General features: G+C 37.6%; 1 protein-coding gene and 1 long non-coding RNA gene across 2 annotated transcripts; both read left to right on the top strand.

The window, feature by feature from the left end:
* Positions 1–6,287: 6,287 nt before the first annotated feature.
* On the top strand, positions 6,288–11,691 carry LOC136220946 (gibberellin 2-beta-dioxygenase 8). Its single transcript, XM_066008803.1, has 3 exons — positions 6,288–6,804; positions 10,716–11,058; positions 11,158–11,691. Exons 1-3 carry the CDS (start codon positions 6,350–6,352, stop codon positions 11,386–11,388), a joined length of 1,029 nt encoding a protein of 342 aa, XP_065864875.1. The 5' UTR covers positions 6,288–6,349; the 3' UTR covers positions 11,389–11,691.
* Positions 11,692–44,449: 32,758 nt separating this feature from the next.
* Positions 44,450–45,728, top strand: LOC136218115 (uncharacterized). The gene is made up of 3 exons (XR_010683644.1): positions 44,450–44,573; positions 45,082–45,296; positions 45,402–45,728. It is a non-coding gene; the product is annotated as an uncharacterized lncRNA (long non-coding RNA).
* The last annotated feature ends 26,361 nt before the right edge of the window (positions 45,729–72,089 follow it).

The raw sequence follows: 72,089 nt of genomic DNA, 5'->3' as shown, positions 1-72,089 counted from the left end.
TTCCACCGAGAGCTTTTTAAAACTCATGCGAATGGCGAGTTTAATACCTGACAAGATACCCCAGAGCTCCGCAGAAAAGGAGGAGCCCGTCCCCAAGTTATGGGTAAACCCCGCCGTCCAATTGCCACCAGCATCCCGAAGAACTCCTCCAGCAGCAATTCTGCCATTGCTAAGGCAGGAGCCATCAGTATTCAACTTAGCAAATCCTTCTCTAGGCTTACTCCAGCCAACTAGCAGGATCTCTTTATCCGGGGAGGGGCGAACAAGGGAATCTCTTTCAAAGCTTTTAGTAATAACAAAGAGCTTCTTCGAGAAGAAAAACAGTAAATCAGGAATAAGGACAGCCTTACCCGCAAATAATTCTTCATTCCTCCACTTCCAGATTTGGTGACAAGTAATAGCGAAGAGGATGGCACCGTGCTCCATGTTGGCCAGCAAGTTCCCCTTGGCTCCTTGAGAGAACCAGTCCCTTTCAGAAAAGGCCATGAAGGAAGGGAGGATGTGATGAGGGAGGATCCCTTCCCAGATCTTCTTACTATTTGGGCAATCCCTCAAGGCATGGCACAAGGTTTCCACATTGCCTCTGCATCTACTACAGGCACTAGACTCAGTCAAGTGCCTTCTGTGCCTATCCGCATTCGTAAGGAGCCTGTCTTTGATACCCAGCCAAAGGAAGCTCCTGATACGGTAAGGGATCTTGAGGGACCATATGGACTTCCAAATCTCCAAGGGAGGATCAGCCCTATTAGGGGTAAAAGCTTCATAGGCCGTTTTACAAGAATAAGTACCATTATTCGTCAAGGCCCAGCAATGTCTATCCTTATCCTCCTCTTGATTGCTAATCTTCACTCCTCTAATGTTAAGAAGGGTCTCCAGACTAAAGAAAGAGTCGAACTTTAACCAGATCCAGTCTCCCCCCGAGTCCACCACATCAGCAATTTTCCAGGAAAGGAGATCAGCCGACGGAGGGGCATTACACACATCAATCAGCGGTTTATCACCAATCTAGGTGTCATACCAGAAGCTAATAGATCTACCATTACCCACCTCCAGGCCAATCCCCGTACAGAATTCAGCAAACACGGCACTGAGCCATTTCCAGAGGAAGGAACAGCTAACAACCCTCTCCTTCGGGCCACCAAAGATTCTATCTTTCCGATACTTCCCGCACAAGAGACGGACCCAAAGGGAGGAGGGGCATTGCCACATTCTCCAAAGAAGTTTCATTAACAGGACTTTATTATTGTCCTTTGCCTGCCTAATACCAAGACCCCCTGTTAGTCTCAATATCAATTATTAAGAGGTATATAATTTGTTAGTCTCAATTTTTATCAAACACATTATTTAATTCTTACATTTACCGTAAGTGATTAAGTTTTGTTTATTCAATTATAATAGGGTAAATAATTTATTAGTCTCCACATTTTTACGTAACACATTGTTTAGTCCATTATTTTTAAAAACATATTATAAGACTATTATCTTTTTTTTTTTTGTAATAATAAGGTTACTATCTTTTATCAATATTAATTTTTTTGGTAATTTTATCTATTTTTTATATATATTTTTAACTGAACATATCTTAACTTTCAAGATAGTCATGGTACGATACAAAATGAACATGTTATTCCGTTATTTCTGTCGGTCTATTTTTGCAAAATATACGGCTAAAAATCTAAAAAAAATAGATGGAATGATTAAAGGGTTAATATTAATAAAAGATATGGACTTATAATGTATTTTCAAAATAGAGAAACTAAACAATATGTTACGTAAAAATGTGAGAACTAATAAATTATTTACTCATTATAATATAAAAGTTTTTCTTAGAAAAAAACAAATAAAGCAAACATTAAAAAAAAAAAAGAATTTAATCCAATTCTTTCTAAACCAGACTTTCCAAATAATTCATAAAGTAAATTGGAGCAACTTGTTCTAGGTTACGATAGTTTTATGTTCCCGGAATTTGCTATTATCACCAAATTCATTGTTCATCGCCACCTCATTTTGCAGGTACCTTTTATTATTTTATTCCTTCTTTTTTTCTCTAAAAATTTCAATTTTTATATTTGTTTTTTAATTAGTGCATCACCATTGATTCCCCCAACAATATTTATTAATATTTATTCTAAGAATGTGTTTAGTTCAAAGATATTTATTATTTATTGTTTGATGTTATTAATAGTTTGTTAAAATTGATAAATGCCAAATTTCATCCATTTTTTTTAAAAGTGCAGATTTATAATATATTAAATAGTAAGTAAAATCAATTTTAACATTATATTACCATAAATTTGAAAAAACTTATTTGATTGTTATTTTACTTTCGTATCGGACATTTTAAACATCAATTATGTCTTTAGATCTTACTAACACATTTATAAAAATACCTGTTAAAATACTGAACTATTCACACACAAAAATTAACAAAATACCTAAAATGCTTAATGTGTTACTAATAAATTTATAAATAACCAACAAAAAAATCTATGAAACTGCTTTATTTTATCAGTAAACCAAACAATTTTAGTATTAGAATGTAAAAAGCACAAAAAAAAAAATGGAGAACAAAAAAAAAGTAGTGAATAGTAAGATTGATACCTTAAGCATCTTAAAGAATTATTCAGTAGTGTCATTAGAATCATCCGACATAGATTCTATATGGATTATATATTATTATTATTATATGTTATTCCCATTTCCTTTTGTTTTTTTAGTAAGTTGATTATATAAATACATTGTAAAGAATATGGATTAGACAAATTGACTAGATTTAGGTTGAATTGAGTGTTTTTAGTAACTTAATTATATAAATACATTGTAAAGAATATCAATTTGAATAAATGTATGGATTAGACTAATTCAAATAGTTTTTGCTTTAATGAGTGAGATTAAATGTAAGAAGGAAAGCAGGTCTAGAAACAATGTCAAGGTCTAATTCTCATTCAAGCCCAATGTCTAGTTTTTCAAGAATATTATTATCCTAATTTTTTTAAGGGTAAGTTGGAAGTGAGGATATCAAATTTATATAAATATTTTTTTTAAGAAATATAAAAAAGAAAAATTATTGATATGGCTTGGTAATTAGTTTTTGAGAGTGAATTTTTAGATGATTCAATTATAGTACTTAAGTTGCTGGGAATCATATAGTCAGAAATTTAATAATATGTTAGGGGTAAATTACATTCATGGAAGCCACTGAATTGTACCTATTTTAACATTATGGTCACTGAACTTCAATTCTTAACAGTATGGCTACTGAACTTTCAACCAGCCGTGCAGAGGTCAATCCAATGGACTTGTACCCTTCAGAATAGGCTATACTCATTGTACCCTTTAGATGAACCACCTGCCCAAATGCACACTTGCATCTGAATATGGAACGACTCAAAGTGGCTTGTAATAGCCTCAATGTCATTCCAAATGATATGTTTATCTAAGCGCGCGGTACTTCCTTATGTTCCGCTCCATTTGTCTCACTCCAATTCATTGCTCGAGATAATGAGCAAGAAGTGGACCCCCGTAATAACTTGATAGGTAAAGATGAAAAAATAAAGATTACGTCATGAACTAAATCTATCGAGGATCAAAAAACCAACTTCGATTCATTTCTTTGAGGAACATTCGGTTCACGACAAAAACAATTTTTCAGATTACGTATGTATGACATTATTGGTTATCCAATATTTGCAAACAGATTACATTCATACACTTATATGCAACAAACGACATATAAATTTATTTAAAAATAATATTTGATTATCTATTAGGAATTAATAATCAATAAATTAGAAAAAAAAATATTTCTAATAATTGTTTTTTATCACACGTACATTTAAAATATATGAGAAATACATTTTTAATATATATATAATCAATCATGTATTAATTTTACTGTAATCAGAAATGTGTCTCTGAAAAATTAATCTTTAGAATCTGAAAAATATTTTACTTTTTTATATTTTACTTTTAATTTTTATAAGTTTTTAGACATTTAAAATTAATTTTTACACATTAAAAAAATTACATAATACTAATTAATTCAATATCAATTATTCCGTAAATCCAAAAATAAATTAAAAATTATAGAAAAATCCCAAAAATCCATACGAGCATACTGATAAATTTCAACATTGAACGGACGTCAGGAGAGGCCACACGCGTCGTGTGTGTGCGTGGTGGCTCGACGGCGCGTGTAGGCCACGCGCCGCCCTCCTAGCATCCGATGGTCTCGAAGTTCTGGCCAATGGATGGTTTTTTGGGTCTTTGATTTCGATGTTGTGGTCGGTTTTGGGTTTCAATGACTGAAAATAAGCAAAACAGTAAAAACAAACACTAAATCGTGCCAGAAATTTTCAGCAGCCACGAGACGAATTTCAACAGATTAAAATCATCCCTAGACACACATAATATGTAGAACTATAAGACACGACTCGACCATGTATTTATTCAATCAAACAAATTAACAGAATCTCAAAATATGAAAAAAAGAGTTCCTAACAAATGGAACACGGAGCTAAAGTGTTTGATATGAATGAAGGCTCTAATACAACCAATATATATTGTCTTTAACCTCTAAGGGGCGGGTAATGAACCCGGAACAATCAATAAACAAACAACAGATTTAGACTTACCGCTTGTAGTGTAGATCCGTTGAATAACAACGAAAGAAATTAACTTTGACTCTGAATCACTGATCTAAGAGACTACTACACCAAATGAGCAATCACCGTCACCGAGGAACAAGTGTAAGTAGAGAGAATTGTCTTATGCAGTATTCACTATATATTATATTATCACTAGAGCAAATTTATGTATTCAGGTTCTTAGATTAATTTTACATAGCTATCTATTTATAGTTAGGTTAAATTTAAAGATTTTACTATAATCATAATAGATCAAGTTACGGACAGATTATAACTGGATCTATAAATGGACCAAATCCATTTACTCTATTTATTTCTACAATCTAAATTATATATAAAAAAATTATATCAATGTATGGATTTTCCACTAGTATTTATAATAATTTTGTGTGAATAAAAGAGTTACATTTATTAGAACATTCACGAACATATTGCAAAAATGAATTATGAATTTTATTTTAGAAAAAAAAAAAGCAAGATACCAACAATGCCAGAGACAAGAGGTCAAGAGGACGTGATTTTTTAGGGGGGGTCCCGACAGTGAAAGGGAGCCCACGTGGAAACTGGGAAACTGTCATTAAACTAACTAGCTAGACCCCCTTCTCCTATATATATTTACCAATTATGACTCATCATTATCACTTCTCAACTTAAAACAAATATCAATTTCGTCCCAAAAAAAAAAAAAAGTTAGCACAAATATGAATTCACTCCAAATCAAAATTTTAGGTATCAAAATCATCTCTAAAGTTTAATAATATCTCATAAAAGGCATATATAGTTTGGGCTGAAGTTATTAAAAAGGTAGATTGACCCTTAATTTTCAAAGTGGTCTGATAGTTCCTTCAACTTGTATAAAATATTTAGTTAATTTATTGAATTTGCGTAAAATATAATTAATTAATCACTCGGTTGCAAACAAAAATAAGTTAAATGCAGAATATGTATTGCACGCGTTTAAAAAAAAAAGTAAAACGACCAAAATCGAGGTATGCAATCTTAATATTAGAGAAGACAAATTTTATATTTGAGCAATTAATAACTTATGTCTTTAATCTATTCTTGAATTGTATAATAACATTTTAAGACGCGTGAATAAAGGTATTTATACATATTTTTAAAACCTTTAAACACTAATAGTGTTTTAATTGAATGGTTATATCATTACTTCTCTTAAATATCATTAACTTTCATTCAGGGTATTCATTCTCTTTCGGAAAAGATATAAAGGCGCCCATGAATCTTCTCTTGAAACCGTCAAAAGGAGATTAGATGGTGGACGTTCATTGAGATAAGGTGTGATGGTGGATTCTTTTTATTCAACTTCTATTTATCATCGTATCCTGTTATGATCCACGTAGCACATAATACTGTGAAATAATTCCTTTCCATATTATTACACATTTACCTAAGTTATAAAAATTAATACTATTATAGTTTTTTTTTAAACCAAAATTTTATTAATAAAACGAAAAACTAAAAACAAAATAAAATTTTTCTACCAAAAAAAAAAAAAAAAACAAAATAAAATTTAATACTAGTATTTTTAATGAAAGCGGTCCCAAAGTAGAGTAATTATCCGTGCAATTTACCAATTGTTGTGCTATATATATTAATTCCTCTCCGACATTCCAACCAACCAATCTATTCTATTAAATGTAACACCTGCTCTTGCCTCTTCTTCTTACCCATATACCAAAAACATGTCTCAAACTCATAATGAACTGAACCTTCTGGAATCCTACCCTCCTGATTTCCTCAACCAAAACACTAAAGATGATGAAACACTAGAACAAGAAGAAGAAGTTGCTGAAAATGATCCTCTGCTTCCGGTTATAGATCTCGAAAATCTGAGTCTGGAAAATCTGAGAGAAGCTTGTAAGAACTGGGGTCTGTTTCGGTTGGTCAACCACGGAATTCCTTTGACCCTTTTGACTCAGCTTGAAGATCAATCTAAGATTATATTTTCTCAACCGTTCGATTCGAAGAAAGAGCTGAAGAGCAGCCCATTATCGTACTTTTGGGGAACACCTGCTCTAACACGAACAGGAACAGCGGTGTCAGGTCCGAAGAATATAAACAGGGTCGAAGGTTTCAATGTTCCTCTTAGTCAACTTTCTCTGTTTCAATCTTTAGATCCCACTCTTTATTCTTTCAGGTACTCTTTCTTTTCTCTCTCTTTTTCTTTTCAGCAACTGAAAAATAACAAAAATATAAAACATATCTATATTATTTTATTGTTAGCATAATTCCACTATTTTTAAGCAATTCTGGAAAAAATCATTGATTTTTTCTTTTGCATATAACTGAAATTCATTTTGATTTAAATAAAATTATTTCAGCTGTGGGAATGACCACCTTCAAAAGATTTTATTTTTTATCTATTATATTACAGACAATTATGATAACCAGCTTGTATCCGTGGTACCACACACTAATCCTAATGGAACCACTTGTACCAAGTATAAAAGGCATGAGACGGATATGAAGTCAAAATAATTACTCGTAACCGGTATGAGATGGATATGTAAATACTTCTAGGATATTCGGTATCCATTATCCGTCATAAATCTTTTATATATTAAAAAATATTATTATTTTTTAAATGTGGAATTCAAACCTCAACATTTTGCTGTTGAGTATATCATTAAACTACTTTATTTTTATTATTTTTATTGATTAAGATTCAATTTGTTCAATTTTTAGATAAGTGATTTATTAAATTTATACTTTGTTAAATTTGTAATATCTTTTATTTTATGTATTGATTGTTAACGTTAAGGTTACCCATGAATTAAATAGAACATGTATGAGATACAAAATGTATACTATTTAGAGTAATTGGAAAGGTAGTGATAATTAAAAAAATAAAAGGACAAGAGTTTGTTATTGACACTACCCAATATAAAATGTTTATTCCGCATATATATTCAAATTTTGAGTTAATTATTTGCATTAAAAAAATTGAAAGTATTATTTAAGGAATTATGGTTAGAAAATACAACATTATTGTTTTGAAGAAATCGTTCCAAAAAAGGTTAAGATATAATTTAAGTTTTGAATTATTTGTTGTCTGATGTGTGGTTTGTTATGGACTTTTGGGATTTGTACAGTTGTTCTTTTTGGAGTTAGAATTGACATTTTTGATTGGATCGACTGGATCTTTTTCTCATTGAAAACAAAATCAAAAATATAAATGTGGAATTGTCTTTTTTACTTTTTTTTATGAAAAATAAAATGTGGAATTGTCAGCATCACTAACTTTTGCATCGATAATTTGCGGTTCTACTTAGCAGATGGGTCTTATTCCAATTATTGAACTCAATCACTATGTCAATCTTTTTCTTTTTTCTTTTTCTTCTTCTAAATAGGTGGTACATCTAAATCAAATCAAAATTAAAAATTTTAAAAATTAAAGTAGTTTAAATTATTATATAATTTTTTTGAGATCATTATTATCGGTTAAATTTTACAAAATCAACAAAAATTGAAATTTTGTATACATAATTCAATTTGTAACAAAAAAAATCATATATACTGATCTGCAAAAACATAAAATCATGAGACATTTATTTAAAATTAATCCTAAAATAAAATATAACTTTTTATGTAACTACTAGTTTACTTTTTTTTTATATAGTTTGTTCGATTTTTCGGTTTGAGACTTGTCAGATACCTTTTAGATGAATCATCTCTCAATTAAAGTTTTCTGCGTATACTAGGATTCAAAATCTAATTTAAGTTTTTAATCACTCATGTCAACCTTAATTGGTATTACTAGTTTACTATTATATTTTTATTTATTATGATTTAATATTAGAATAAATTGATTTCAAAAAAATTAGAATACATTAGACTTTTTAATATATTAATAAAATCTAACATTGTCTTGTTCACTATGAAGACATACTTATATCTATGTTAGGAAAAAAAAATTGAAGGCCAAATTATCATTGATTTTCCTTCTTTTATTTGTTTAGGTTAAACTTTATTGCTACATTTACTGATTGTTTAATTCCATCATAGCTACTGGTTCTTTCTACTATCTCTTCTTCACCAATTTTATTAGGGTAAATAATTTATTAGTCTCCGTGTTTTTGTACTAACATACTGTTTAGTTTTTGGGTTCCTTACATGAAAATCACATATGTTAAGAATATTATTGTTTTATTAATATTGGAGATTTAATTATTTTTTTATCAAAAATATGAGTTTTTATTTTGCAAATATCAAGTAATTAGTTTAAATTATAAACTGGCGGTGAGAAAATATAGGGAAATGGCTTGTAACTGCCATAGTATTTCTAGAGTGATATAATTCAAAAAAGCCATTAACAAAATTGTAGATTTTTTTTTTAAATTTGAAGTTCCATGTAAATTTCCCTTAGTTTTTTTATTTTCAAAAACATATTATAAGGTCCATATGTTTTGTTAATATTAACTCTTTGGCCTTTTATCTATTTTTTTCGATTTTTAACTGAACGTATCTTAGCTTTTAGGACAACTATATAATACAGAATGACCGTATTACTCAATTATTTTCTGTCTGTCTTTTTATGTCAAATATAGCGATTAAAAATCTAAAAAATATAAATAGAATGACTAAAGGGTTAACAATGACAAAAGTTAAAGAGCTTATGATATGGTTTTCAAAATAAAAGGACTAAACAATATGTTAAATAAAAAGAATGAGACTTATAAATTATTTACCTTTTTATTAGGATAAACTTTTATGCAGGGGCGGAACCGGGGGGGTTGGCCGGGGCTCCAGCCCCGGCCGGCCGCCCGAGAATTGAGAAAATTTTTTTTAGTAATGGTGTCTCGTAATATTTTGGAGAGAATTATATTGACTCTATGTAGTATTGTATCAATGTTTAAAGGTAGATGAGATGGTTAAGAATCATTGCTTTTATTTGAGAGGTCTTGTGTTTGATTCCCTTCAACCTCATTTTATTTTAAAAAGTTTTTATAGGCTAAAAAAAATTTGCCCAGCCCTAACGGGCTGGATTTTGAAAATTTACCGTCAACTGCACAGTTAATTCCGATTTTTTTTTAACGTTTTGAAATTTTTTTTTATTGATATGTTTGAGCCCCGGGTCATTCGAGGTCCTGGTTCCGCCACTGCTTTTATGTCAATTCATTCTTACAAAAAGAAAAAAAAAGAAATTCTTTTAATTTATTGATGAAAAGGTAATTTATTAGAAACCGTACCTCATCTATGAGGTGGGCTCAATAGTAAGATTGATTCTTCTGCTATTCTTATTTGGATTCCATTTTTAGTATCATTATTGGTGTATATATAGGTGGAATAATAAATCATTTTATAAGTCCCTATATGTTCTTGAGGGAAATTTTTAGGGGATTTTAGGATATTTGGAAAATACTCCCGATCAATCAATTCATGACACCTATATATATATATCCACCAATAATACTCATATAATAGTATTTAATACGATTTTTCTTGATCGGATGTATTACTCTTTGAGTACCGTCAAATTTTTCGTTGTTGAGACTTTCTTGCCCCTAGATTGGAAATACTCCTCCTACATGGAAACCTTTCTTAATAAATAATAGTAATAACAAAGTATTTATAATATTTCTTTTTAAAAATATGTATGCACTTGTTAGACATCCCACGTTGCTAAATGAGGAAGCTATATGACTCCTTAAACATGTGATGCAATCCTCACTCTTTGAGGTACTTTTTGGTGTGAGTTAGGTTTTTGTTTACATGGTAGGAGAGTCATAGTTCAATGTTGAGGCTCCTACTGAGATTAGCGTCACGCACCAAATGAATTGAGCGTGAATTGAGCGTGAGGGGGCGTGTTAGACATCCCACATTGCTAAATGAGGAAGAGGTGGAACGGTGATATAGAGTGGTAGAGCTATGAATTAGATTTGAGAGGGCTAATTTTAGCCGTACGCATGGTGAGGGTAATTTTTCAAAGTGCAGCCCGTTAAGAGCATACTGTTACTGAGTCTAACTTTGAGAACAAATTTTACCAATTTTTTTTTATGTATCTTTTTACTGACCAAGATGTGAATGTGTTGTGGTCCACATACACAGGCTTCTGCTGGAGGAATATGGAAAGCACGTAGGTAGAATCGCCACAACTATATTCAAAGCAATGCTTGAAACACTTAATCTGAATCCTGATAAGCAACATCCAAACACCTCTTACTTATCAGAATCCACCGGTTTTTTACGTGTTTATCGGTACCCTCAAACCTCCATGGCTGAGACTAATTGGGGTATGAAAGCTCACACAGATAGTTCAGTTCTCTCCATCCTCAGCCAAGAACAAATGGAAGTGGGTGCAGGTGGACTTCAACTTCTCAAGGATGATAAATGGCTTGACATTCCTCCCCTTCCTCATACACTTGTTCTCAATCTTGGAGATATGATGCAGGTCTGTTCCGGTTTTAGTTACATCATTTGATATGAGATTGAAATTGTATTGTTTCTTATCGGTGTTTTTTAATGTTTGAATATTTTGGATTTGGAATAGGTGATAAGCGATGATGCCTATAAGAGCGCTACGCACAGAGTGAAGGCAAACAAAAGGCAGGATAGATATTCAATATGCTACTTTGTTTTCCCGGATGATCAAACTGTTATAAGTAGCTCCAACTATAAACCTTTTACTTACGGTGATTTTCGAGACCAAGTTCAAGAAGATATAAAGACTCTGGGTTTTAAGGTTGGACTTGACAGGTTCAAGCTCGCCGATCACGATTAGGCTTCTGGTCTGTAATAATTTAAATGGTATTTTTGTTATCAAATGGGGCTTTATGTTTTCAGCCGAATAGTGTGTTGAAAATCCCTTCCAGACCTCTCTAGATCCGTCCCTGTCCATATAGGCAGGTTTCTGTCATCCCATGGGCAGAAGCAATAAGGTGTTACTTTAATCAATATGTTTGTAGGAAGTTGCAATCACATATGAAAGCAAGAGAAATAGAAAGAAATAATCAGTTGATTCTAAAGAAATGTGGAAATTTTGGAATTGAAGGGCTTTTTATATGTATGTATGTTGATTTTGAGTATGAAATCATACACATTATTGAAGAAAGAGATAGGCATGAGCAAAGCTTAATGTAATATCATAAATTGTTGTATCCATAGAAAAATTACCAATATTCCTTCACTAAGTAACTTTCCTAACAATATTTGAGAAAAAGAAATACAAAGGCTCAAGCTTCCTTTATATGCAAACCGGAGTATAACGTTAACATTAGTTACTTTTCCTTGATTAATTAATAATTGATGAGGACATCAATGTGAAGCAAGTGGAAGAACTCTTGATACAGGGTTCACACAGCGTATGAGATCAGCAACACGTCGTGTGAGTCTGTGCATCAGTCAGAAAACATAGCAAAGAAGATCATACGGCATGCCATCTCAACCACATGACGTGTGAGATTTTTGTTGAGTTTCTACTTCTCCAAACTTAATTCACACGGCGTGTCACTAAGGACGCACATCGTGTGAACTATCGAAAGTCCCCAGAGTTCTGTACGCGACAGTTCACTCTCGCAACTCGTTGAGTGAACTGTGCGAGCTTTAGTCCACATAGGGTGTTGTTAGAGCCACACGCCGTGTGAGATTACTTCACCAGCAAATTTTGGGGATAGTTTAGTAGGTGTATTGCTTTATTAAACCAGATCTCTATCTAGGCGCAACTCCTTTGAGTCCAAAGGCCTCATCCGTCCCAGTAGCTTGTGGTAATGTTGATTTTGTGATTCAAAGTGTATTTTTCCATCCTTGCACATATGTGCTGATTATTGTTTTTCCACTATGTATTTTATGTATTTACTGTCATGCCATTTAACTTAATAGGAAAGAGAGGCATAAGGAGATGAGGGTGAAGAAGTAATTTACAAAAGTGAAGTTCCTGCTAACACAGGTATTTGTTTTCAGTTTAATTTGCTTGAAATGATATTTTGAGTTGAAGTTTTGTGCTTTGAATTGAAGGCTACTTTTTTCTTCTGTTGCAACAACTTCCTGTTAAGACTTGCAATTCTTAATGGCTAGTAAGAATTGATGGGTCTAAGATGAAGAATAATCCTTGAATTGTTTGCATCAGTAAAAGTGGGTAGAAAAGAGTATTCATCATTTTTTTTTTGTCCGATATTGTTATGGACCACAAAATTATAGAGAAATCGATGGGATACCATGTTAGATTAAGAGACTACATTGATATATTTTACGTGGGAGCAATACATATATATACAAGCAATAGCTCCTGATATTACTCCTACAGTCAAGGTGACATACGGACCCTACCAGCAGTCTAAGCATGCCCCAACAACCCTTCATCAGCCTTAGGCATATTATTCATTAATTACATTGACTTATTTTGTAACACTCCCTAAAGCATGGATTTTAATCATGCTCAGCTTGTTATAGATACAGATAACACAGTCTTAAAGACAATACAATTGAAAACACGTAAGAGGCTGCCAGCAACATCAACACAAATGGAGATTCACCGAAAAACTAATCGAAAAGGCATGTGGGAAACAGAGAGACGGCGGCGGAAGGAGAACTTAGACTTGGAACCCTAAGTCCAAACAGTCTGCTCACAAGGTACTAACCCATAAATCCTGCTCACAAAGCAGAAAACAAAATCCATTTGAAACATCACCGTAAGAGGCTGCCAGCAATATCAACACAAATGGAGATTCAACGGAAAACTATCCTGACAGGCTGGTCGGAAATAGAGAGGCGGCGGCAGATGCAGAACTTAGACTTGGAACCCTAGGTCCAAACAATATGCTCACAAGGCAGACAATAATACTGAAAGAAACAATCCAAAAGTACGAACCCATAAATTCTACTCACAAAGCAGAAAACAAGGTCTTGGACCATGAAATTATAGAGAAATCCATGGGATACCATATAGATTAAGAGACTACATTGATATATCTTACTTGGGAGCAATACACAGATATATACAAGTAGTAGCTCCAGATATTACTCCTACAATCAAGGAGACATACTGACCCTATCATCAGCCTAAGCATGCCCCAACAGCCCTTTAGCAGCCGTAGACATGTTATTTATTAATTAGATTGAATTATTTTTGTAACAGATATGATTTGCACTGCCTTAAGGGGATAGCCCAAGCCCTCCGTATTTTCAATAAGCAGGAGAGACACCAACTTATTCCCTTGCCAAAATTAGCAAGGAATTGATGCATAAGGTGCATGTAAAACCGGAGGTATTTTCCTTATCTTTTTTAACACTGCTCAATTATGACAATTTATCACTTTAATATATGTCATTTGTTATAAGATCTTTTTTCTTTTTCCCTGTTACTTTAGAAATCTTCGGTTCGTCCCTTTATTGCGTGTGCTGTTTTGAGGGTATTACATTTGATGAAGCAAGATACAAAAGCTTTATAGATCTCCAAGAAAAGCTTCCTCAAAACATTTGCAGGTAATTGTCTGATTGTTGCATTTTCGTTCAGTGTTTATGACTTTATTTACCTTGTTCTTCCTTGTAATGCTAGTATCCTTTTCATGTTATAGGCAAAGAACATTAGTTGCAATTGGGACTCATGATTTGGATACGTTAAAAGGGTCCTTTAAGATTTTGTTCTAAAGTTGACCCGATAAAATCACACATATCAAGGAAATGATTGATCTGCATTAAATTTATAGGAAATAGACTAAAATATCATCTATCTCTCTCTGTTAATAATCTTCATTTCTCGTAACATTCATTAAATTACAACACTCTTTTATATCCTGAAACTTAAAATGACAAAAAAAAGCAATTAAGGTTAAACTTATTAACAAGGGTAAAATATGAAAATTTACATGGAAAATCTAAAGTGACAGATAATATGACCCAAGAAAATCTTCTCTCTCTAACAAACAATATCAAAATTTACATGGAAAATCCACCAAGGCTACAGATAATATGAACCTTTATATTTGAATTTGATGATGTTGCAAGCTGCATGATAATTATTTTGGTATACTGTATTTTGCTTCTTTTCTTCCTTGGAAAAGGAAAAACCAGAAGTGGGCTCATCATTAGTCTAATATTTTCTGATCTTTTATTTCAATTCACATGATTATCTCAATTTTTCAAATATTTTGACTTGGTATGAAGATATTGGATATTACTCCATCTAGTTCATGTTATTTGTACATTTGACCAAATCACACGTATTAATGAAATGATTGATTTGCATTAAATTTATAGAAAATAGACTAAAATACCATCTATCTCTCTGTTAACTCTTAAATCTTCTGTTACTGGGTCATGCCAAATATATGAACTTTCTTCCTGATAGTCTGGGTTACAATTTAGACTGACCTTATTTCATAGAACAAAAGTGCCTTTCTTTTGACTCAACAGCTATTATACATTGCTAAATTTATTTAGAAACCAAGGTTGATTGATTCAAATAGGGTAGCCAATAGCCATGGAGGAAAGGCGTAACTTCCATCTATCTGTGTGTTTATGTGAAAATTTGCACTATGGGGACACATTTGGTTTGCTCCCTGCTGCTGCTATAATTGATTTATTTTGAGAAATCATTAGAAACAAATGCTTCTCTTCCACTCCCCTTATAGTGCACCCCGAGGTAATTATCATTTCATATAAAATCTCATCAAACGAATTGATCTATATATTCACTATTGTAGAAAAATAGCTCTCTTTCAAGAATCTCATATTGTTAGTCTAAAGAGAAGAAGTGTATATTAGTTGTTCAAAGTCCCACATTGGAAAGCTAGACTTTTTGGAGGAGTTTGGAAGACTATATATATATTGGGGCTTGGGTTTTAGGCTTGGGTTTTATGCTCTGATACCAATTGTTACGGAAACGACTAGCAAATTGAAAGCTAAAGCATAAAACAAATAGACTAACAATATATAGTCTTCCAAACTCCTCCAAAAAGTCTAGCTTTTCAACGTGGGACTTTGAACAACTAATATACACTTTTTCATCTTCTTCCCTTTTAGACTAACAATATGAGATTCTTGAAAGAGAGCCATTTTTCTACAACTATGTTTTCTATTTAACTTTCAACTTCAATATTTTGCTTAGGTGTTGAACAAGTTTGACATCAATGATCCAAGCTCCTTCTTGGAACCGGATATTCAATCTTTCTTATAGGTTTTACTCTGAAAGCAAATGTAAGTTTGTCATGTTTTTCTTATTTTTAGATTCTGGAGAAAATTCTGGCATCACAAAGATGTGCATAAACGTTAAAGATGGTCAATCTAAAATTTTGGATATTTGGAGACATAATATTAGGAATATGAGTTTCTGAAAAGAATCTTGATATTAGGAATATGAAGAAATTTTTTACTAAAATAGCAAATCCATAAACTTATAAATTTAGATCTATGGTTATTGGGCAAGAGGAGATTTATTCTGCACTTACAAAAATGTACAATCTTATTTTGAGCTTTATTGATGGAAGATGAGAACTCCGCCTGTGAGGGTCACTTGGTGGCCTTTACAGCCGGTCCCAAGCCCGGACAAAGGAGGAGGGTTGCGGTAGGTTTGTGGCGGCCAGCGTAAAACTTAGCCACATCTTATGACATGAACCATAATATAAATACCGTTGGGGCGTTCCCTACTCAGCGACGCGCTGCACTTCCTAGACCCGGGTGTAGTGATAAATGTGCAAGGGTTGCTAGGTCGTCGCCCCGAAGCGGCGCGCCACCCCAGGACCCGGGGGTGGTGTCAAATATGCAAGGGTTGCGGGTAAATAAGCTAGTCCACGGTAATGGTAGGGGTAGGGGTAAGGGTAGTAGGTTACGCTTTGGGACATGGAACATAGGTTCTTTGACAGGAAGATTAGCTGAAATTGTAGATGTTATGAAGAGGAGGAGAATAAATATATTATGCCTACAAGAAACCAAGTGGGTTGGAACCAAGGCTAGAGAGATAGCTCCTTAGGGTTATAAGCTTTGGTACTCAGGAAAGGATAAGGGTAGAAATGGAGTAGGTATTCTTATTGATAGGGAGTATATTGATGAGGTAGTAGCGGTGTCTAGGAAGAGCGATAGAATTATGAGTGTTAAGCTAGTGATAGGGGATGAGGTTGTGAATGTCATTAGTGCATATGCGCCACAAATAGGATTAGATGTGTCTATAAGACAAGCTTTTTGGGATGACTTAGAGGAAGTGGTGCAACAGGTTCCTAGGGATGAAAAAATGGTACTAGGGGGTGATCTCAATGGACACGTGGGTTCTAGGCGAGATGGGTTTGAGAGTGTTCATGGAGGGTATGGCTTTGGAGATAAGAATGAAGCAGGAAATGATATTTTGGAATTCGCATCAGCCTATGACTTGAGTATCATGAACACATGGTTTATGAAGAGAACATCCCACTTAGTGACTTATCGGAGTGGCGGTAATGCGAGCCAAATTGACTTCTTCTTAGTAAGGAGTGCTTGGAGAAAGAGTTATATTGATTGTAAGGTGATCCCTGGTGAGAGTACGACAACCCAACATAGAGTAGTGGTGCTAGATTTTCGAAGTAGGAAATGTATAAGAAAACAAACACCTCAAGTAGAGACTAAGATTAAGTGGTGGAAATTGCAAAGGGAGAATCAACAAAAATTTGTGGATGAGATGACCAAAAAAGATATTTGGACTTGCAATATGGATTCAGATATAGATTCGATATGGAATAAGATGGAGCATAGTATAAGGGAAGTAGCGAAGGAAGTTCTAGGGGAATCTAAAGGTAGCATGCCACCGGGTAAGGACACATCTTGGTGGACAGAAGAAGTACGACAAGCAGTAAAGAGTAAGAGAGAATCCTATAAACTATTGGGGAAATGTAGGAGTGACGAGAACTACGAAAAATACAAAGAGGCTAAAAGGGAAGTAAAGAAGGTCATACGAGATGCTAGAGCAAAGGTGAATCGGGATCTGTATACAAGATTGGATACGAAAGAAGGGGAAAGAGACATATATAGAATTGCTCGGATGAGAGATAGGAAGACGCGAGATCTCGGAAAAGTTAAATGTGTGAAGGATGTGGACCAGAAAGTCCTAGTTGGAGATAAGGATATCAAGGAACGATGGAGGTCCTATTTTGATGACTTATTTAATGGAGATCGCCAACAAGATGTTGGAGATATAAGTATCCATCACGATATGATAAATCATGAATGCCTGCGGAGAATTCAAAAGGGTGAAGTCAAAATGACATTAAGTAAGATGAAGTTGAAGAAAGCAGTAGGACCTGATGGCATCCCTATTGAGATTTGGAGATGTTTGGGAGAAAGAGGAATCGAATGGTTGACGACGTTCTTCAACAAAATTTGGAGAAACAATAAGATGCCATCAGAATGGAGGAAAAGTACCTTAATCCCTTTGTATAAGAACAAAGGCGATGTCCAAGATTGTGCCAACTATCGGGGAATCAAATTAATGAGTCACACTATGAAACTTTGGGAGCGAGTGATTGAACAAAGGCTAAGGAGGACGGTGAAGATCTCGGAAAACCAGTTTGGCTTTATACCGGGAAGATCAACTATGGAAGCCATCCATCTAATGAGACAATTAATGGAGCACTATCGAAATAAGAAGAAAGACTTGCATATGGTTTTCATTGACTTGGAGAAAGCATATGATAAGGTACCAAGGGAAGTACTTTGGTGGGCCTTGACAAGGAAAGGCATTTCGCGGAAATATATTGACATCATAAAGGACATGTATGAGGGAGTATGCACGAGTGTACGTACTAGTGTTGGGAAGACTGAAGAGTTTCCTATTACGATTGGAGTGCATCAAGGTTCCGCACTAAGCCCATTTCTTTTTGCCATCGTTATGGATGAACTAACAAGTTCACTTCAAGATGGTATACCATGGTGCATGCTGTTTGCAGATGATATTGTGTTGGTTGATGAGACGAAAGAAGGAGTGGAGATGAAGTTAGAACTATGGAGGCAAACTCTAGAATCTAGAGGCTTTAAGTTGAGTCGAAGTAAGACAGAATATTTGGAGTGTAAGTTTAGCGGCCGTAGGAGTAGGGAGGTAGGGACAATCACCCTAGATGGGAGAGTTGTTCAGGCCTCGGATTGCTTCCGATATTTAGGATCTATTATCCAAACGGATGGAGAAGTAGATGGAGATGTTGCTCATAGGATTAAAGCTGGTTGGTCGAAGTGGAAGAGTGCTACGGGTTTCCTTTGTGATCCCGGCATGCCTAATAGATTGAAGGGAAAATTCTACCGGACAGCAATTAGACCAGCATTGTTATATTGTACGGAGTGTTGGGCAGTGAAACACTGCCACATCCATAAGATGTCGGTGGCGGAGATGCGTATGTTGAGATGGATGTGTGGTCACACGAGAAAGGACCGGGTGCGTAATGAAATAATTAGGACAAAAGTAGGGGTCACATCTATTGAGAATAAAATGAGAGAAAACCGACTAAGGTGGTTTGGCCATGTGAGACGTAGAGCGCTTGATGCGTCGGTTAGGAGAACCGAAGAGTGGCAAAGGGATGTAGTGGTGAGGGGTAGGGGAAGACCTAAGCAAACTTGGAGGAGGGTGATCGAGAGTGATATGAGTTTATTGGGAATTGAGGAAAATATGGTAGTGGATAGGACGGAGTGGAGGGAGCGAATCTGTGTCGCTGACACGACTTGATTTTCACGGTTTTATATGATGGTTCATGTTAGCCGACCCCGAATCATTTCGGGACTAAGGCTTTGTTGTTGTTGTTGTTGTTGTATTGATGGAAGATGAGATTTCTCATTAGCAAAAAAAAAATGCAATTTCAAGCTTTATTGGTGCTCAAAGTAGTAGCCAGAGTATGAAATTGCATATGTAATGGGTTTCGAAAAACTCATTTTCTGTTTTTTCCAATAACCATATTGTCAGATTTGCACTTTATTCTAATAGAAAAACTAGAGTTAAGTTGTTCTGTAATTTCATCAAAACGAACGGAATTGTGATTTCGGAGTCAATTGAGATGTTGAAATGAAAATAAATAGCCATTTTATTATTTTAGCATTAAGAATTCCAAAATGTTATTATGTAAAACAATTATTGATTTAATATTGTTTTTAAATTGCAAGAGATTTTTTAATGAATTCTTAAGAAAAAGAGGTAGAATCGTGAAATTGAGCTTTTGATTTTATACAATTGAATTTAAATGTGTAAGAAAGGCAAATTTACGTACAGAGTATACATGTTTTGTCACTTGTATTAATTCATAAATTTATAGTTCTGTACAAATCGGTTCATATTTTATGACTTTGATAGGTGATGATTTGTATAGGTCAAAAGCCTAAGCCCCTTCAAATATATGCATATCTGATTATATAAAGTTAAAACAAAAACGATAAGATACCAAAATAGATTTAAGGGGATGTTTGGTTAGTTAAATTTAGACTATGGAATGAGAATAAGAATGAAATATTCTCTTTGTTAATGTTTGGATAATCAAATATAAATTTGGAATAGGAATCCCATTACCCCATTTATAGGAATCATTGATTCCCTCTTCTCCCACATTAATCAAATTTCATTTTCATTCCTATTTGATTTATAAATGAAAAAAAAAAATCCACGTTTACTAACCCATGAACTCACCCACCCACCCACCCACGTTTGGTACATTCATGTTATACCACTTCAATTATAATATAGTTTTCTTTTTTTGGATCATATAATATAGTTTTCTTTTAACAATACAATATAATTTATAATATAGTTTTCTTTTAATTATGAGAAAAAAACTTATCAAAATATAGTTTTTTTAACAATAATGATAAAAAAATTGTTAAAATGAAACCATTCACTATTTTTTTATTAGTTTTTTTGTATTATAATATCTAATTTTTTTATACTTCTTTATTATAGTTATAATAATAATTAGTTACTAAACTATTTTTAATAAATATTGTATTTATTCTGATTCCGATTATTAAAGAACCAAACAGCTTCAAAGGGAATTAATTCCGATTCTAAATTGAACCAAACATATTAAATAAATAGTCATTCCGATTTCAAATTGAACCAAACATATTAAATAAATAGTCATTCCGATTCTGATTCCGCCACATTCCGATTCCGTTTCCGTTTCCGAAGTTTAAACCAAACGCCCCTTAAGGTTTTTGGGGAAGTACCAATTTAAGTTCAACGTTCAAAATAACACCAATATAAGCTTAACGTTTACAACATAATATCAATTTAGGCTTAACATTTACAATATAGCATCAATTTATGTCTCACGTATAAAATAACACCAATATAGGCTTAAAATTTACAAAATAATACGAATTTAAGCTTAACGTTTACAAAATATATCGAATTTAAGCTAAACGTCACAATTAAATTAACCATATTATATTCTTTTCCTTTTTTTTTTTTGGTAGAAACAGGAAAGAAAACAAACCAACACCGAGACAAAAGCTAACCTGGGATCAGCCTAGGAAAGCTAACCCTAACTCTATCCTCTAAAAGGAGAGAAGAAAGATAGATAGGAGGATCAGAAAGGGTGGAAACACCTAACATCCCCTCGTGCCCAGCCGCCGCCAAGCGATCCGCAATTCGATTTTGTTCTCTGTAGATGTGGCTGAACTCTAAGGACTCAAAGGAGGAGCCAAGACTTCTTATTGCTTTGATAAGGTTCTGGCTACTAAGACAAAAAGCATGATTATTAGAGATCATACTAATAGCCTCCATATTATCAGACTCCACAGCAAGCTTTTTAATACCCAGATTTCTGGCAAGCTTGACTCCAGAAAGAATACCCCAAAATTCCGCTGAAAAGGATGAGCCCAAACCCAGGTTATGGGTGAATCCAGACAACCAGGCACCTCCCGCGTCCCTGAGCACGCCTCCAGCCGCGATCTTTCCATTGTTGAGACAAGAGTCATCCGTGTTCAACTTAACCACCCCATCCTTCGGCCTACACCACCCAACGAGTTGAACCTCTTTATTCTGGGTAGAAATGGCAAGGGGGTCCCCTTTGAAGCTCCCCGTAATGGTAAGGAGCTTTTTAGAGAAGAACTCGGGTAAGTTCTGAATAAAAACAGTCTTCTCACCAAAGATCTCCTCATTTCTCCACTTCCAAAGGTGGTGGCAGATAATAGCAAATAAAATGTCTCCCTGCTCCATGCTAGCTATTAACCTACCTTTAACCCCATTGGAGAACCAGTCATTCTCAGGGTAGGCAAAGAAGGAGGGGAGAATGTGGTGCGGAAGAACTTTCTGCCAAACCTCCTTACTCTTAGGGCAGTCCCTAAGGGCATGGCACAAAGATTCAACTTGGCCTCTGCATCTACTGCAAGCACCTGAATCCGCCAAGTGACGTCTATGTCTATCCGAATTAGTCAGCAACCTGTCCTTGACTCCAAGCCACAGGAAGCTCCTCATTCGGTAAGGGATTTTCAGAGCCCAAATGGATTTCCAAGTGTCCGAAAGAGGGTCGGATCTGTCAAGAGTAAAAGCTTCAAAGGCAGACTTGCAAGAGTAAGCTCAATTTTTTGTCAGGGCCCAGCAATGCCTATCCTTGTCCTCCTCAAGGTTACTAATCTTCACTCCCCTGATTTTGAGGAGAGAATCAAGGCTCAAGAAGGAATCAAACATAGACCAAATCCAGTCCCCCATCAGAGTCCACCACATCGGCAATCCTCCAGTTGCGGAAATTGCTAGGCGGGGGAGAGCAGCAAACCTCTATAAGAGGTTTATCTCCGATCCAGGTGTCATACCAGAAGCTTATGGACTTACCATTACCCACCTACAGGCCAACCCCCGTGCAGAACTCAGCAAACACAGCACTGAGCCCTTTCCAAAGGAAAGAACAATTGCCAATCCTCTCTTTAGGGCCCCCAAAGATTTTGTCCTTTCGATACTTGCCACAAAGCAATCGAACCCAAAGAGAAGAAGGGTTCTGCCACATTCTCCAGAGGAGCTTCATCAACAAGACCTTATTGTTATCTTTAGCTTATCTGATGCCAAGACCCCCCCTGCTTTTAGGCTGGCAGACCTCCTTCCAAGGGACTAGGTGAATCTTCCTACCCTCTCCAGACTCACCCCAAAGAAAACGCCGGTTGATTTTATCAAGCTCATTGAGAATATTCTTTTCCTATTAACTTTATATGTTATCTTTTTATTTAGTTCTATTTTCTTATTTATTATAATACAATTAATTAGTTTTCTTACCCATTAAAACCTTATATTTGTTTTTCATCAACCATTCTATGACTCCTAAATTCCACGGCTCATGTAATAAATCCAATTTTTTTTTTTTGCCTATTAGGCGTCCATAAATTCAAATTTCTAATTTTTTTGGCCTCTTAGGCCTCCTTAAATCCAAATTATTAATTTTTTTTACCTGGTAAACCATGTGAAATCAATTTTTTAAATTTTTTATATGTTCAGCCTCTCTAAATCCAATTTTTCTTACATGTTCGGACTATTAAACGAAATCTAGCTTAATTTTGAGAAATTATACATTAATACTTAAAATTGGTTCTTTACCATTCAAATTATAACACGTATATATACAAAAAAAAACAAGTTCGATTTAGCAAAAAAAAAAAAAAATCTCGAACGCACGTGTAAAATCGGACCCCCCATCCAAGTAATCATGTATTCGCCATTGATCATATAGTACAACTGAAGGACATTGTGTGGACATATATTTACCTTCCAAGTTAAAATGCCCTTGCACTCAATCATAGGGATGTAAATGGGACGACGATGGATCGGTATAATACAATCATATATACTATATGTTTGAGATAATTCACTAATTATCTATATAGATATTATAACATCCTTTTTGCAGTAGGATAATTACTTATTAATTTCTTGATAAATATCAAGAGTTCATAGTTATCTATAATTCCCTTATATCTCTATTTCTAGAGTTTTTATCTGTATTTACTACTGTATCTATTCAATCTGATGTATACAATTATTCATTTTCTCGGTATTCTATTTTCCTAATGTGGGTTACTAAACCCAGCCACTAATTTATACTTCTAGCCCCGTGAATAGACCGAACTGTTGAAACACCTTTTCACAAGATTTTGATTTGACAAAATCATCCATGATTAAGAGGCAATTAAATTTAGATGCTTTGATTTAATTGTACTAATATGTTTGTTAAATATTGAGTGCAAAAATATATAAAGTAAAAACAGGACAAAAGTCAGCACAAGCGAAGCTGAGTAGAACGGAACTCAGCATGACAGAATGGAAGCTGAGTGGAGTAAAATTCAGAAGCAAAACGAAGCTGACTAAAGTTGAAGATTTCTTCAAGAGTGGTTAAACAAAACGGAGCTGACCTAGAAGGAACTCAGCATGAACGTTGAATACTCGAAGAGAACAAACGAAGCTAAGTGACAGTCAGGACAGCATAAAGGATCTGTTCACTAAAGGACAAAGTCTGCCAATCCTCTGCACCAATAATTGGAACCTCGAAGACACCTAAAAGACTAATTCCAAGAGTCATAGGACGTTGGATTATGGAAATAGACAACTGGTACAAAAAGACAAACCAGACGCTAGAAGACAAACCTGACGTCTGAAGGAAACAGTGAAAGAGAATGGCGAAGCAGTCTGAAGACTAACCAGAAATTGTTCCCCAAAAGAGCCGTTTTGGTGTTAACGGCTAAGACATTTCAAAACGATCAAATCTACAGATTTCTTTCTATAAAAGGACAATCGATGAACTTGGATCATCACCGAAACATTGAAAGAAAAATACAAGAGAAAAAGTCTAGAAAGCACTCAAATACAAAAAGATCTTACACCAACTTTTCTATTCTATGTATAAATGCTAGATTGATTTGTAATCATCTAAAGTGTTCTTTAGTTCAAAAAGAACAAGTCTGTGATCAATAGGAATATTGAGAGTGTTAAGCTGAGTGCTTGGCTGTAAGCATTTCAGTGGTAGAGAAATCTAGGTGTTGGGTTGTAGCACTTAGTAGGAGTTGAGTAGACGAATAGAGGAAGGTACTCTTGCATATTCAACTGCCTTGTAATCGGTTTGTGCTCTACCTTTAAAGAGCTCAGTATTGGATTCAAAAATCCCGGAGGACTCTAGGGACTGGACGTAGGCAGAGAGGCCGAACCAGGATAAGTGATACTGAGTAATCTCTAAACTCTCTCTTATAATTGCATGTGTTGTTTACTTTATTTACTCAGCATATAAATTGCCTAAGCTGATCTTGAGTAAGTAAGTGGTGCTGAGTTAGAAGCTGACCTCCAAGAGTGTCAATTCTCAACTCACAAGAAAACAACTTTAGTCAACATCTGACTAAAGCTGTCTTCAAACATATCTCACCAAGCTGACCATAAGCTGAGTTAATAAACTCTCAAAATAACTTCCAGTCAGCTTAATTAAAATGCGAAAAAGTTATATTAGTTCCTAACCCCCCCTTGGAACTAATTACCAGGGACCAACAAGTGGTATCAGAGCCTAAGCTCACTACTCAAAGATTTAACAATCTTGAGCTGATCCCTAAAAATGGGTGAGAATAGCACTCGGTTCCTTCCAGGAAACCAAACAACACAGATACTCCCTGAGGGACTATCAATCACTAGACCTCCCCTATTCTTTGGGTCAAATTATACATTCTGGAAGAATAGGATGAAAAACTTTATTCAAGCCACAAACATGAGTGCATGGCTTGCAATTGTTCAAGGTCCACATGTGCCATACAAAACTGTTAACGATGAGAAAATTGTTAAAAGTGAGGCTGAGTGGACAGAGGATGACCTCAGAAAATTACAAAATAATGCTTCGGCTATAAACATGCTTCACTGTGCGTTAGATGCTACAGAATACAATAAGATTTCAGGTTGCGAGTCAGCACAGGAGATTTGGAAGAAGCTTGAAGTAACCTATGAAGGCACAAGCAAAGTTAAGGAATCTAAAGTGAATCAACATATGAGACTCTACGAGCTGTTTGAAATGAAGGAGAATGAAGACATCTCAGAAATGAACGCAAGGTTCACAAACATTATAAATGAGCTAAAAAGGCTTGGAAAGATCTTCACTGAAGAAGAACAGGTGAAGAAAATTCTGAGAAGTCTGCCCAAGAGCTGGCAAGCAAAGAAAACAGCTGTAGAAGAAGCCCAAGACTTGACTACCTACAAATATGATGAGTTGATCGGATCCCTGCTGACCCATGAAATCTCTATGAAAAACTTTGAAGCCAAAGAGAAAGAAAAATCAGAAGACAAGAAACAAAAGTCACTTGTCATGAAAGCTGACTCAACTGAAGCGGAGTCAACTGATGATGAGGAATTGGCCATGTTCACCAGAAAGATGAAAAAGCTATTCAGGAGAAATGATAGAAACAGCAAAAGGTCATTTAGAAGAAATGATAAGTATAAAGCTGAGTCAAGTGACAAGTACAAGAAGGACAGCTCGAAGTCTGTCACATGTTTTGAGTGTCATCAAACTGGGCACATCAAGTCAAGTTGTCCCAATCTCAAGAAAGAGAAAAAGGGAAGCAAAAAGGCTATGGTAGCCACATGGAGTGACAGTGACGAATCAACATCATCTGAAGCTGAGCAAAATGAAACAGCCAACATATGCTTTATGGCGGATGATGGAGCTGACCGATCCCAATCTGAGCAAGCTGACCTTTCTGATGAAACCGACCAGGAGGATCACAGCAATGAGGTAACATCCTTACTCTTACTTAGAAACGAAATGGTAAATGCCTTGAGTGACTTATATACACTAACCAAAAAGTGTATCAAAAAGATTAAGGCACTCAGCAGGCGCTGTGATGAGATTGAAGAGGTCAAGCTGAGTGACCTCCGATATCTTCTCCAGGACAACTCTGACTTGCATACCAATATGCAAATCTTACATAAGTTTGTCACGGAGGTCCAATCTGAGTCAAAGAAACTTAGAAAGGATATCACAATGTTACAGAGTCAAGGGAAGGGCTCAAATAGAAATAAACCCCATGCTGAGTACGCAAATACTAGTCAGCATAAGCAATTCACTCAATGTGAGTGTTGTGGAAAAAGGGGACACACAAAGGATGTGTGTTGGCATAACAGGCGGACTGTCCAATGTGACTTCTGCGGAAGAAAAGGGCATACCACAAAAGTATGTTGGCATGCCCAACACAATAATGCTGACCATACTCAGTTCAACCCACAAAGGGTACCTTTTTGTGATTTATGTGGTAAGCCAGGCCACACCATCAAAGTATGCCGTCACAAGTTAAAATATGACTTTGCACCTGTTTACACTAACAAGAAAGGACCCAAAAGGAATTGGGTACCTAAAAATGAATAGTTTAAAATGCAGGTCAGCTTGACATGCGTGGAGAAGTCAAAACTATGGTATATAGACAGCGCATGCTCAAGGCATATGACAGGTGATGAAACTCAGTTCATCACACTAGAGCTTAAACGAGGTGGAAGTGTAAGCTTTGGAGACAACAAGAAGAGTAAGATAGTCGGCTCAGGTACTATCGGAGGTAACCCAACTATTGAGTCTGTCTCCTTAGTTAAAGGTCTCAAATACAATCTGCTGAGTGTAGCCCAGCTTTGCAAGAGCGGCAGAAGGGTTGTATTTGATAATACTAAGTGTCAAATACTCGAGGGAAATACAAATGAGTTGATTTTAACTGCCCCTCGTGTAGAAAATGTATACATGTTAAACTTAGAAAAACAGTTTTCTAAAAAACATATGCTTAGTGTCTAAAGAGGACAACTCCTGGCTATGGCATAGAAGACTTGGGCATGTCAGCATGGACCTTCTTGCCAAATTAGCTAGAAAGCAATTAGTTGAGGGATTACCCAAATTAAAGTTTGAAAAAGATCAACTGTGTAAAGCTTGTCAGCAAGGCAAACAAACTAAAAAGTCATTTCATAGCAAAAATATTGTCTCAACCAAAAGACCATTGGAATTACTACACTTGGATCTTTTCGGACCTATCCAGCCACTCAGCTTGGGAGGTAAGAAATTTTCCTTGGTTATTGTAGATGATTTCTCTCGGTACACTTGGATCATCTTGCTGAGTAGCAAGGATGAAACCTTTGAGATGTTTACCACATTGATCAAAAAGCTTGAAAATGACAAAGACCTAAGAGTAGCTCACATTAGAAGCGACAATGGTGGAGAATTCAAAAACCAACAGTTTGATGAATTCTGTGAAACCAGTGGTATTGACCACAACTTCTCTGCTCCTAGAACACCTCAACAAAATGGGGTCGTTGAAAGGAAAAATAGAACCATTGTCGAAATAGCTAGGACAATGCTGAGTGAAAATAGGCTTCCAAAGTACTTCTGGGGAGAAGCTGTTCACACGGCATGTTACATACTGAATAGGGCTCTAGTTAGACCTATATTTAAGAAAACCCCATATGAACTTTGGAAAGGTCGAAAGCCCAACATTGGATACATTCGTGTCTTTGGGTGTAAATGCTTTATACTCAATACAAAAGACAACCTTGCTAAATTTGATGCTAAAGCTGACGAGGTGATCTTTTTAGGGTACTCAACAAACAGTAAAGCATATAGAGTATTTAACAAAAGAACTCAGGTTGTAGAAGAGTCTGTATATGTTGAGTTCGATGAAACTGACCCTACAGGTAAGTCAGCTCAGCCTGAAGAAGATGAACCAGGCTCAGCTTCCGCTGATCAACCAGAAGCCTCTGTGTCAACTATACAGGAGCTGACCCAAGGTAAGCAAGAAATTGAAATATCATTTGCTGACCAATCTATTCCTGTAGAGATTGTAGAAACACCTCTTCCAAACAACTCAACATTGCCCAAGGAAATAAAGATCCCAAGAGGACATACAGAACAAGCCATTCTTGATGCCGCCAACAACAAATTAATGACCAGAGATCAGCTTAGAAAATACCTCAGCAATGTTGCATTCGTCTCAATACATGAGCCAAAGAACTTTGCTGATGCTGAGCAAGATGAATATTGGATCAATGCTATGCAAGAAGAGCTTGACCAATTTACCAGAAATGAGGTATGGGATTTAGTACCTAAACCTAGGAATCAAAAGCCCATAGGAACCAAGTGGGTCTTTAGAAACAAGCTAGATGAGCATGGAAATGTGATTAGAAACAAAGCTCGACTTGTAGCCCAAGGCTATAGTCAGCAAGAGGGTATAGACTATGGAGAAACATTTGCTCCTGTTGCTAAATTAGAAGCTATACGTATATTGTGTGCCTATGCCAGTTACATGAATTTTAAACTATATCAAATGGATGTGAAAAGTGCATTTCTTAATGGCTTTATAAACGAAGAGGTATATGTTAATCAACCTCCTGGGTTTGAAGATCCAAAATTTTCAAACCACGTTTATAAACTCAAAAAGGCCCTGTACGGCCTAAAGCAAGCTCCAAGAGCTTGGTATGAGAGGTTGACCAACTTCCTGCTGACCAGGAACTATGTCAGGGGAAAAGCTGACACAACCTTGTTTATTAAGAAAAAGGGTAAACATACCCTACTTGCACAGATATATGTAGATGATATAATTTTTGGTGCTACTGACGAATCTTTGTGCAAAGAATTTAGCCAACAGATGCAAACTGAGTTCGAAATGTCCATGATGGGTGAACTCAACTTCTTTCTTGGACTTCAAATCAAGCAAGGTAAGAATGGCATCTTTATAAGTCAGTCTAAGTACACCAAGGAAATGTTAAAGAAATTCAGCATGGTAGATTGCAAACCAATATCAACCCCCATGGGTACTGATATTGTCCTATGCAAGGATAAGAAGAGTAAGTCAGTTGATAGTAAACTCTATCGAGGTATGATAGGTTCTTTACTCTATCTCACTGCCAGTAGACCGGATATTCAATACTCAGTATGCTATTGTGCTAGATATCAAGCTGACCCCAGGGAATCTCATCTAACTGCTGTAAAAAGAATTTTTAGATACTTGCAAAGCTCAGTTGATGCAGGTCTATGGTATCCAACCTCAAATGACTTCACACTCATTAGATATACTGATGCTGACTATGGACGGGATAAGCTAGAACGGAAGAGTACTTCAGGAGGATGCCATTTTCTCGGAAGTTGTCTAGTATCTTAGTTCAGCAAGAAGCAATCATCCGTAGCCCTATCTATAACTGAAGCTGAGTACGTGGCTGCTGGAAGCTGTGTAGCACAAGTCCTATGGATAAAGCAACAGCTTGAGGATTATGGAGTCAAAACAAAGACAATAGAGATCAAATGTGACAACAAAAGTGCCACTGATCTATCAAAGAACCCAATCCAACACAGCAGGATGAAGCATGTTAGCATAAGGCATCACTTCATTAGAGATCATGCACTAAAAGATGAGATCAAGCTGACCTATGTGCCAATAAATGATCAGCTGGCAGATATCTTCACAAAGCCCTTGGCACGAGAACAATTCAACACACTAAGGGCAGCAATTGGTATGTCAAATCCACTCTAACTAAATCTGTATTGAATAATTGCCATATGAATGGAACTTTGAATGATTGTGCAAATGCCATGTTGAGTCAAATATCTACTCCTTACTAAGTTTGAAAGTGAAAAAGCCACCCTATGCTGAATTGACATATATATTGAGTGATGATACTGAGTAGGCATAAAAGCTGAGTAAACATCCTATGTTGAGTAGATAAACATATTGAGTAATCACTCTATGCTGAGTAAATACACATGCTGAGTGAGTAACGTATGTTGAGTTAATTAGAGATAGAGAAATTATCTTCACAAAAGTTAGGCACTCAGTATCGTGGATGCTTCGAATTCTAGCAAAACCTAGTAAAAACCCACTCGCGAAAGGTGAACCTACACGTGTAACCTCTGGCACCTTGGGAAGACGCACATTAATGGCAAATCCCATGCGCCGAAGATGTCATAATTGACAGAATTTTTGTCGGTTGAACGTCCCTAGGTAAAAACGGCTAGTTAATGATTAAGGGTCGTCGTAAATTTATATAAAAAGTGGAAGAATCCCCACTCTTCATTCCTTACGCCTGTAATCTCCTGAAATCTAACTTCTTTCTCTCTAAGAACTTCAAAACCTTCAAAAATGGCTTCCGGCAAAATCAAAACCCATAAAACTCAAACCACAGACAAACCCACTGACCACACGGGTCCTTCGATGAAAATAGAAAGGAAAATGATCAAGGTACACTCAAAGGTCAACAATCTGGAGGTTTTAAAATGCCGATGGTTTTCTCCAAGTTTTGTCTCATCTGAGAAACCATTCTGTGAATGGATCGAGAAGAACAAGTGGAAAGGTCTCTTTTCTCTTTCAGGAATAACCTATCCCAGGTTAGTACGGGAATTCTACTCGAATCTACGTGTTGATGAAGATGACTCTGACTATTTGGAGACCACTGTTAAAGGTCAGAAAATCATCGTAACCCCTGCCTATCTAGCCATATTGCTAGATTTACCAGACGAAGGAATTCAATTTAGAACGACAAAGGAGAAAATACCAAAAGCCACAACTGAGAAGCTAAAGGGGTTCTGTAAACCCAAAGATCATAAGGGTGAAATACCCAGCACCTGTATGGGTAAAGAACAAAAGATGGTCCACTTCATGCTGACCAACTTTATCTTCCCCAAACTCAGCTCACCTTCATCCGCATCAAACTTCGAACAGTGCTTCATCTGGCACATGTTGACCTACACTCCGTTCAATCTTCCCGTCTTTCTAGTTGGAGCGTTTCAACGAAGTGGTAAGAAACTCCGCTTGGGCTCACTCATTACAAAAATTATTCAGGATAAGCAAATAGAGATGGTGAATGAAACGAGTACATTAGGAAGTGAAATCACTGCAGTTCTACTGGATGGACTGTTGTACAATCAACCTTTGAAGGGATATGAAGGAGCTGGAGATGTTGAGGAAGATGAAGAAGCTGAGCAACAAGAAATTGAGCCTGAAGCTGAGCCTGCAAAAGATGTTGAGGCTCATGCTGAGTCACCTGAGACAGCTCAGTCTGAGAAGGGGAAGAAGAGGAAGGCTGTAGACACCTGCTCCAAAGACATTCATGCTGTCCCAAAGAAAGTAAGGCTTTCATCAAAAGAAAAAGCTAAAGCTGACAAGGCTAAGGAGCAAGCTGAGAAAAGAAAGAGGCAAGAAGAGCCTGAGGATGAGGACGAAGAAACTCCAGAATCCCTTTTAAAGAAAAGGAAAAAGGGTAACTCCTTAAAGATAGTGGAAGCTGGCCCACTAGCCTCTACTCAACCGGAAGGTCATGGAACTGACCAAGAAAAGGAAGTTGTGGAAGAAACTGAACAACATGTTGAGCACCAAGAAACTAATACTGAGCAGGAAGAATATCCCAATGTTGAGAAATCTCAGGATGATGCTGAGCAGAGAGAGAAAGAAAGTAATGCTGTTGAGGGTCCAGTTGAGCAACTTGTAGAAGAGGAGACAGTTGCTACTGAGTCCAGTGAAGGTATTCGAACTGACCATTCACCGCCAAGTGCTGAGACACGGCGAAGACTCAAAAAGAAAGCGCAAAAGCAAATCGATCTCATGGACGACTTTACCATTGATGAGCTTGAAATTGACCTCTCTACAATCCAGTTCCAGTACTTCTCCAATGAAACTGAGTCACCACCAGAAAATCCAGTGGAAAAGCAAGCCTCTGTTACTCAGGATGACGAACAAGCCAAAAACCTTGCAGATCCAATTCAAACTACTCAAGTTGAGCCAACTCATGCCTCAAGTCCACCTCCAACACAACATGTTGATGACTCAGCTCATCCAATTAATCAAAGTCCAGGTACCAATCAAGGTACTCAATCTGGCAGAGAACCAACTCCTCGACCTCCATCAAACTCTGTACCAGCCTCTGAGTCTAATATTGCTAAATTTGCATACTTGAATGCTACTGAGTCTGGCCAACGTGTCATTGCTTCTGCTCAGTCCTTGCTTCAAGATTTCCATACTACTCAAGCTGATGGTCACCAATCTACTCAAGCTGAGTCCTCCCACCTGTCAGGTATTACTCAGCTTCTGAATGAACTTCGAGGACTAAAGGATCTGGTTAGCGTTATCACTGCGGTTCCAACTCAGCAACCGAATCAAGGGCAAATAGCAAAACTGACTGAACTAGTGCTTACAATGGCCACCCACATGAATTCGCTTGAAGGGAAAATTCACCAATTGTCAGACGTCAATCCAGGGTATGTCACTTCCACTGAGCTTCAAAACTATTTTGTTAAGCTAACAGCGGAACTGACCACCTCTAGCGCAACTGACAATCCTGAGTCTGCTACGTCTGCTGAACTGCAAGACTGTTTTACAAAATTGAATGCTGAGCTGACCAAATTAAGTCCACCCGGCAATGCTGAGTTTGCCACCTCTGCCGAACTTCAAAAATGTTTCACCCAGCTTCATACTGAGCTGACCAGTACACGTGATTTAGTATCCTCCTCTTCTCAGTGTACTATTGACCAATTAAGTGAAGCAGTCAGACTACTCAACATCGACAGAGCCCAGATGGATGTTGATCCCATCTCCAATACTGAACTCATGAGCTTTTCATAAGCTATCATGAAGGCAATGCGCATCAACAATGGCCAGCGCATGTTTTATGATTCTACTCTGCTCAAACTGTTCCATCAAGCTTTTGGTCAGATCACAAGCTCACTCACCTGCCTGAGCAAATCTCATGAATGCCTCCTCAGCATGATCAGCAGCTCTCTTCAGGTTCCTCGGCATATCCAGGACGATAGTGTGCCAGTAATTGATGGCTTGGGAGAAAGCACCAAAAGGCTCCAGCGCTACTCTCATTATCTCTCCTCCGCAGCACGGAATGAAACTTTCCTCTACAAACCCGATGATGGCAAAACGGGGGAGATGAGTCAAGGAGGAACTCAAGGAGGAACTCAGCCTCAGCCTGCAGGTTATGCTTCTGGAAGCAAAAAGAAAGAGAAAGGAAAAGGAATTGCTCACGCTGATCACTCAGCTCAGAAAAAGAAGAAGTAGAACTTGCTTAGTCATGTCTAAAAACTTATCCCATTATCCTGTCCTTGAATGTTGTTTAGTTCAATGTGCTTTTTTTTGTTTCAGTCAATATGCCTTCTTGTTGTTTAGATCAATATAATAAGTATTAGTTTCCTTCCTGACATGACTAATAAAATTTGAACAAACAAATCAAGAAGTTAAAAACACTCAGTATGCATTAACACCAAAACACATTAAAAATAAACTGAGAGACAACATACTTCCAAAACTGACTTAAATCCAAACAAGCTCAAAACTAAAACTGAGTCAGTATACACAAATGTCTTAAGTCTAAAATCAAATTAGATCTTGGAATGTTAAGAATAAAGTTAAGACAAAATGTGTGCAACCCTTACGGGGGAGTCATCTCAAGAATATCAATCATGGGGCAACTTATAACTGAGTTCCGTAATTATGTATTTTGCCAACATCAAAATGGGGGAGTTTGTTGAAACACCTTTCCACAAGATTTTGATTTGACAAAATCATCCATGATTAAGAGGCAATTAAATTTAGATGCTTTGATTTAATTGTAGACAGGACAAAAGTCAGCACAAGCGAAGCTGAGTAGAACGAAACTCAGCATGACAGAATGGAAGCTGAGTGGAGTAAAATTCAGAAGCAAAACGAAGCTGACTAAAGTTGAAGATTTATTCAAGAGCGGTTAAACAAAACGGAGCTGACCTAGAAGGAACTCATCATGAACGTTGAATACTCGAAGAGAACAAATGAAGCTGAGTGACAGTCAGGACAACATAAAGGATTCGTTCACTAAAGGACAAAGTCTGCCAATCCTCTGCACCAATAATTGGAACCTCGAAGACACCTAAAAGACTAATTCCAAGAGTCATGGGACGTTGGATTATTGGAAACAGACAACTGGTACAAAAAGACAAACCAGACGCTAGAAGACAAACTTGACGTCTGAAGGAAACAATGAAAGAGAATGGCGGAGCAGTCTGAAGACTAACCAGAAATTGTTCCCCAAAAGAGCCGTTTTGGTGTTAACGGCTAAGACATTTCAAAACGATCAAATCTACAGATTTCTTTCTATAAAAGGACAATCGATGAACTTGGATCATCACCGAAACATTGAAAGAAAAATACAAGAGAGAAAGTCTAGAAAGCACTCAAATACAAAAAGATCTTACACTAACTTTTCTATTCTATGTGTAAATGCTAGATTGATTTGTAATCATCTAAAGTGTTCTTTAGTTCAAAAAGAACAAGTCTGTGATCAATAGGAATATTGAGAGTGTTAAGCTGAGTGCTTGGCTGTAAGCATTTCAGTGGTAGAGAAATCTAGGTGCTGGGTTGTAGCACTTAGTAGGAGTTGAGTAGACGAATAGAGGAAGGTACTCTTGCATATTCAACTGCCTTGTAATCGGTTTGTGCTCTACCTTTAAAGAGCTCAGTATTGGATTCAAAAATCCCGGAGGACTCTAGGGACTGGACGTAGGCAGAGAGGCCGAACCAGGATAAGTGATACTGAGTAATCTCTAAACTCTCTCTTATAATTGCATGTGTTGTTTACTTTATTTACTCAGCATATAAATTGCCTAAGCTGATCTTGAGTAAGTAAGTGGTGCTGAGTTAGAAGCTGACCTCCAAGAGTGTCAATTCTTAACTCACAAGAAAACAACTTTAGTGAACATCTGACTAAAGCTGTCTTCAAACATATCTCACCAAGCTGACCATAAGCTGAGTTAATAAACTCTCAAAATAACTTCCAGTCAGCTTAATTAAAACGCGAAAAAGTTATATTAGTTCCTAACCCCCCCCCCTGGAACTAATTACCAGGGACCAACACGAACTACCCTTTGCACTAAATTTGAAAAAACTCAAAACCTCTCAAGAACCCTATACGATTTTTGCTCAAATCCGGACAAATTAGTGAACCGAATCATGGATGGTGACAGAAACCGTAAAGAAAAAGCTAAAATGGTAAGATTTACCTCTTTATTTCGTTGATTTGTAGATCAAATTGAATCTGGTGGTGGTTTGAAAAAAATCGCCGGAATCGCAGTCGGGCGTATGAGAATCACGCCCGATCTGCGGTTCGGGCGTATGAGTATCACGCCCGACCAGTGGTGCGGGCGTGATAGCCACTTGTCCGCACCAGTGGTAGGGCGTGATACTCATACGCCCGAACCACTGATATAACGTTATGTTCATACGCCCGCCCAGTGGTTCGGACATGATTCCCTTACGCCCCACGTTGTTTTTTTTATAAAGATTTATATTATTTAAAATTTTAGTTATTTAATGTAATTTTATAATTTTAGTTTAATTTTAGTATAAATTTAGTATAGTATTGTAATACCCAATATTGTTGAATCTAAGTTTGAGTGTGATTTAACTAAATTAAGATTTAATTAGGGACTAAATTGTAAGTTATAATTAGTTTTGGGTAACAAATTTTATATTTTTAATCAAGGAGGGACTAAACAACACTTTACCCTATATTAAGGAAGAGGAACTCACCTGAATTCGGAGACTTCTTCTCTTCTTCTTTCTTGCTAAACTCCATTGCTCCTCCATCTTCAAAACACCATAACTCCTTCAATTCTTAACCGTTTTCTGCGTTCCATATACCGAAACGAAGCTCTCATCATGTAGTTCAAGTTTATGTAAGTTTTAGGAAGTGATTTTATGTGTTTCAAGAGCAGTCAAGGGAAGAAGATTCGTCACTTTGGCTGCCCCTCCTCTTTCTCCATTTTCTGCTCTTCTTTTCGTGATTCTGACCCTAAAAACGGACTCAGAAGGTCAGAAAAAATTTGGGTAGGTTGGTAATTGGGGCATGCAAGGGTGATTTTCCATTGATCGGAGACTCGCCGGAAAACCGACAATCTTCTCCAATTTTCAACTTTTCCGGTTAAATTAGAAGTTTTGAAGGTGTTTCTAGGTCAATGAAAGTGTAAGGAGTAAGGTGGTGTAACCGGTTTCTTCATTTGTTAAACTCGAGTTTTCCGACCGGCGGATTCTGGTGAACGGCTCCGGTGAGGTATGAAGTTTGACAGAAAATTTTCCTTTTTATTTCAGAATACTCTAAATAGTCTTTAAAACAGGTGTTCGCTATGGTTACTTTGTTTTTTACAAAGTACCGTTACTTGGTGTGGTTTTCACCATTGGATTAATTTTATGCTCTATCATCCAATGGTGAAAACCACACCAAGTAACGCTACTTTGTAAAAAACAAAGTAACCATAGCGGACACCCTTTAAAACAACTTTAATTCTTGGACCATCATCAAATTATGCATTGTTTGGTCCCTATAAATCATAGAAGTGAAATTGTTAATTAAAAGTTAATGAAATTGTGTTGTTAGGATAGGAGATTTATAATTAGAGTCTAAATTACATAAGTTTCAGAATTTTAGGTTGGGATTTTATTCGATGATGAATTAGTTTGATAATGTATAGTTAATTATAAAGTTATTGGTTGATTGATGTCCAACCGGGTTGATAAATTGCAGTCTATGGATTCCCGGTTTGGACTTTGGATATTCTTGAATATAGAAGTGTGTTTTATTGCAGGGTTGACCTAGTTATTACTAGGGGGAATGTCCGTATTACAGAGGAGATTCTGCCGAATTTTCGATAGAATCTATGTAAAACACAATTAATTAATTCAAATATTATATTGCTAAGCATAGATAAATTCTAAATATATTCTGTACCTTTTAGATACACATCCGATAGGAGGAGGAGCTCCACCAGAGAGCTAGGATTGTCAGCTAGGAGTCAACAGTGAGTTAATTATATGTTATGCATTTTTAATTTAGCATTTGCATTCATAATAAATTATTTCATGGTTTTTCAAGTTAAGTATTATTTTCACTTATAAAAGTGTATTATTATTTATAATAGTTTATACGTAATTAATTGTGGTTAAATACGTGTTATGGACATGCTTCTTGGTGAGCGGCATCGGGACCTTGTGCGCACGGGTACTATCGGGTTATTGGATGTTGATGATATTGATTTTGTGAATGTTATGATATATGGATAAGCTCGGTTGAGATATTCTCAGGCTATATGATATGTGAATTTGGATTTAAGTGAGGCTGGGAACGGAATCGGTTGAGTTATTCTCGGTCCTCCAGCTACTGGGCGTGTGGTCGGTTGAGTTATTCTCGGTCCCCCAGTTATTGGATATAAGTGAAATTGTGATTATTTATGGATTATTAGACTGGGTATTGAGGTTTAGGGTCCAACGCACGTATTAAACCACCTATCTATTTATTGGTAAAACAATTTTATGAAAAGCATATTGTGTGTTCACTTATATTGTATTTTATTATTATTATTATTATTATTATTATGTGTGACATAAATGTTAAATTACTCATGCATTGCATATAATTAAGCGTAAATTCCAAAAAAAAAACCCTGTGGTTTGATGTTGTTCCAAAAAAACCCTTGTGGTTTGTTATTACAAAAAAAAGGACTGTGGTTTGCGCCGTTAACCAAAAAACGGAAAATGGCTTAACGGTGTTAAAATGCTGACGTGGCTCAGGGGTAAGGTTGGAAATTCGATTTTTTTTATTTTTTTTTTATTTTTCTTTTTTATTTTTCTTTTGTCTTTTTCTTCTTCTTCTTCTTGCTCTCCTCCTTCTTCTTCTCCCTCCTCCTTCATCTTCTTCCTTCTCCCTTCTTCTTATTCCTTCTTCTTTTTCTTCCTTCTCTCCTCCTCCTTCTTCCTTCTCTCCTCCTTCTTCTTCCTTTTTTTTCTATTCTTTTTTTTTTAATTTTCGATACTCGAAGAAATCAGGAGATTTGCGGAAATCTGGAAATTTCCAGATTTCTGGAAAATTTCCAGAAATCTAGAAATTTCACACCCTTTTACACAGAGGCTACTGTTCATGCTTCTGTCCAAAATCCATTTTCAGTTGACTCGATGACGGAAACTTCAAGGAAAGAAAAAAAAGAAAATATATTGTAGGTTCCTTACGATCTCATCTTCCTTCAAGAAGACGCAAGGAGGACTGTTATCACCGCACACTTCTCTTCTGCTTATCTCTTTCATTTAAGGTTCTCTTTTTCTTTTTGATTTGTTTGTATATGGTTGCTGCTATCTAAAGATTTAATTTGATTTGCACTATTCAATTACAGAGTAACATTTGGAATCTTATGGATTGAAATTAATTTGGTGGTATGAGTTTGGGATTTAATTAAAGGTTTAATTTGCAGCATTACGCGAAGCAGCAACGTTAAAGGCCAGATCATTGAAGGAGGTATGGAATATATCAGCAATGATTCCTGCGGAGGAAGGATTAAACGCAGGGGCAGTCGGAAATTTTCCAAAAATCTGGAAAAATTCCAGATTTCAGGAGAAATCTGGAAATTTCTGAAAATCTGGATTCCAGATTTCGAAAATTTCCAGATTTCTTCAGAAATCGGAAATTAAAAAAAAAGAATGGAAGAAAAAAAAGAAGAAGGAGGAGGAAGAAGAGGAGGAGAGGAAGAAGAAGGAAGAAGGAGGGGGAAGAAGAAGAAGGAAGAAGAAGAAGGAGGAGAAGGAGAATGATGAAGAAGAAGGAAGAATGAGGAGGAGAAGGAGGAAGGAGAAGAAGAGGAGAGAGAAAAAAAATAAAAAAATAAAAAAAAATTCGAATTTCCAACTCTACCCCTGTGCCACGTCAGCATTTTAACACCGTTAAGCCATTTTCCGTTTTTTGGTTAACGGCGCAAACCACAGTCCTTTTTTTTGTAATAACAAACCACAAGGGTTTTTTTGGAACAACATCAAACCACAGGGGTTTTTTTTGGAATTTACCCTATAATTAATTCACTACAGGAGGTTTGACTCCTTTAATTTTTCAGGTGACTAGAAATCTGTTGCAGCCCACAACCTTTCTCCGGGCAGCATTATTTTGAGTCTTTCTTGAAGGATTTAAACTTAAATGAAGTTAAGACTATTAGTAAGGTTGATCATATATTATATTAAGGCTTGCTACGGGTTCCGGTAGCTTGAGCTTATCCGTTCCCTAGCGCCGGTCACGGTCTGTGAGATGGGTCGTGACAAGTATTAGCATGATTTTTACAATTTTATTAATTTAGGGTAATTTTATAAATTTAGTATAATTTAGTATAAATTGAGTATAACTTTAGTATAGGAGCCCCTAGTAAATACCTAGCTTAGGGTAGGGGTGTGGTCAGTTGTCCTCCTTTCTATGGATTTGTTATTTTGGAATGTTAGGGGTGCGGCTAGCAAGGCTACCCGTATCCATATTAATGATCTTATTAAGCAGTTTAATCCATCTTGTTTTGCTCTTTTGGAAACTAAGATTAGTGGTGAGAAAGCAGATGAGGTGGTTAAGAAGTTTAAGAACTGGCACTGTGTTAGATCGGAGGCAACTGGCCGGGCTGGGGGGATTTGGCTTTTTTGGAGGCCAGATCGGATCCATTTTGATATTCTTAGCATGGATAAGCAGTTCATTCATTGTAAAGTGAGTATTTCCGGCAATACTTCCTTTTTTATTACCCTTGTGTATGCTGACCCTATCTTGTCTAATCGAAAACGGCTCTGGGAGGTTCTCTATTCTATGAGTGTCAGCATTTCGGAGCCCTGGTTTGTGGCGGGTGACTTCAATGATATCGCCTTTATGAGTGATCAGAGAGGGGGATCCAATCATTATGTTAATCGCTGTCTGCATCACAAGAATAGTATGGATTTATGTGGGCTTTCCGATCTGGGGGCTTCTGGTCATAAATTCACTTGGAAGCGTAATAATACTTTTGTTCGATTGGACAAAGTCTACGCTAATGTTTTAGCTCTAACTTCCTTCCCCGAGTGCTCTGTGTTGAACCTCCCGTTCCGTCATTCGGATCATTGTCCTATTTTGTTTAGACTTTTGAGAGGTAAGCATCCTAGGGGTAAGAGACCGTTCCGGTATCAGTTAGCTTGGGAGTCCCATCCTAAGTTTAAAGAGTTCGTTCATGAGAGTTGGAGACCTCATTCGTATGTACTGCAAGCTGCTGAAGGGTTCAGGAATAAGGTGCAGGGGTGGAATAGGAATGTGTTTGGGCATATTATCAGAAGGAAGAACAAGTTATTAAAGAGGATGGAGGGCATTCAACGCAGGTTGGAGGGGAGGTTTGATCATAGCCTTGAGGGCCTCCTCAGAACCCTTCAGAAGGAGCTGGAGGCTGTGCTTAGGCAGGAGGAGTTCCTTTGGTTCCAGAAGTCTCGGAAGTCCTGGATTAGAGATGGGGATCGTAATACCAAATACTTCCATCTCTCTACCCTGATCAGAAGGCAGAGAAATAGAATTGAGGCCATTAAGGATTCTAATGGTGATTGGGTTTATGAAGATGAGGTTATTCGGAACTTAGCCCTGGATTTCTACAGAGAGCTGTTCAAAGAGGAACCTGTTCTTTTGGAGAGGGCTCACTCTATTGCTACATTTCCTTTAATCAGTGAGGATTGTAGTCAGGAGGCCTTTCAACCTATTTCCCGAAAAGAGATTGACCAAGCTATCTTCAGCATTGGGGCTTCTAAAGCTCCTGGGATTGATGGTCTTCCGGCGGGCTTTTACCATAAGCATTGGGATGTAGTGAAGGAAGGCATCTATAATTTTGTCTTGGGGGTGTTCAGTGGTTCGAAGGATATTGAGCTGGTTAATAGAACCCTCCTGGTTCTGATTCCTAAGATTGATAAGCCTTCTTCCTTTTTGCATATGAGACCTATCAGTCTTTGTAATGTTCTTTACAAAACTGTTACAAAGATTGTGGCTAATAGAATCCGTGGCATTCTTCCTGCGATCATTTGTCAGAATCAGGGTAGCTTTGTGCCTGGTAGACAAATGATGGATAATGTGGTGATCGCCCAAGAGATGGTCCACACGATGAAGATTAGGAAGGGGAGGAAAGGCATTGTGGCTCTGAAGCTGGATTTAGAGAAGGCCTATGATCGAATTAATTGGGATTTCTTGATGGAGAGCCTTGAGAGAGCTAGAATCCCGGACAGCTGGAGAAGTTTAATTAAGGTATGTATTTCTTCTCCTGTGTTTCAAGTTATGGTCAATGGGGATATGTCGGAGGAATTTTCCCCGGGCAGAGGAATCCGTCAGGGGGATCCTATGAGCCCTTTCCTTTTTGTTATTGCTATGGAGAGGCTCTCTCACCTGATTCAGGATGCGATTGATAATGGGAGTTTCCACCCTGTGGCGATCAACAGCTTCTGTCCCCAGGTGACTCACTTATTCTTTGCAGATGATGTCCTTATCTTTCTTGAGGGTAATGAGGAGCAGTTGAGAGTCATTATGGATATTCTGGATTGTTTTTGTTCGGCCTCTGGGCAGAAGCTTAATATCCAGAAATCTAGGATGATGTGCTCTAAGAATATGAATCAGAGAGTCTGTAAGAGATTAAGTGATCTCTCAAGTATTCCTCTTACTGATTCTCTTGGGAAGTATCTGGGCGTTCCCCTCCATAGTGAGCGTGTGTCTAAAGGCTCCTTCAAAGAGACTTTGGATAAAGCTAATTCGAAGTGTGCCACTTGGAAAGCCAAGACTCTGTCTCTCGCTGGCCGCCTCACGTTAATTCAATCTGTTAATTGTGCTGCTCCCAATCACATCATGCAGGCTTGTAAGCTTCCGGATCCTGTGCTTAATGATCTTGACAAGATTAACCGTAGGTTCCTGTGGGGGGAAGCTGCGGAGGGCAGGAAGATCCATCTTGTGCCTTGGAGTGAGGTTTGCCAGCCTAAAGATTCTGGGGGTCTGGGTATTAGGAAAGCAAAGGACAATAATAAAGTTTTATTAATGAAACTCCTTTGGCGTATGTGGCAAAACCCCTCCTCTCTTTGGGTTCGCCTCCTTTGTGGTAAGTATCGGAAAGACAAAATCTTCGGGGGCCCGAAAGAGAGAGTTGCTAATTGTTCCTTCCTCTGGAAAGGACTTAGTGCTGTGTTTGATGAGTTCTGCTCGGGAGTTGGCCTGGAGGTGGGGAATGGTAAGTCCATTAGTTTCTGGTTTGATAACTGGATTGGGGATAAACCGTTAATTGAGGTGTGTTCTTCCCCCCCCCCCCCCCCCCCCCCCCGCCTAGTGATATACGCAACTGGAGGATTGCCGATGTGGTTGACTCGGAAGGGGATTGGATCTGGTCAAAGTTTGATACTTTCTTTAGCCTTGAGACTCTCCTTAGAATGCGGGGAGTGAAGGTGAGTAATCAAGAGGAAGACTTGGATAGGCACTGTTGGGCGCTGACTAACAATGGAGTTTATTCTTGCAAATCGGCCTTTGAAGCTTTCTCTCTCTTTAGATCTGATCCTCCCTCGGATGTGTGGAAGTCGATTTGGACCCTTAAAGTTCCTTTCCGTATTAGGAGTTTCCTGTGGCTGGGTGTTAAGGACAGGCTTCTTACTAATTCGGATAGGCACAGAAGGCACTTGACTGATTCTGGAGCTTGCAGTAGATGCAGAGGTCATGTTGAGACTTTGTGCCATGCTCTTAGAGATTGCTCTAATAGTAAAGAGGTTTGGAGGAAAATTCTCCCACACCATATTTTCTCTTCCTTCATGGCACATTCTGAGGTCGACTGGTTCTCTGATGGTGTTAGAGGAAAGTTGCTTCCATACATGGAGCATGGTGACATTTTCTTTGCTATTATCTGTCACCAAGTTTGGAAATGGAGAAACGAGGAGATTTTTGGAGATAAAACTGTTTTTATGACAAACTTAGCTGATTTCTTCTCGAAAAAACTTTTCTCTATTATCGATAGTTTCAAAGGAGAGTCCCTTGCCAGAGCCTCTCAGTGTTGTGATGTCCATCTCGTGGGATGGAGCAGGCCAAGAGAGGGGGTTGTGAAGCTGAATACTGATGGTTCCTGCCTCAGTAACGGTAAGATTGCGGCTGGAGGTGTGCTTAGAGATGTAGGGGGCGTCTGGCTTTCTGGGTTCTCCCAGAATTTAGGGTTGGGTTCTTCCTTTTCTGCGGAGCTCTGGGCTATTCTTACTGGAATCAATCTTGCTAAAAGGCTGGGTGTTAAGAGGCTCTCTGTGGAGTCTGATAATTTGGAAGCAATCAAAATGATTTCTGAGAATCATTCTATGGGTCTTAACAGTCGCAACCTCATCAAAGCTATTATAAGGCTTTGCTCCTCCTTTGAGTTCGTAGAGTTCAGACACATTTTTAGAGAGCAGAATCGTGTTGCTGATCGCTTAGCGGCGGCGGGCCATGAAGGGACGTTAGGCGTTACTACCCTTCCTGTTTCCCCTAGTTTCATCTCTCATCTTCTCTTAGAAGATAGGATTCGGGTTAGCTTCCCTAGGCTAATTCCTGGGTAGTTTGTTGTTATTCGTTTTTCTTTTCCTTTTCTACCAAAAAAAAAAAAAAAATTATTATAATTTTATTAATTTAGTGTAATTTATTATTATCAATCGTATTAATTTAATAGTATTTTAGCAAAATTTAGTATAAATTTAGTATAATTTAGTATAAATTGAGTATAACTTTAGTATAATTTATTATAATGTTATTAATTTAGTGTAATTTATTATTATCAATTGTATTAATTTAGTAGTATTTTAGCATAATTTTATAAATTTAGTATAATTTACATTATTTACAATTTTATTAATTTAGTATAATTTTTTTTGTAGACGGAGCGACCTACTAGGGGTGGAAAATCCATCCCGTCATCTGCTCGTCATCTAGATATGGACGACGAGGATGATACACCACGTCATACGGGATTACGTGGTATTGATGGATCTACTCGTAGGCTGAGAGGGGCTGCGGCGGAGCAGGTGAGGAGGGGCCGATTTTGGATCAGCCCGATATTCATGGATCAGAGGGGGCGACTGATTTTGATGACAGACAGCCTGATAGCGATTCTTTTCAGGACTACCTTGATGTGGCAGTCCGGGCAGTGCGACAGTCTGCAGTTGAACATGATCGCGAGGTTGAGGAGAGCGATGAGCAGCCGATCCCGGGGAGACAGCCGACCCAGCGCGTAGGAGGTCGTTTTGCGAGTACAGGTATTTTTTATAATTTTAGAATTAATTTAAGTATATTAGTATATTTTAGTATATTAGTATATTTTAGTATATTTATAATTTAGTATAATTTTAGTATAATTTTAGTATTTTTTAGTATAATTTAGTATAATTTTAGTATAATTTAGGTATATTTTATTATAATTTATAATTTTAGTATAATTTTAGTATAATTTAGTATAATTTAGGTATATTTTAGTATAATTTTAGTATAATTTAGTATAATTTTAGTATAATTTAGGTATATTTTATTATAATTTATAATTTTAGTATAATTTTAGTATAATTTAGTATATTTTAGTATAATTTTAGTATAATTTTAGTATATTTTAGTATAATTTAGTATAATTTTAGTATATTTTTAGTATAATTTAGTATATTTTAGTATAATTTTAGTATAATTTAGGTATATTTTAGTATACTTTTAGTATTTTTTTTAATATAATTTAGTATTTTTTAGGATATTTTAATATAATTTTATAAGTTTTAGGGATAAGCAAACGTCCCAAAGCTAGTGAGGACGAGAGCTGGGTAGTTACTGCACCGGTTGATGGTGGTCCCGTTGATGGTTCCATGATTCCTAGTTTTCTAGGACATGTTGCCTCACGGATGTTGGGAGGAGAGATTCGGTCGTTTCTGACATGCTACAACAGATCAACAGCATGCCGAGATTTGTGTCAGTGGTTTTTTGGTGCGTCACCCGAGGTAAGCATAATATAGTGTAATTTCATTTATTGAAATGTGTATTTTTAACTATAAACATAAAAAACATTCAGTAATTGTATAAATTGTATATGTGTCATTTTACAGCTGAGGGAGATGATCGAGAGGACTGGTTTGTCTCACCTTCCACATGCCATATTTAAGAACCTCGACACTCCGCTATTGACTGCGTTCGTGGAGCGGTGGTAGCCCGATACGAACTCCTTCCACATGCCGTTCGGGGAGATGACTATCCAGCTGCATGATGTGTGGCAGATTCTTCGAATCCCGATCGACGGTCCGATGGTGTCCGAGTCTCCCCCTACTGACGGGCTTCATGCCATGTGCATGATGATGTTTGGGGTGAGTCAGGCTGAGCTTCTGTTGCCGACCCGACATTTATGGGGTGGTGGAGGTGTATTTTTTGGGGCTGTACAGGGGCTTCTGACCGATGGTAGGGATGACGCTACTCGGGCCACAGCGTGGATGTGGCTTATGCTTGGATCCACTCTGTTTGTTGACAAGAGTGGAAATAGGATTAGGCCGACCCATCTTACTGAGGTTTACAGCGGTGTCAGCGGGGCAGCTGGACTATCATGGGGGTCTGCTACACTAGCCATGTTGTACCGGCAGCTGGGGATAGCGAGCAGAGGAGACTGTTCAGGTATATGCGGATGTTTGACCCTACTGCAGGCATGGATATACGAGTATTTTCCGGTGTTCCGGCCGCATAGAGGAGCTCACTTGATCCCAGCTGACCATGCCCGTGCACTGAGATGGGAGGTCGGGGTACCAGGCAAGACGACCGCCCGACTAGATACCTTTCGCGGGCAGCTGGACCGTATGACGACGGCATAGGTATTTTATAAAATTTTAGAATTAATTTAAGTATTATTTATAATATATTATTATTTTTTTATTGAGTATTACTTTTTTCCAGGTGACGTGGTTGCCTTATGGTCCTGTCCCCGATGATGATCGGCTTCGAGTGTCCTACGCTGGTTGGATACGGTGTAGAGACATCGTCGAGCCGTATATGCCCGATCGAGCGCTACGACAGGTCGGATATACTCAGCCTATCCCAGCTGAGCGTATTAGACCTGATAAAGCAGTACGACCATGGAGATCTATAGCATATAAGCTCACGCATTCCTTAGTCACAGTTGAGGATACATGGCGTAGATTTCCATTGGCTCGGGGCATTGATCGGAGGAGATGCTGACCCATTGGATACGATCCAACTGCCTGTGAGCCTGCTTATATGGACTGGTATAGGCGACATTCGCATCCCCATCTCCTTCATGTACCACAGACTGGACCGGTACAGCATGCTCGCGCCAACATCGAATTTGTAAGTTTATTATTATTTAAGATTATTATTTAGTATTAGTCTATATGTGTTTAATTGTTAATATTTATTTATTAATTTTTTTTTGCAGTGGGTTAGCTGGTTGTGGAGTGTCACCCAACTATCGGCTACCCACCGATCTGACGAGGATGTTCCACGCATTAAAAGGGAGATGGATGAGTTTATGGATGCGTGGCGTCGGGCGAGCTGAATTTTTGTTGTAAAAATTCATACATTTTAACACTTTTTGTTGTATATATTGTTGAAACACCTTTCCACATAATTTTGATTTGACAAAATTGTTTAAGTATAATATTCTAAACACACTAAGTTTAAATGCTTTGATTTATTCTACTAATGTGTTTGTTCAATGTTGAGTTAAATTGTTTATAAAACACAAGGATTAAAAGGCCCAAGCCCAATACGGAAGTCAAAGCCCAAGTCAAACAGTTTAAAGCAACTCGGCCCGCGTATGTCAAAACGTTGTCGTTATGGACAAAACGCAACTCAGCAGAAGAAGGATCTAGAAGACCTTCAGGGAACAACTTCGGAACGAAGCTGCTGAGTTGATTCGACAAAGCGTACAAGACAGCAGCTGGCTAAGGAAAACTTCCAGACAAAGTGTTTCCACTTTGGGTAAAGTTCAGACGACACAGTATGCTGTCTAGTTGACATTACCATAAATGGAGAGACACTCTGCCGAGCTGACCAAAAGCTGACCGAGGACAGAAGATACTCAAATCTGATTGGCCGAGAGCTCTAAGCAAGTCAGGATGACAACGACAGGAAGCCGTTTCCCTCCAACGGTTATTTCGAAATTCGAAATGACCGATGCCTCAAGACGTCTCTATAAATAGTGCCATCAGTTGCTTCATTCCATAGAGAACTTGATCAAGCCATTACGCTGACCAAATTTCTACGCAAAGTTCTCCAAGCAAAAGCAAAGCAATCTTACACTATATTTCATATCTTTTGTGTAAAAGTCTAGAGTGATTATTCAATCATCTAAGGTGTCTTAGCAATCATTGTTTAGGACAAACACTTATCATTTCTAGAGATTAGAAAGGAGAGGCTGAGTACTCGGTTATAGTACTTAGCGAAAGATTAGGATTGAGTAGAGGTATAGAGGAAGGTACTCTTGTTATACTCAGTTGCTAAGATTGTAAAAGGTTTGATGCTCTACCGTTAAAGAGCTCAGTAGAGAATTCGAAATCTCGGAACGTGTTCCGGGGACAGGACGTAGGCTTGGAGGCTAAACCTGGATAAATCTGCTGAGTAACATATTTCTAACCTTTAACTCCTTTATATATTTATTGCTTGCTTAAACAAAAACTGACCAAGTAAAGAGGTCAAGCTGAGTTGTGCGCGTTGAATATCCGAGCTCAGGAATAGACTCTAAGTGTTATCTCCTGACTCATGTAAAGAAACTGACCTAGTCACTAGTTGACTAAGCCAGTATCTTGCTATTCACTCAGCGCCGCTGTCCAAACCTTTTTCTCACGAAAAAGAAGTCTGCCCTAAGCTTAAAATTTTTAAATAGTTCCTAACCCCCCCCCCCCCTTGGAACTATACTTGTAACGTTATAAGGGACCAACAAGTGGTATCAGAGCTTAAAAGCTCACTGTAAAAGGTTTAACCACCTTGAGCTGATCCCCACTATGGGCGAAAACAGCACTCGGTTTCTCCCAGGAAACCAAACAACTCAGATCTTACCTGAGGGGCTGTCCATTACTCGGTCTCCCCTATTCTTCGGGTCTAACTATACCTTCTGGAAGAATAGGATGAAAAATTTCATTCAGGCTACAAACATGAGTGCCTGGCTATCCATAGTCCAAGGCCCATTTGTACCTGTCGAAGTTGTGGCTGGCCAAACAGTTGTTAAAGCTGAGGCCAAATGGACAGAGGATGATCTCAAGAAGCTACAAAATCATGCTTCGGCTATAAATATGCTTCATTGTGCGCTCGATGCTGCAGAATATAATAAAATCTCAGGTTGTGAGTCGGCGCAAGAGATCTGGAAGAAGTTGGAGGTCACCTACGAGGGAACCAATAAAGTAAAGGAGTCCAAGGTGAACCAGCAGATGAGACTGTACGAGCTGTTCGAAATGAACAATGATGAGGATATATCTGACATGAATGCAAGGTTTACCAACATCATCAATGAGCTCAAGAGACTTGGGAAGATCTTCACTGAGGAAGAACAAGTCAAAAAGATACTCAGGAGTCTTCCTAAAGACTGGCAAGCAAAGAAGACCGCTGTTGAGGAAGCTCAGGACTTAACCACCTACAAATATGACGAACTCATCGGCTCGTTGCTGACCCATGAGATATCAATGAAAAACTTCGAGGTGAAGGAAAAGTCTGAAGACAAGAAGCATAAATCTCTTGTCATGAAAGCTGACTCCACTGATGGGAGCTCAACAGATGATGAGGAGATGGCTATGTTCACAAGGAAGATGAAAAGGCTGTTCAGAAAGAATGAAAAATATTCTAAGAAGCCTTACAGAAAGTTTGATAAGTATAAAGCTGAGTCTAGCGACAGCAAATACAAGAAAGACAACTCAAAGCCCATCACATGCTTTGAATGTCATCAAACTGGCCATATCAAGTCAAGCTGCCCCACGTTGAGGAAGGATAAGAAGAACGGAAAAAAGGCAATGGTGGCTACATGGAGCGACAGTGATGAGTCTTCATCAACAGAAGCTGAGGCCACCGAGTCAGAAAAGATTTGCTTCATGGCTGACGAACTTGCTGAGCCGTGCGTCTCTGAGCATACTGACCCCTCCATTGCATCTGATGATGAGGAGCAATCAAATGAGGTAATATCACTTTCCCAGCTCAGAAACGAAATGGGTAATGCCCTGAGTGATCTCTATACACTTGTCAAAAAGTGTAATAAGAAAATTAGAGCACTCAGCAGGCGCTGTGACGAGGTTGAAGAGGTCAAGCTGAGTGACCTCAGATACCTTCTTCAGGACAACTAAACTTTGCATGATAACATGAAGATCATACATGAGTCTGTCTCTGAAGTCCAATCAGTTTCAAAGAAACTGAGAAAGGACGTCACAACTATCCAGAACCAATTAAAGGTTCCAAATAAAAGAAACAATCCTCTGAGAACTCAGTACCAAGGTACTCAGCAGAGATGGAATCCCCAGCGGAATGTCCAGTGTGACTTCTGTGGGAAGAAAGGTCACACCATAAAGGTGTGCTGGCATGCTCAGCACTGGGGTGCTGACCAGTCAGTGAGACAACCTAAACAGAAGGTCAGTTGTGACTTCTGTGGAAAGAATGGCCATACTGTCCATGTATGCCGCCATAAAATAAAATATGATGCTTTACCTGTTGAACCTAACAAGCAAGGACCCAAAAAGAATTGGGTACCTAAAAGTAACTAGTTACAATGCAGGTAAGCCTGAGGTGTGCTGAGAAGTCAAAGATGTGGTATATTGACAGCGCATGCTCGAGGCACATGACTGGTGATGAAACTCAGTTCATCACATTTGAGCGTAAACGAGGAGGAAGCGTAAGTTTTGGAGACAACAAAAAGGGTAAGATAGTAGGGTCAGGAACCATCGGAGGTAATCCTACTATTGAGTCAGTCTCCCTAGTCAGCGGACTCAAATATAACTTACTCAGCGTAGCTCAGCTATGTGATAATGGGAGAAAAGTTATATTTGATGCTACTGGATGTAAAATATACGAGGGTAAATCAAATGAGTTAATTTTAACTGCCCCTCGCATAGATAATGTCTTTATGCTAGACTTAGAGAAAAAGTTTTCAAAAACTGTATGCTTAGTATCAAAGGAAGAAAATTCCTGGCTATGGCACATGAGACTTGGTCATGTAAGCATGGACCTCCTGGCCAAATTAGCAAGAAAGCAATTGGTTGAGGGACTGCCTGAACTTAAATTTGAAAAAGATCAATTATGCCACGCTTGCCAAGCTGGAAAACAAACCAAACAATCTTTTCACAGCAAAAACGTTGTCTCAACTAAGCGTCCGTTAGAGTTACTACACTTGGATCTCTTCGGTCCAGTCCAGCCGCTGAGTCTGGGTGGAAGAATATTTTCCTTGGTCATTGTAGATGACTTCTCTCGGTACACTTGGGTCATCTTGCTGAGTAGCAAGGATGAGACCTTTGAGACATTTTCAAATTTGGTTAGAAAAATTGAAAATGATAAAGACCTAAAATTGGCTCACATCCGAAGTGATAATGGTGCAGAATTCAAAAACCAAAAGTTTGTTGAATTCTGTGAAGCCAGCGGCATTGACCACAATTTCTCTGCTCCTAGAACACCTCAACAAAATGCGGTTGTTGAAAGGAAGAACAGAACTCTGGTTGAAATAGCCAGGACAATGCTGGATGAGCATAGGCTTCCAAAGTATTTTTGGGGAGAGGCTGTTAACACATCGTGTTATATTCTTAATAGGGCTCTAGTTAGACCTATATTAAAGAAAACCCCCTATGAACTTTGGAAAGGACGAAAGCCTAACATTGGATACTTTCGTGCCTTTGGCTGTAAATGTTTAGTTTGAATACCAAAGATAGCTTAGCAAAGTTTGACTCAAAAGCTGATGAGGCTATCTTTTTAGGCTACTCAACAAACAGCAAAGCATACAGAGTTTTCAATAAACGAACTCAAGTTTTAGAAGAGTCAGTACATGTTGAGTTCGACGAGACTAACCCTGCAGGTAGATACTAGCCACTGACCGAGGATGATCCACACTCAGCAACCATTGACCAAGAACCAGCTGCTGAGTCATTCACTAAAAGGCTGACCAAGAGTAAGAGTGAACCTAAGATTGATTTCACTGACCAGTCTACTTCTACAGAGATTGTTGAAACACAGACAGCACAAGACATCAATCTACCTAAAGAGATAAGGATTCCAAGAGGGCACTCAGAGAGTGCAATCCTTGATTCTGCTGGGAATACCCTGATGACGAGGAATCAACTCAGGAGGTACCTCAGCAATGTAGCCTTCGTCTCAGTTCAGGAACCTAAGAACTTCGCTGATGCTGAGGAAGATGAATTCTGGATGAGCGCAATGCAAGAGGAACTCGACCAATTCAGAAGAAACGATGTATGGGAGCTAGTGCCACATCCAAGGAGTCAGAAGACCATTGGAACAAGATGGGTCTTCCGCAACAAACTGGATGAGCAAGGAAATGTAGTCAGGAACAAAGCAAGGCTTGTAGCTCAGGGCTACAGTCAGCAAGAAGGTATTGACTACGGTGAGACCTTTGCCCCACTGGCAAGGCTAGAAGCTATTAGGATCTTATGTGCATATGCATCTTACATGAACTTTAAACTGTTTCAAATGGATGTTAAAAGTGCATTTCTTAATGGAGTTATAAACGAGGAAGTTTATGTTAATCAACCTCCTGGGTTTGAGGATCCTAAATTCCCAAACCATGTTTATAAGCTAAAAAAGGCTCTGTACGGCCTCAAGCAAGCACCACGTGCTTGGTATGAGAGGCTGATCAGTTTCTTACTGACTAGAAACTATGTCAGGGGCAAAGCTGATACAACCTTATTCATTAAGAGAAAGGGTAAAGATACCCTGCTGGCTCAAATTTATGTTGATGATATAATATTTGGTGCAACTAACGAATCAATGTGCAAGGAATTTAGCAAACAAATGCAGACTGAGTTTGAAATGTCGATGATGGGAGAACTCAACTTCTTCCTCGGACTTCAAATAAAACAAGGAAAGAATGGCATCTTCACCAGTCAAGCTAAATATGCCAAGGAGATATTAAAGAAATATGACTTGGAAAATTACAAGCCAATATCCACTCCTATGGGCACTGACACTGTCCTCTGCGCTGACGAGAATGGTAAGTCAGTAGACAGCAAATTGTATCGAGGTATGATAGGCTCTCTACTTTACTTAACAGCCAGTAGACCGGACATTCAGTTCTCAGTATGCTACTGTGCTAGATATCAATCTAACCCTAAGGAATCTCATTACAAAGCTGTAAAAAGAATCCTTAGATACTTGCAAAGCTCAGTGAACGCAGGTTTATGGTATCCCAACACTCATGGTTTTACACTCGTTGGATACACTGACGCTGACTATGGTCGAGACAAGCTAGAATGGAAAAGCACCTCTGGAGGATGTCATTTCTTAGGAAGCTGTATCTTGGTTCAGCAAGAAGCAGGCGTCAGTAGCCTTGTCTACCACTGAAGCTGAGTACATTGCTGCTGGTCATTGTGTTGCTCAAGTCCTATGGATTAAGCAACAGCTTGAAGACTATGGTGTTCAAACAAAGACAATTGAGGTCAAATGCGACAACAAAAGTGCAATTGATCTATCAAAGAACCCAATTCAACACAGCAGAATGAAGCATGTCAGCATAAGGCATCACTTCATTAGAGACCATGTACTCAAAGGTGAGATAAAGCTGACCTACTTCCCAACGGATGAGCAACTTGCGGATATCTTCACAAATCCACTGGCTCGTGAACAGTTCAGCATACTGAGAGAAGCCATTAGTATGTTTAATCCTCTTCAGTAAATTCCTGTTCTAAAATGTAAATTTATGCTGAGTGAATTACTATGCTGAATGATTTATGCAAATGCATGCTGAGTGATTGTTATGCTGAGTACTTAACACAAAATACACATCAATACTGAGTCAATATGCACACTGAGTAGTTATCTTAAACTGAGAAATCATCCTTTCATATACTACTGACCACTCAGAATCCAAAACGCTTAGTATTCTAAACGTTGAGTGTTAGATCCGTTGCATTAAATGCAAAAGCACGCGTATAGCCACCTAGGATGACGTATGCGCCGAATGTGTCATAAAAGCCAGGATCTTTGTCGGTTGACAATCCCAAGGCAAAACTGACACATGGATTCGATAAGATCCACTCTTCACCGCTATAAATAATGGGTAAATCCCCATTCTTTATTTTCTTTACACCTACCGAATTCTAAGGCAAAGCTTTCTCTCTAAAAACTCTCAAAGCTTCCCAAACTTGTTCTGAAACTATGACTAAAGTTTCCGTCAACATCTCCGGTGCCGGTCACACTAAGACCAGCTCCGATGAACCCTCCAGGCAAACTTCTGTGCCTGAAACTACCAAGGTCACTACGCCGAGTAAAGGAAAAACTGGGCAAGCTACCTCCTCCAAAGGAAAATCGAACAAAATCAGAACCTATACCAAGGTTTTTGATAATATTAGCGAATGGAAAGTGGACTTCTCTCGATGGGTCTCTGAGTCCTTCGTGACTTCCGAGCAACCCTTCTGCGAATGGATATCATAAAATGGATGGACCGAGCTGTTCTCTATTAGGGATCACACCTATCCTGACCTAGTAAGGGAATTCTACAAGAACCTCCAAGTCGCTAATGATAACCAGGACTATCTGGCAACAGTAGTAAGGGGGAAAACGATTTTCATCAATCCCACCTATTTGGCGAATTTGCTGAAGTTGAAAAATGAAGGAGCAAAGTTGAGAAGATCTGGAGATCATGACGGTACTGGGTACGAAGTGACCTTCTGTAAACCTAAAGGCCACTCAGGAGAAGTCTCCAGTTCCTCTATGGGTCAGCACCAAAAGATGGCTCACTATCTGTTGACCTACTTCATTTATCCTAAGATCAACTGCACCACCTTAGCAACAAACTTTGAGCAATGCTTCATATGGCATATGCTGACATACAAACCGATCAACATACTAGTATTCCTGATTGCTGGGTTCCTACGAAGCACTGGAACTCTCAGGCTGGGCTCGCTCATCACCAGGATCCTCATTGATCATCAAATAGACCTAACTGATGAAGTTAAAGCTAGAGGATCTGAAATCACAGCTGCTTCGCTGAGGGGCGTTAAAGTTCAATCAGCCCCTAAAGAAAGCAAAATCCGCTGCTGCTGGTGAAAAACAAGCTGAGGGAACAGCTCCCAAGCAAAGAAGAAGGACAAAGGCTCCAGCTGCCCACAAGAGAAAAGCTGTTGAGACTCTTTCAAAGAAGGCTGAGCCTAAGGCAAAGAAGCCTAAGTCAGTTGCTGAACCAGGTCAGGAGAGACCTAAGTCAGCTGAGAAAAGGAGCAGGCAAGATGAGCCTGAAACTGAGGAAAGAACAGATGCTGTTGTGCAGCCTAAAAAGAAGCAGAAGTCTTCTACACTGACTTCCATTGATGATATCCCTACTGACATTGTTGTGCCTGGTGATTCTCACTACACACAGTGTCTAGGAACTGTAGCTGAGCATCAAGAAGATGAGGTGCATCTGGACGATCAGTTCATTGCACAAGTTGAGGAAGAATTGGATGGGGAGGATGAAGAAGATGAGGAACAGGGAGAAGAAAACAGTGATGAAGCTGACTCCGAGGAGACAGCTAGTGAGATTGAAGCTGAGCAAGCCAATACTGAGTTGGCTGCTGGAGAAGAACAAGAACATGACCAACACAATGTTGATCAAGTACAAAAACAAGCTGACCAGCTTAATGCTGATCAAGAAGCTGATCAAGAAGAAACTTCTCCATCTCACTCAGGAGAGTCTATTCAAGCTGAACCTCCTCCTCGCAGAAGAAGATTGGTTAAGGCAAGTCAGAAGACAGTCAGTGACATTCCTGTTCAACAACCAACCCTTCCTGACTTTGTTATTCAGAAGCCAACCAAGGACCCTTCTGCACTTAAGCTGAAATTTTTCAGAAAGCAACCATCCTCTACTCCACCGGCCTCTCTAGAAAAGCAAGCCTCTGTTTCTTCACTAAAGGAACATGCCGACTTGAATGCTTCCGCAAATTCTACGAGTCAAGTGGAATCCATTCCCGTTGATGCTGTCAATCCAAGCATTGTGCTGACTCAGAACATTCCTATCTCAGTTAGCACCGACAGCATCCGGATTACTTCCTCTCCACTCAACATCTCTGCCGATCAAACTCTTTCCCAATCTAACCAAGTGTAGATTGAAAACACAACTCCAGTCACTGACCAGATCATCCCACTCAATCCTCTTCTAACCGGTCATACTGATGTCACTGGACAACTTAATGAAGGCTCTCAAAGCTACATAAATGTCACTGAGTCTGGTAAACGAATCATCGACTCAGTGCAGACATTGATCAAAGACCTTCAACAAACTACTCCTCCTGCTGCTGGGTCGTCTACTATTGAGACTACTCAGCTCTCCCTAGTAACTCAGCTTCTCAATGAAGTTAAGGGATTCAAGGACTTGCTGAGTCTCATCATTACCTTTCAAGCACAGCAAGCTAAGCAGGATTCCATCGCAAAGCTGGCTGAGATCCAGCTGACAACAGTTCAACATCTCAACGCTCTTCAAGAATAAGTTCAGACTTTGTCAGCTGCGAACACACGCTATGCTACTTCTGATGAAGTTAAAATGCTCTTTGCTCAGCTTCACACCGAGCAAATCAAAACCAACAAGCAAATGGTCTCCTATTCTCAGTGCTCAGTGGAGCAAATTGGTGAGGCCGTTCGATTGCTGAATCTGAACAAGCAAGAGATGGATACTGACACTATGAAGCAAAATGAAATGTTGTCTATCACCAGACAAACTTTCAACCACATACGTCACAGCAGTATTCAGCATCAATACTATGACACCTCCTTACTCAAGACATTCCATCAAGTCGTTGCTGGTCTGACTGATGCACTTACTTGGGTAGGTAAATCTCAAGCTTTCATAGTCAGCATGATCAGCGCTGCTGAGCTTAATATACCCTTCGAGGTCTCAGATAATGGAGTGGCTATCTTTGATGGTGTCAATGAAAGCGCTGATAGACTTAAAGCGCTGTCCACAGAACTGACCAGAGCCGTCTTAACCGATGCCTTTAGGATTCCTCCTCCCGATGCTGACAAAACAGGGGAGAAAGAACAAGCGAGAACACAGCATGAGTCTAGTCAGTCCAAACAGAAAAGAAAGAAATAGATATAGGCTAGCTCAGTATAGGCTAAGTATGTAGTCTCTATGCCTATCTTGAACTTTTGTTTGTAAACGCTGACTACCTATATTAAATATCAATACTTGCATCTTCTGTTCAAACCCTGAGTTATGAATTGTTTTTGTACGATGCTGTGTATTAAGTCATTATGTATCTTCAATTGAATCAGCTATGTTTAATGCTTATAAAATTTATTGATTGAACCCAATGCTGATAACATGTTTGACATTGACTTGTAACATTGTCTTATAAAACTCATTGAACAACAAATTACTCAGCGCCCTCTGAATGTTAAAACCTTCCGCTTAACACTGAGTAAAATAGAATATGTTCCATGAGCTGACCTATATCTGAATACTGACCTTAGACTTACTCGATTAAACCTTCAATTGTTTAGAGTAAAACTAAGTCAGTAGCTCAACCCTTACGGGGGAGTTTGCTAAGTTATATTAGGTCAACTATCATGGGGGAGCTCAACACTGAGTTCTTCGCTGAATAGTTTTGCCAACATCAAAATGGGGGAGTTTGTTGAAACACCTTTCCACATAATTTTGATTTGACAAAATTGTTTAAGTATAATATTCTAAACACACTAAGTTTAAATGCTTTGATTTATTCTACTAATGTGTTTGTTCAATGTTGAGTTAAATTGTTTATAAGACACAAGGATTAAAAGGCCCAAGCCCAATACGGAAGTCAAAGCCCAAGTCAAACAGTTTAAAGCAACTCGGCCCGCGTATGTTAAAACGTTGTCGTTATGGACAAAACGCAACTCAGCGGAAGAAGGATCTAGAAGACCTTCAGGGAACAACTTCGGAACGAAGCTGCTGAGTTGATTCGACAAAGCGTACAAGACAGCAGCTGGCTAAGGAAAACTTCCAGACAAAGTGTTTCCACTTTGGGTAAAGTTCAGACGACACAGTATGCTGTCTAGTTGACATTACCATAAATGGAGAGACACTCTGCCGAGCTGACCAAAAGCTGACCGAGGACAGAAGATACTCAAATCTGATTGGCCGAGAGCTCTAAGCAAGTCAGGATGACAACGACAGGAAGCCATTTCCCTCCAACGGTTATTTCGAAATTCGAAATGACCGATGCCTCAAGACGTCTCTATAAATAGTGCCATCAGTTGCTTCATTCCATAGAGAACTTGATCAAGCCATTACGCTGACCAAATTTCTACGCAAAGTTCTCCAAGCAAAAGCAAAGCAATCTTACACTATATTTCATATCTTTTGTGTAAAAGTCTAGAGTGATTATTCAATCATCTAAGGTGTCTTAGGAATCATTGTTTAGGACAAACACTTATCATTTCTAGAGATTAGAAAGGAGAGGCTGAGTACTCGGTTATAGTACTCAGCGAGAGATTAGGATTGAGTAGAGGTATAGAGGAAGGTACTCTTGTTATACTCAGTTGCTAAGATTGTAAAAGGTTTGATGCTCTACCGTTAAAGAGCTCAGTAGAGAATTTGAAATCTCGGAACGTGTTCCGGGGACAGGACGTAGGCTTGGAGGCCGAACCTGGATAAATCTGCTAAGTAACATATTTCTAACCTTTAACTCCTTTATATATTTATTGCTTGATTAAACAAAAACTGACCAAGTAAAGAGGTCAAGCTGAGTTATGCGCGTTGAATACCCGAGCTCAGGAATAGACTCTAAGTGATATCTTCTGACTCAAGTAAAGAAACTGACCTAGTCACTAGTTGACTAAGCCAGTATCTTGCTATTCACTCAGCGCCGCTGTCCAAACCTTTTTCTCACGAAAAAGAAGTCTGCCCTAAGCTTAAAATTTTTAAATAGTTCCTAACCCCCCCCTTGGAACTATACTTGTAACGTTATAAGGGACCAACATATATTATATTTATTCTTTTACGTTTATAAATGTTTATATTTATTTATGTTTATTTTAATTTTTATGTTTTTAAATTTTATTTGTTACGTACAATTCTGTAGTTACGGGCTTAACGACCTATTTACGGGTTTCACGGCCTATTTACGGGTTTAACGGCTTATTTACGGGTTTAACGAACTATTTACGGGGGTTAAAAAGCTGTTTTTTTGCCAATCCGACACGCGGGCGTGTGGATATCACGCCTCACCGCGTGGTCGGACGTGATAGCCAACTGTCCGACCTTGCGGTGAGGCGTGGGGCTATCACGTCCGACCACGCGGTGAGGTGTGTGTATATCACGTCCGACCACGCGGTGAGGCGTGATATCCACACGCCCGCGTGTCGGATTGGCCAAAAAAATAGAATTTCCCTCCCCAAAACCCATGAAAGGGCATTTTCGTCCTTTCACGGGGTTGTGGGTGGGAATTTGGGGCTGTGTTTAACAACACCCTTCCTAATTTAATATGGTATCATAGCCCCTGGCTATCTCATCTTCTTTCTCTATGCAGCCTATCACATTACCCTTCTCTCTCGGTCCGCAACTGGCCGATTCCCTCAATCCCCAATCTACATCGATCACTTTTCATGTTTCTTCCAACACTACGCTTTCACAATATACTCTAGTTCCAAATTTTGCCTCCTCTTTTATCTCTCAATCTACTACACCTTCCATGGTAACTCTGTCTTAATCTTCTCAACTCATTCATAGTGTTATTGATTCATACCTCTTTCCCTCCTAGAATCAAAATTCCATTTGAGCCACATATATTCCCCATGATTATCTGTACTCGTCTTTCAACCCACCAACCACCGGGTCTGCCAGAATGTCTACTGTCGCCTTGAATGGTATAAGTGGACTTTACAAAATTTGGAAGTAATAAATCATTATAGTGGTTTGTTCCAAGTGAGTGTTATTTATGCTTATGTGGTAATGGAAAATAACAAACTTTGTTAGTTTCCATTATAGTTGCTCTAAGACTACATTTAATGGTTAGTTACTCAAAAGGTAGTTGGAAATGTCACGTCAACCTTTTAAACTAGCCCTCCATTCTAATTATAATCTCCTCTAATTGTTTTTTTAGGAAAATTATAAAATTCGGTCAAATGGTAGACTCATTTACATATTTAATCCATTTACTCAACCTATTACATATCTAGACTATGTTTGTGTGACTTTCCCAAAATACCCTCATCCTTTCACTTAGCGTATGCCGTTTTCATGAAGTTTGTGAGGAGAAATTTATCGATTTAACTTCGCGAAATGATGATTACACGAAGTTTGCGAGGTAATTCGATAAATTTCTCCCGCAGACTCCGCGTAATCATCGTTTCGTGAAGTCAGAGCGTCACATTTCTCCTCGCAGACGTCGCGAAATCATCGTTTCGCTAAGTAAAATCATTCTCTTCCTTACACATTTATTTTTGCATACTTAGTGAATCCTCATTTCGCGAAGCCAAATCTTCCTTTTTTTCTGACTAACACGATTAAATTTTTCTGAAGGTGGTTGAATACATAACATCCATTTCTGGAAGGCGGTGTACTAGGGTGCCATGAGAGACCTCCATCCCAAAAGGCCTAGGACTTCCACTTCAAGATTGGCCACATTTACTTTAAAATGATTCGTTAGGAGATATTGTGCCAATCTTGTTGTGTACCATGTGATACGTCCATCCCAAAAGGTCTGGACTTCCATTTATCATCCCAAAAGGTCTGGACTTCCAATACAGGAAGAAATTTCTGTCCAGATTCGTCACGTTCGCTTTAAAATGATTTCTTAGGAGTTTATTGTGGCAATCTTGTTGTAAATTTTGATAATGTTATGATTTTAGTGTTGTTATTGTGGCAATCTTATTGTAAATTTTGATAATGTTATGATTTTAATGTTGGAATCCCTTGATGTTTTGCCTTTTTGTTGTTATATACCACTTCGCAAATTTGGTTAAAAATATGTCCAGATTTCGTATATGCTAATTAAAATCATCAACTAAACCATCGTTAGCTTCGCAGACTTCGCGAAATCAACGATTTCGTGAAGTCAGATGGGAGGGAGACAGCCGCGCTGTAAAATTACAAACATATTTAGGGTATTTTGGAAAAGTCACACAAACATAGTCTAGATATGTAGTAGATTGAGTAAATGAGTTAAATATGTAAATGGGTCTCCCCTTTGACCCAGTTTTATAATTTTCCCTTTTTTTTTATGAAAATGCCTATATCCTTCCTTTAGATGAAAAAATTACAACAAGAAAACAATGAAGAAAACCTCGTATAACTACAGACTAAATTCAATACAAGATCCACGAATGAAAGAAAAAATGACTAAATAGCAATAAAAGCTATAAAAGGTACAACTAACACAAACGAACTATAAATTATATATACTTCTTATAAATCCAAATCCGCAGAAAAGCAACTGCAATCCAATGTTCATCATTTAGGCATGTTTGAACATTCGGATCTAAGTCACTTTCTTTTGTAACCACGTAAATCATTAGACACGAGTCTTAACGGTCAACTAACCTCTAAATTGTGGAATGGTTATTTCCTCAAATGAAAAAACAGGCGCAGCAAGTCAGAAGCTCCAAAGAAGAACATAAGTTATTTCTTCACACGGCTACCTTCTGATTCAAACGAGAAGTTTGAATGCTCCACCTATAAAAGCCAAGCTCAAGCTTCATTTTCATACTGATCATTTAAGCGAAAAAGAGATACATTGCAAAAGTGAAAAACAAGAGCAAAACACTTATACACAATCATTTTCATATTTATGTAATCATACATAGAGAGAGATTAGTTCATCTAAATTTCATACTGGAACCCCTTCTATTGTAAAATCAAAAGCTTTGTTATTGCTTCGGTTATAGGCAAGTAACAAGAGAGTGATAGCTGAGTGTTGTTGGAAAGGACAGTACTTTACTCAAGCTTAGACTATTTGTGTAAGAGGTTTGCGCCCTACATGTGAAAGAGTTTATTAGTGGATTAAAGCTTAGAAAAAGGAATTCTGAGGACTGAACGTAGGCAAAAGGTCGAACTAGTATAAATCTTCTGAGTAACTTCTTTCCACCTTATTGCCTTTTATTGCATCTGAATATTGCATGCTCTAAATATTTATCTCACATATATATAATTGTTATCATCTTGTGCTCAACACGTAAATCATCCATCTGAGAGATCTTCAGAAGCTCCTATAAAAGAGATGTCCTCTGAGTGCAAGTGTCATAAGCAGAATCAATTAACCTCGGTAGACTGAAACCTAAGTAGACTGAAGTTGCCTCTGATTCCAAGAGTTGCCTTTGTGCTCATATTGAATTAAAAGAGAAAAATTTCTAAAGGTTTAAATTGACCATTAGTTCTATTCATCCCTTCTTTAGAACTAATCTAACCTTATTAGGGACCAATAGATATCATATCCATAGATCCACCAAGGCAGCTACTTCAAGCATGATTGTCGGATGTTCATAATCTCCTCAAGCGTATAGCCCTTTCCATCAAACTAGATCATTTTTTAAGCCCAATTCATGCAATCAATACTTCCAAGAATGTCAGGAAAACCATGGATTTTCTTGTGCATCTGAAGCAAGCATAGAACATTAGTAGTAGTCGACATCCTCATATATATATATAACTCCATACACCTTTCTAAACATTTTAAGGTTATGCACTCACAAATTTTGATGTATTCATCAGCAATATCAATAAGGGATCCATAAGCAAGTATGCGAATAGCAACAATGCATTTTTAAAATGGAGGCAATTCATTTCTTTTTGCATCATTAACCCTTTGTTGGAAATATTCTATGTGATTCCCTAGCTTGCCCACTATATCACAAAATATGAATTGAAGAAGAATATTTGTTATTCAACTTGAAAAAATAACTCATATGAGCAAGGTATATATACAGGAAGTTCACGCTGAAAGCATGAGGAAGAAAAGAATGATTAGCTAATAATTTACAATGAATACAGTTAGTAAAATGCGAGATTCACGAGATGAGGTTAAGACCGTATGATTTTAAATCAACCATGATTAGGTGGGCTTCATTCACACGGATTGATGACATGTGCATCATTTATTCTTTGTATTGCTGACATGTAGGGATCCATGTTGATTACATCTGAATTGTTGATCTGTCAACTGCTAATTGGCTTTTAATTCGTCATTATCCTCACTGGCAGTTTGCTTAGCTGTGGCCTTGATTTGTTGGATTCTATTACCCCCCCTCAAACTTGGCGTGTAGATATTCAGAATGCCAAGTTTGGATATGAAATCTAGGAATGAAGGTAGATGTTGAGCTTTTGTAAAAAGGTCTACAATTTGATTGCAGGATCGGATGGGAAGGAGATGAACAATGTTGTTTTGGACCTTTTCACGCACAATGTGACAGTCGATATCTATATGCTTGGTTCGCTCATGGAACACAGGGTTGTGGGCAATATGGAGGGCAGCTTGGTTATCACAAAATAGGATTGCAAGTTTGGAATGTGTAATGTGGAAGTCCCTGAGTAAGTAGAGCAGCCACTGAATTTCACATACCGATGTTACCATGGCTCTATACTCAGCCTCTGAAGAACTCTTAGATACTATTGATTGCTTTTTGGATTTCCAGGATATCAATGACCTGCCCAGAAATATGCAAAATCCAGTGACAGATCTCCGTGTCTCAATACAAGAAGCCCAATCTGCATCAGTGAAGCCTTTTATTTCTGCCTTGTTGTTTGCTGGAAAAAATAATCCCTGGCCTAGAGATTTCTTTAATATCTGAGGATTATGTGTGCTCGCTGCAAGTCATCTATTGTAGGTGCATTTAAGTGTTGAGAAAGTTGTCCCACAATGTAGCTAATCTCTGGTTTGGAATGTGTGAGGTAAAGGAGTTTTCCAATTAATCTTCTGTAAGCTGGGATATCTTGAAGGTGTTTGGGGTCAAGAGAAGGTTTAAAATTTGGAATGGCAGCGGTATTAGCAGGTTTGGCTCCCAAGAATCCCTGATCCTGTAGCAATTCTAGGCAATATTTCCTCTGGAGGAAATGTATCCCTGTAGAGTTTCTAGCCACCTCAAAGCCTAGGAAATATTTTAGGGTACCTAGGTCCTTTATTTTGAACAAATCATGGAGATATTTTTTGATGGCAGTAACCTCTTCTTGGCAATTACTAGCTACTAACAAATCATCAACATAAACCAGTATAGCTAGGAACCTATTGTTATGCACTTTGATAAATAAGGAGGGATCAAATGTTGTTTGATGGAGTCCAAAACTTTTGAGGGAAGAAGCGAGTTTGAGGTTCCATTGTCTCCCGGCTTGTTTCAAGCCATAGAGTGATTTGTGTAATCTGCAAGCTTGTTTTGTTGATGAAGGAGATGTTAAGCACCCAGATGGAATGGTCATGTAGATTTCTTATGTGATTTCACCATGTAAATATGCATTGTTGATGTCCATCTGCTCTAGGAACCAACCATTCATGCTAGATAAAGCTAAAAATAGCCTTATTGTGGTTATTTTTGCAACTGGTGTGAATGTTTCAGTGAAGTCTAGACCAGCCTGCTGTCTAAACCCTTTCGCAACCAATCGGGCTTTGTACCTCTCTATGGTACCATCTGCCTTGTACTTTATTTTGAATAACCATCGACACCCAATGGTTTTCTTTCCTGCTGGGAGAGGTACAATAGACCATGTCTTATTTGAGTTAAGTGCTGCTAGTTCAGCTTGAATGGCTTTCCTCCAGTGATCAGATTTGATAGCTTCTTTATAACATGAGGGTTCTTTATGGCAGGATATATTGACAACAAAGGTTTTCTTTGTATGAGATAAATTGTCATATGAGAGGTGTTCGTTTAGGGAATGTGGTGTGGTGTGATGAGAATGGGCAATTGTTTGTCTGGAACCTGCAAGAGTGTGATGGTAATCTTGCAGGTATTTGGGTAACTGAGTGGTTCTGTTAGATCTCCTGACAGATGGTTCTGGTTCAATGGGCTGCACTTCTTGTTGATTGTTGTTTTCATTATTTGAGGTGCTTTCTGATGTATCGTCATTTTCCATGTTGTCTTCTGATATATCATTATTTTGCCCTGTATTTTCAACAATAAGATCAGTGGTTAGAGGAAAATCATTGTAATGGTCATCCTTTAAAATGAAAGTGTTTGTTTGAGGATGAGTTTGAGGGGAGAGTATTGTGGGATCTGTTTTGGTGGCATATGGAAATGTAGTTTCATAAAAATGTGCATTTCGGGATATAAAAATTCTATTTGTGATGAGGTCCATGACCTTATATCCCATCACCCCTTGCTTATATCCCATAAAAATGCATCTAGTGGCTCTAGGTGATAACTTTGTTTTATTCATGTCAAGGGTAGAAACGTAACAAAGGCAACCAAAAACTTTGAGGTCCTCCCATTTTGGTTTTATTTGTGTAGAATGGTGAATGGGATGGAATTGGATGTGGCATTGGTTGGGAGTCTATTGATAAGGTGGACAACATGTGACACTGCTTCTGGCCAAAAATTAAGTGGGATTTTGCTTTGGTATAATAATGCCCTTGTAATGTTGAGAATATCTTGGTGTTTCCTCTCAACTATACCATTCTGCTCTGGTGTTTCTGGGCAACTTGTGTGGTGTAAGATCCCATGTTTGCTATAGAATTCTGGCATGAGAAATTCTGCTCCATTATCAGTTCAAATTATCTTGATCTGTCTTTGGAACTGAGTTAAAACATATTGGTTAAATGTTTGAATGGCTTCTCTAGCTTCTGATTTATGCTGCATTAAATAAAGCCATATGAATCTACTGTGGTCATCAACAACAGTAAGGAAATAATGTTTCTGATTGTATGAATTTTTTATTGGACCCCAAATGTCCATGTGGACTAAATCAAAACAATCAGGAGCTATTGAAAGACTAGAAGAATAACTTTTCTTTCTTTGTTTTGCCAAATGACATGTAGTACATGGCTTGTTCATGACATTAGTAGAAAAAGAAGGAAAAGATTTTTGTAAATGTTTCTGATTGTATGAATTTTTGATTGGACCCCAAATGTCCATGTGGACTAAATCAAAACAATCAGGAGCTATTGAAAGACTAGAAGAATAACTTTTCTTTCTTTGTTTTTCCAAATGACATGTAGTACATGGCTTGTTCATGACATTAGTAGAAAAAGAAGGAAAAGATTTTTGTAAAGCAAGGCTCCGTTGGAGGGATGGGTGACCAAGACGCATGTGCCAAAGGAAGGCTGTGGAAACTGGTTGTGAGGGGACAACATCATTTGAAATGGTGTTTATAGCAGAAGAAACATGTCCGATATGGGTGGTTTGGAGGTGGTATAAACCATTCTGAACACTAGCATATCCAATCCTCTGGAAGCTGGTCAGATCCTGTATTACACAACAATGAGATGTAAAACACAGGCATAGATTGGCATTGACAGTTAATTTGCTGCTAGAAATGAGGTTATATTTAAACTGTGGCACATAAAGTGCTTCATAGAGGATAAGTTTGGGGCTAAGCTGTACTGTTCCGATGTGTGTGACAGGAACAATTTGATTGGTGGGAAGTTGGACTGAGTAATGTGTTACTCTTTTAAAAGAATGAAAAAATTTTAGATCACAAATGATATGGTCAGTAGCCCCGGTGTCCACTATCCAACTGCCTGGTGAGAGAGTTTTATCAGAAGTTGAAGAGATTATACTAGAGTAATGATGCTCCACTTTGGAATTGCTATTTGCAGAGGCCATATGATTTTCCTTGCTGCTGCTAGTTTCTGCCTCTTGATTCTTGGGTGTTATCAAGCTCATGATCTGGCTGTATTGTGCTTTTGTGAGTGTGAAGGGTTCCTCATCATTATTTGCATCATTTGGTTCATAGCTGGTATACTCAGAGTTATTGCACACATTCACTTGATTTGCCCTGCTATTATTTTTCTGATTGTTTCTATTTTTGTTCCCATAGCCTGGTGGGAAACCATGCTTCCTGTAACAAATGTCTTCCATATGACCTTCTCTGTCACAATATGTGCAAATAGGTAGTTGTTTGGAGTTGGAGTAATGTTTCTTTGGGTTATATGAATTCTGGCTGGCTTTTGGTTTTTGTTTTGGTATTTGGGTGGTTGAGTACGAGATGATTGGAAAGCAGCAAAGGCTGTTGGTTCTGGGGTGTTAATTATTGAGCTGTTGGAATTGGTTTGTCTTTCATGTTGGATGGTGAGGTTAAACACCCGACTGAGTGAGGGTAGAGGATCCATGATGAGTATTTGAGCGCAGATATTTGCAAAATTATTGTTTAAACCTCTTAAGAAAGTGATTACCTGATCTGAGTCAAGGTATGTCCTGAATTTGCCTATAGCTCCACAAGCACATGAAGAAGCACAAGTACAAACAGGTAGTGGGCAAAAATTTAGCAGTTCATCCCACAAGATTTTCATATGAGTGTAATATTCAGAAATGGAAAGTGTGCCTTGCTTAAAAGACTGAATATCTTTTTGTAATTCAGAGATACGGATATTATCACCTTGGGAGAATCTATCCTTGAGATCATTCCAGACCGCATTCGCTCCATCGATCCACATAATGCTTTGACCAATGGAGGGTGAAACTAAGTGAAGGATCCATGAGAGCACCATGTTGTTGTTCCTTTGCCAAATGGAATAAAGAGGATCTCCTTCCTCTGGACTTTTCAGTGATCCATCAACAAAACTGTACTTGTTCTTGGACATCAAGGCCATTCTCATCGATCTTGCACACTGGTGATAATTAGGGCCAATTAAAACAGAAGGTACCAACACTAATGAGGGATTTTCATTAGCAGGTAGGCAATAAGGACTGCTAGGAGTATCTTCCTGCCTTAATGGAGGTCGAACAACACCAGCCATGGAATTGATGAATTTTAGGGAAAAAAAATGGAAGGTAAGATGGAATTGAAAATCTGAAAACGAAACTTTTCGGAATTAATTTGAAAGCATCTCTGATACCATCACAAAATATGAATTGAAGAAGAATATTTGTTATTCAACTTGAAAAAATAACTCATATGAGCAAGGTATATATACAGGAAGTTCACGCTGAAAGCATGAGGAAGAAAAGAATGATTAGCTAATAATTTACAATGAATACAGTTAGTAAAATGCGAGATTCACAGGATGAGGTTAAGACCGTATGATTTTAAATCAACCATGATTAGGTGGGCTTCATTCACACGGATTGATGACCTGTGCATCATTTATTCTTTGTATTGCTGACATGTAGGGATCCATGTTGATTACATCTGAATTGTTGATATGTCAACTGCTAATTGGCTTTTAATTCATCATTATCCTCACTGGCAGTTTGCTTAGCTGTGGCCTTGATTTGTTGGATTCTATTACTATATGTTGGAACAAAAGGTCTCCTCATCTGAAACCTTCTGTGAAGCACGTGCTCTGAATACCAATTGGAGCAAAAAATAGTCTTTGTATAGACGTTGTGCACCACCTTCACGATCATGATCAAATAATTTTCCAAGTTTGGATGGTGATGGTCAAGATGGTGATGGTAGTAGATTTGAGGTCGGGACATATGGCATATTTTGATCGTATAGATAACCTCGAGAGGTGGGTCGAATTTAAGATATTTGGAAATTAGATATATTTAGGGTTGGAATTTGGAAATTTGGAATTTTCAAGTTTTGAGAATTTCCAACATAGACTTTTTTTTTGGTAAGAAGGGAAGAAAAAAAAACAAACAAACAAAAACCTAACCCGGGATCAGTCTAGGAAGACTGACCCCAATCCTATCCTCAAGAAGAGAAGGTAACAGAAAAGAAGGAGGAACGGAAAGGGTAGAAACACCTAACGTCCCCCCATGCCCAGCAGCTGCCAAGCGATCCGCCACACGGTTTTGCTCCCTATAAATATGGGAGAAGGTAAGAGAATCGAAGGCAGGACGAAGCCTCAAGATGGCTTTAATGAGATTCTGACTCTTAAGACAAACAGCCTGTCTATCCGAAATCCTGTTGATAGCCTCCAAATTGTCAGACTCCACCGAGTTTCCAACATAGACTAATATGGTGTATTATCCATTTACAGGGGGAAAAAACAGAAAAACACTTGCATTGATTTTATGGGTTTTAAAAAACTCAATTTCTGTGAAATAAAAAGCAAAAAAAGCCAGAGAAACGCTTATCCAATATATTATTCCTACATTCCACTGATTTTAGGATGTTTCACATAAATAAAGAATACAATTACTTTAGAAACACGTCCTTCTAAAATTTCTTTTAGTTAACCAATGTAAATTTTTATACATATATATATATATATATATAGGGGTGAGATCCAGCGTGACAAGGCCTTAAGTTGTGACAAGGAGCTTATTGTGCGACATAACAAAACTACGTCGTTTTGGTAATAAATTAAAAAAAAAACACGCGTCAATTCTCCTCTGTTCCTCACAGAAAAAACGCGTGAATCAAAGATCATTCTTCAACAAACTTGATCGATTTTATTCTCTCACAATCATCGATCGATTTCAAATCTCTATAGAGATTAAACTCTGATTTTCTTCTCGGTTGAATTATAGATCGATTTTCTACTCTCAACATTACTGATCGATTCTCTTCACATCAACATTATCGATCGATTTCTCATCTGCATTCATATAATTCAATCTGAATATGGAATACGAACACGAAAATATGGAATCTGAAGACCACAATCAGTGCAATATGGCACAAAGCACAACATCATCTCCAGGTATTTTGCAAATATCTGAAACTTTACATTTATCTGATATATATGGATTTGTTGATAATAGATTTATCTGAAATTGATCTGATATATATGGATTTTTTGATAATAGTTATTCTAAACTTATTCTCAAACTTGAAATTTATCTGATATATATAGATTTCTTGTTCCATGTCACTATATCATTTGTTCCAAAATCTTATATTATTTGTTCAAAGTAGATATACTATTTGTTCCGAACTAATGTACCATTTGTTCTAAGTACATATTTCTCCTTATATATGAAACTTTACATTTATCTGATATGGCTGGATTTGATGATAATAGATTTATCTGAAATTTATCTCATATATATATATATTTCTTTATAATAGTTGTTCTAAACTTATTCTCAGACTTGAAATTTATCTAAGATATATAGATTTCTTGTTGCATGTAACTATATCATTTGTTCAAAAGTAATATATTGGTTGTTCAAAGTGGATATACTATTTGTTCCGAACTAATATACCATTTCTAAGTAGATATTTGTCCTAATATCGATTCTCTTACCTGTTTTGTAGATTTGCTTATGCCTAGTTACTCTTCGACTGCAATTGTACCTTACACACCAGAAGTAATTACAAGACTCAGCCCTAATGGAACAAAATTATGGATTCCTAATTGTTCAAATGAGTTAAAACCTACTCTTGGAATGATATTTGAGAATTATGATAAAGCTCAAGAATTCTACAAATCATATGCATGTGCTGCTGGATTTAATAGTAGGATATCAACTTCAAGAAAGAAACAAGGTGTTATAAAAGAACAATTTTTTGTATGCAATAAAGAAGGTTACAAATATCACAAAAGAAAAGAAACATCCAGTGATATAAAAACCAGAAAAAGGACACTCAGTCGCGTAGGATGCAGAGCTAAAATGATTATCAAACTTTCCGACAATGGAAACTATGAAGTGACACAGTTTAAAGAAGAACATAATCATCTTCTATACACTCCAGGATGTGTACAATATCAAAAAGAGGGCAGGAACATGAATCTTCTACTGAAAAAAATGGTAGTTAATAATACAAAGGTAAAAAATCTTCTTCATAATTGTTATGCATTATAAATAATGTATTCTGTTTACTTATAGAATTTTACTCATTTCATCTAAAAATAAATTAATTCTGATTTGGTTGAACAGATGAATGTTGGTCCTCTAAGAACTTATAGACAAGCAAAGGAACTTTATGGAGGATATGAAAATATTGGTGCATCGAAGATAGATTTTAAAAACTTCCAGAGAGACTTGAAAGCATATATTAAGGATTCAGATGCACAAATGTTTGTAGATAATTTTCAGAAAAAAAAGGAGTTATGGAGTGCATTATTTTTCGAATTTGAAGTAGATCAAGAAGGCAGACTCTGTAGAGCTTTATGGGCAGACCCTGTATGTATAAAAAACTACGCTCTTTATGGCGATCTGGTCTCATTTGACACAACATATAGCACAAACAGGTACTACATAATAATCTTTCGCATAAAATTTTAGCTTTCTGCATTTCATATACTGATTTTGAAACACAAAAATTGTATCATGTTCTTCAAATAGAAAACTTATTTTTATGTTACAATGAACAGGTATAATATGATATTTGGACCATTTACTGGGGTTGACAACCACAAAAAATGTATTACATTTGCATCTTGTTTCGTGGCTAACGAAGATATTGCATCATTTGAGTGGGTTTTTAAAACATTTCTGAAAGCAATGGACAACAATGAGCCGACTTGCTTGATAACAGACCAAGATCCAGCAATGATAGTTGCAATAAAAAATGTTTTTAAAAAAAACAGAACACAGATTTTGCATGTGGCACATTATGAAGAAGATGTCAGACAAAATAGGTACGAAAAATAATTCTATACTATTTATTTTCTATTGTCCCATTCAATAAATACAATGTTCAAATATAATACATGTGTTGTTCAATATGAATACATAAAATGTTCCAAAATGATATATGTGTTGTTCAATACGCATATATTAATTTTATTCTAAACTATATTCTTACAAATACAGGAAGACAAATAATGCAAGAAACAGATTTTATTACAAAAATAAATTCTTGCGTGTGGAGTGTAGAATTGGAACCAGAAGAGTTTGAACAAAAATGGATGGAAATTATTTTGGAATTCAACTTACAAGAACATGGATGGCTGAAACACATGTATGATATAAGATCAACATGGATTCCTGCTTATTTCAGAGACTCATTCCTAGCGGGCTTAATGAGAACAACCTCAAGGTTAGAAAGTGAAAATCACTTCTTCACTTCTTTCTCAAAAAGTCATTTGACTCTCATTGAATTCCTCCTCCGGTTTGAGGGTGCAATGGAAGCACAAAGACATGCACAAGGAAAAAATGGCAATGATTCTAAACACTCAATACCTATGACTCAAACACCAATTCCTATCGAAAAGCATGGATCAGAAGTATTTACAAGAACAATTTTCTATGAATTTCAAAAACTAGTGATAGATGCTTCATTTAAATGTGGTGTTGATGATATACAGAAACACACTGACAAATGCAGAATCACTGTAAGAGAAAAAGGTAAAAAAACAACATATCAGGTTGTTTATAATACAGACAACAGTGACACAACATGTTTGTGCAAGATGTTCAATAGAGCAGGAATTCCCTGTAGACATATGGTGCTTGTATGGAAGGATAGGATGCTGGAAAAAATTCCTGACCAGTATGTGCTAAACAGATGGAAAATATTACCAGAGATAACATTGCAAAATAATGTTATAGAAGAATGTGCTAGAACAATGGGAAAGAAAATAATGTTGAATAACTTATGGAGTGAGATTCACATGACTGTCTGTTTGGCTGAAGGGGATGAAGAGGACCTAAATAATCTC

The sequence above is a fragment of the Euphorbia lathyris genome, chromosome 2, assembly GCF_963576675.1.
Source record: "Euphorbia lathyris chromosome 2, ddEupLath1.1, whole genome shotgun sequence".
NCBI lineage: Eukaryota > Viridiplantae > Streptophyta > Magnoliopsida > Malpighiales > Euphorbiaceae > Euphorbia > Euphorbia lathyris.
This window is presented reverse-complemented; position numbering and strand designations above follow the sequence as displayed.

Excerpts from the sequence above, each read along its gene's own strand:
- LOC136220946 (XM_066008803.1), top strand. The coding sequence starts at position 6,350 with ATGTCTCAAACTCATAATGAACTGAACCTTCTGGAATCCTACCCTCCT. Across the intron at positions 6,805-10,715 it reads CCCACTCTTTATTCTTTCAG|GCTTCTGCTGGAGGAATATG; the intron begins GTACTCTTTCTT and ends CCACATACACAG. Across the intron at positions 11,059-11,157 it reads ATCTTGGAGATATGATGCAG|GTGATAAGCGATGATGCCTA; the intron begins GTCTGTTCCGGT and ends GATTTGGAATAG.